Source organism: Urtica dioica, chromosome 5, assembly GCF_054948205.1.
Source record: "Urtica dioica subsp. dioica isolate 48M chromosome 5, U.dioica_male_clone48M_v1_H2, whole genome shotgun sequence".
NCBI classification, from domain to species: domain Eukaryota; kingdom Viridiplantae; phylum Streptophyta; class Magnoliopsida; order Rosales; family Urticaceae; genus Urtica; species Urtica dioica.
The window spans coordinates 27,584,755-27,656,843 of record NC_142760.1 but is presented as its reverse complement, the minus strand read 5'-3'; the positions used below and the strand labels follow the sequence as shown (position 1 = coordinate 27,656,843).

The following is a 72,089-nucleotide window of genomic DNA, read 5'->3' as shown; positions in this document are numbered from 1 at the left end:
TTAGCAGCTTGTAAAATGGCAGACATTTGTCAGTGGATCGAGAAATGAATCGATTAAGGGCGGCTATTTGGTCTGTTAATCTCTGCACTTCCCTCTTATTTCGAGGCGACGCTATTTTTTGCAATGCGTGGATTTGGTCGGAGTTAGCTTCTATTCCCCGCTGTGTAACTAAATACCCTAAGAATTTTCCTGAGGAAACGCCGAAAGAGCATTTAGCTGGATTAAGCTTCATTTGATACTTATTCATTATTTCAAAGCATTCTTCTAAGTGCGCTACGTGATCGGTTTCACGTAACGATTTCACCAACATATCATCGATGTAAACTTCCATATTCCAGCCTATCTTTTCTGCAAACATTTTGTTTACAAGTCGTTGTTAGGTAGCGCCGGTGTTTTTCAATCCGAAGGGCATCACTTTATAGCAATAAATCCCTCGGTCTGTTATAAACGCCATTTTCTCTTGATCGTCTGGGTGCATCAAGATTTGGTTATATCCTGAGAAAGCATCCATGAATGAGAGCATTTTATGCCCAACCATAGCCTCGACGAGTTGATCTATGTGCGGCAGGGGGAAGTTGTCTTTTGGACAAGTTTTATTGAGATCGGTAAAGTCGATGTAAACTCGCCATTTACCGCTTTTCTTCTTCACCACTACTGTATAAGCTAACCAATTCGGGTATTTTACTTCTTGGATCGATCATGCTTTCAGAAGTCGGTCTACTTCTCCGTTTATAATCTTGGCCCGATCTGGACCTAGTTTTCTTCTTTTTTGCTTGACAGGTTTAAAACTTGGGTCGACGTTGAGTTGGTGTGACGCGACGTCGATGTCTATTCCTGGCATATCTTCTGTTGTCTATGCAAACGTACTTTTGTTTTTTTTCAAGAAGGTTATGATTTCTCTTCTTAATTTTCCCTTCAGCTCGGATCCAATCCCTACGCAATGATCGGGGTTGGTTCCATCGAGCTATACCTGGGTTGTTAATTCCAAGCCTGGGGAGTCTCTTTCTTCGAGAGATTCCTCTTTTGCTGGGTGGTTTTGTTCTATCGCGTCATCGTGAATCGTCATTAATTGCTATTAGACATCTTCCGCCAAACCCATATTTATTTTGTTATTGCTCATATAGCAAATTCTTGACGCTTCTTGGCTGCCTCGAATTTCCTTAAATCCCTCCGATGTTGGAAATCGGATGCATTAGTGATAGGTAGAAGGGACGGCTCTCATGCCATGAATCCATGGGCGTCCCAATATCATGTTAAATGGGGAAGGGCAATCAAGAACTATGAGTTCGACCAGTCTGTTGATTCCAGCTGATTTCACCGGTAGTTTAATTGTGCCCATGGAGGGAGTTACTAACCCGTTGAAGCCGGTTAGTTTTTTCGACTCCCTTTCGATTTCGGATTCATCAATGTTCATTCTCTTTAGTGTGTTTCTGAAGATTGCGACCACCGAACTTCCTCCATCTACTAAGATTCGTGCCACGACACAGTTTGATATTCTAACTCTATTATCAGAGCGTCATCGTGTGGTGTGGCTAGTCTCCTTGCCAAGGTCTCGCTAAAGGCGATTAAGATTTCCTCTTGATCAACTGCCTCGGGCCTTGACGGGGTGTTTTTCAATTTGCGTTGATGCGCTTTTATGGAGTTGATCGATTCCCTACAAAACTTAGAACTGCCTATTATACAGTCGATTCTTTGCTTTGCTTGAGAGTCTGGTTACATATCTTCTTCCTCATTCCTTCCTCTTTTTTCGGGGGAAGGATTTCCTCTAGGTTGTGAGTTGAAAGTTTTCTTCTTGGGGGTTGGTCTAAAGTCGACTCCTTTCAATTTTCCCTTGGTGAATTTTTCGTCTAGGACCCTCCTCATTGTTTCGCAATTAAGGGTGGCATGTCCGTTGCTTTTGTGAAATTCACAGTAAGCCTCGGGATCCCAAGTCCACTTTTTATTAGTGTTTCCAGTGCGATTCCCATCGTTTACATTAAATGCAAAACATGTTAGGGCATCCGCTTTCTTGGGAATTCCGTTATTCTTTCATTTTTCTGGCGTTCCCCATTCTGGGATTGTGACCCTCCAGAGTTAGAGTTCCCTGGTGGGTTTTTCTCGTTATTATGCTTTTTGGCTAAAAGGTTTCTCTCTTCCTCGGCCCTAGAAAAGTTTGATGCGCGATGGATCGCATCTTCAATGGTTGATGGTTTATTGACTGTCATTTCTTCACGGAAACGAGAATCATGCAATAATCCATTTTTCAGTGCGGTCAGAGCCGAATCGTTGTCGAGATTCGGAATTTTTACCATAATGCTCTTAAAACGAATCATATAGATTTTAGGGACTCCGAAAAGGTCTGCTGCGTGTTCCATAGATCGGCCATGGTGTGGCTTTTATCCTCTACCAACATTGAGTAGTGTTTGAGGAATTCGGTGGATAATTTTTGAAAATTTCCAATCGAACCTTCCTCAAGTCTTGAGAACCACTCCAATGCAGCATCACCCAAATTTTCAGCAAAAAATTGACAATATCCTGCCTCTAATTCGTGTTCAAGGAGGTGGGCTCGACCCATCGCGATGCGGAAGGCGGTCAAACGGGATTTTGGGTTAGTTGTCCCGAAATACTTCGGGAGTCTAACCTTCCCAGCGTCTTCAATCTTGACTCGGCTTATGCATGGAGCAAAAGGAGTTCGACTAGTTTCTGCAACCAAACGATCAATTTCAGGAAGCGGTATAGATTAATTTCTATACCCACAGGTCTTCATCAATGAATGAACTCAAGTTTAAATTTTGGGTCTGTTTAGAGCTATTAAAATCGGTATTTCAGGAATAACTTTATTATTTTGGTTGTTATAGTAATTATTCTATAGATATCGGTTTTTGAGAAAGAAAACGATATTTAAGCTATTATAGTAATTTTTATACCGAACTTTCAATTTTCCTTGATATCGTTGATATATCGGGATATATCGTTGGTATTTTGAAGCTTTGAGTACCCAAAGGTTTGGTTTAGGCCATTAAAAATATTAAAACTTCTACATAAGAGTATTTTAATAATAAAAATGTAAAAGACTTTTTAATTAATAATAAATAAATAAAAGGACTTGGCTACGTGATTTGGTGTGATTTCAATATGTAAAAAGCTAGCTTTTAAAGCTTTACTCCATAGATAAAATCAAATCAAACTTGCCGTATAACATTTTAAAAATTAGTTTTAGTGGTCTTTTATATTGTAAAAAGTAACAAAAAAATTAATTTCAAGGGGGCTAGCCCCCTTTGGTGCGTACGCTTCGTGCTTGAATACCATATGTTGAATAATTATTATATTTGTAATTTTAACTATTATAAAAAAAAATGTATTAATTTATATGATAATTAATAAATATTTTTCATTTTTATTTTTTAAGATCTCCAATTTTTTAGTCCACTTTAATAGAAAATAATTGTTTAGACTTCCGATCGAATTCTAAGTATTTTGGAGTAAATTTGTGTTTTGAACTTTCGTCAGAATTTTAAAACTCACTTTAAAACACAATTTAAGGGTTTGATGCGCCACATTGTTAAATATATTTATTTGGACTCTTTAGCTAACTAACCATTTTAAAACATAAAATTGTGAAATAACCAACATTTTGATAATATTTGATAATTAGCCAACGCAAAAACTATTACCCGATATAATAAGACAATATTGGCCTCATTTTTTTGTTGTCCCCTTATTCTTTACTAAAAATTAAGGGCATTGTAGCAAAATAGTCAAAATGAAACTATAAAATTTGTTTTTAGTCTACGTTTCACAACTTTTAGGGAAATAGTAACAGGTTTATGTGGCAATAATAATTAAGGTCTGATATGCCCTTATTTATTAACAAATTCGTCATTTTCTCTCTCTTACTTTTTTTCCTACACTTTTATTTACTTAAAATCTTCAAAAAAACCATATTTATCTCATATGAACTCGAAATTGAGTGATTCCAAATCCTACAGATTAGTGACGCCGAGATCTTCAAAAATAGATTCATTGTGTTTGATTAAAAATAATGTTTAATACCAAATGATTTATGTGGCAATAATTAAGGTCTGATTTGCCCTTATTTATTAACAAATTCGTCGCTCTCTCTCCTATTTTTTTTCAAATAATTTTTTTTTTCATCAAAACTTCAAAAATTCGTATATTTCTCATACGAACTCGAAATTGAATGATTTCAGATCTTACAAATTCGTGGCGTCGAAACCTTCAAAAATAGATCAATTGTGTGTATGAAAAATTATGTTTAATGCATCATATTTACGTTTCCATTTTTTTTTTATAATTTCAAAAAATTTCAGTTATTTCCATATTTAAGGTAGTAACGTGATTTTCTACATCTATGGTATAAAACATGATTTTTCATCAAATAAAATGGATCTATTTTTGAAGATCTCAGCCTCACGAATCTGTAAGATTTGGAATCACTCAATTTCGATTTCATATGAGATAGATATGGTTTTTTGAAGTTTTATGTAAAAAAAAGTGTATGAAAAAAGTAGGAGAGAGAAAATGACGAATTTGTTAATAAACAAGGGCAAATTTGACCTTAATTATTGCCACATAAACCTGTTGGATATTTTGGCTATTTTGCTACACTGCCCATAAATAAATATGAAAAATTTATATCTATAAGGGATATGATTGAAAAATAAAATAAGGAAAATAAATATGATTGATAAGCATAAACAAGAAACAAATATAAAATACGTATATAAATTACATTATCTTTTAAGTTAAAAATAGCCACATGGAGGTGAGAGGGGGCTATAGCCCCCCCTCAATTTTTTTTTTTTTTTTTTGCATTTTTTGCCCATTTTTATTTTATTTTTACATTTTTTTACCCTCAAAATTTACAAATCAGCCCTCCCTGAATTTTTTCTTGCAAATTAGCCCCCCCTAACTTAGATTTCTGGCTTCGTCCCTGGTTGGAGATGTGTTACTATTTTATTTGACATTTACTCTATAATGATATTTAAAGAAATAATAATATTTTTTTTTCGATTGGAGATGCTCTTAAGCTCTTAACTGTAACTTTCATGCTACTGGTTTTCTTATATGAACATATATTAACTGATCAATTAATTAAAATTCAAAATTAATTTTATTTAAATAAAATTTACATGATCATTTTAATGACTGATTAGAGATTGAAATTTATATTAAGTATATGATTAAATTCAACAAGAATGCAATTAGAGTATTTATTTCACATCAATTAGGTCATTTAAGCCGACAATAACACAAATTTATGATCCCTGCACAACCAAAAACGGAGGTTGTAAATTACAAAAATATCAATCAAGAACATATGTGTGTTTGATGTCTTATGATGAAGAGCTAGTCAAAAATTTTTGTCTCGTAGCTTTCCAACGTCGATGTTTTGATTCGCATATCAAATTAAATTTTAGGCTTGCGTATAATTTTGGAATTAGCCACGATCAAAAGGTCATTCAAAATACAAATGTTCACAAATTGATAGTTTACACATTTAAGACATGAACATAAAAATACGTTTTTATTAGTTCTCACAGGCGTAAAAAAAAACTTCTACTCCACTTACGTATTGTTTTGTATTTCTCTAATCCAATCTCTATGACCTAACCATAATATAAGTCTAATGAAATCAAATATGATTTAATGAAAGGGACGTAGAAACAATAAACACACTCAAAACCAAACAATAGCTCTAATTGCAAATGAATCAAAATGTTAAATTGAGATAAAAAAAAAGTGTTTTAAAATTAGAAGACACAATTAGTTGTTGATATTAACAAAAGTCATCGTAACTATTCGGAATTCATTGAAATTAAGAACAACATCGACTCTTTTTGTAGTCGATGCGCCCAAAAGAGTCATGTTGATATTAACAAAAGTCATCGTAACTAATCGGAATTCATTGAAATTAAGAACAACATCGACTCTTTTTGTGGTCGATGCGCCCAAAAGAGTCATTGCCCTTAATTCTAATTATATCAGATTAATCATGATTAATTTGGATGACTTCCAATAATTTTCGATTAATTCCAATGTAATTTAATATCTTCTTCAATGATAGAGTTAAAAATGAAAAAATTAATTATGTTCGTGTTTGTCAGATTTTGTCAAATATTATCGTATATCGTCGGAAGTTGGAATCCATAAAGGCTGAGAGAGTGAGAGCGTGTGAAAGACAGTTGAAATGGTAGAAAAAAAAATGTAAATTTATGTTTAAGTGCCTTGAAGGATATTTTAGTCCAAAAATAATGTAAAAGACCAATTTAAGATATTTCAAAAGAGTTATTTGCGACAAAAATAGTCAAAGTTTTTTTTTTATTTGATGCACTTTAATACCCAATCTTTGAAAGTTGCGAGAAAGATACTCAATGTTAAAAATTGTGTCACCGTTATTATTCATGTCGTTAAAGTTGAATGCAATGATACGTGTAAATATTTTGTAATTTTGATAAAAATAAATCAATAAAATTTATCTTTATTGTGTTTAAACATTAAAAAAAATCAAAATTCTCTCTCTCTCTCTCTCTCTCTCTCTCTCTCTCTCTCTCTCTCTCTCTCTCTCTCTCTCTCTCAATTGCTTTGTCTATTTTCAGACGTTTTTGTGTTTTGGTTTTAGAGCTTTTCAGTTTAGGGTTTATACTCTTGTTATGCTTTCTATGTGGCATCTTAACACTGCAAAATGCTTTGTTCTGAATCACACATTTCTCTAACTGAAAGAAGAAGAAAAAAATTATATCTGTCAATTCTTGTTAGTATTCACAAGTTGGTCTTTGTTTTTGCTTAAGTTGTTTGGAAGGTTTAAAGAGAGTGTAATATGCAAAACAGAGAGCAAGTTTGTGTATTAATTATTTCGTCACTATCTTATATATATATATATATATATATATATATATATATATATATATATCAAAAAAGAGAAATAAGTAATGAATGATAGTGTATCTGATGAGTCAGCACCAATGGATGAGTCTGCACCAACACCTGCCTCACACCTCACCTGTACACGCCAACACACGTGGCAATAGTCAGATAGTAATTGGTTAGAGTTGTAACATACTATAGGCGAGTATATATGACTAATGTATTGAAGCGTAACACAATTAATGAGCATTTCAGATCAAGAGGACTTCTCTCAGAGCTACACACAAATATCAATTCTCTCAAACTCAATCTTGCTATCAGAGCTTATCAATGGTGTCGGAAGCTTCAAATGCGTCGTCATATCAGATCCACCATGATCAAACACTTGGTATCATCTCACAGTTCACCTCGACTCTGAACACGGTGGTTTCAATCAAGCTCGATCGCGACAACTACTCCGTTTGGCGATCACAAGTGTTGTCGGCGATAATGTCCACAACTTGCAAGGTTTCATCTATGGAAAAAAGGCTTGTCTGCTAGAATTCATCAAAGTCGAAGGATCTGAAGGAACGAGTGAGAAGATTGCGAATCTAGAGTTTCATCTCTGAAACAGAGAAGATCTGCTCCTCTTGAGTTGGCTCTTATCGTCGCTCGTCACTCCAATTCTGAGATCAGTCACAAGAATCTTCACCTCTAGAGGAATGGGTATCGCACTTGAGAGGTCTTTTGCAGTTCGATCGAGAGCTAGGGTTATGCCTCTGAAATTGCAGGTTCAAACCACGAAGAAAGGCCCAATGTCGATCTCATACTATTTTCCGAAGATGGAAGGCATCGCCGACGCTCTCTACCTCACCGATCACGAAGTCTCCAGTGAAGATCTCATCCTGCCCGTTCTTGTCAGAGTATGATGTCCTTGTGTCCATGGTCAACAACAAACTTGAGAGCAACGATGTTCAAGAAGGCGTTGAAACCTCGATTCAAGAGGTTCTTGCAATCACTAGGAGAAAATAGGTCATTGACGTTGGATGACTTTTGGATGCGATTAGTCGCATCCATTGATCAATATTCCTACTTATTAATTAAGCAAAAATTTGGTGATTCTGGATGACCCCTTTTGATGTGAGCACTGACCCACAACCACCACAGACCCACTCCGCCGTTCCTTCTCGCGAGACCACCTGTAATGACAAGCTTTTGAGTCACTCGTATTTGGAAATCTGGAACTAACAAACGAGCTTCCGTTGTTACAACTAAATTCTCGAGTGAATTATGCTCCAATGGATTTATCGAATTTTTTAAAATATATTAAGGTAAGGAGAAATCTCGGAATAAATAAAGAAATTATCGAGTTTATCTCGATTAATAAATTAATTCCGAGGAAATATTCCGGAAATTAATTTAAGAAATAAATTCTCAAGAACGAGAATTATTTCCGAGAAACCTTAAATATATTTTAATTAATCGAGAACGAACGAGAAAATTCTCGGTTCGAATCATATGGATTTAATTAAATAATTATATGTATTGATGTTTATTTTCAGATTCATTAGTATGATTGTTAAACTTTGTTTTGTGTGCGAGTTTGTTGTCAAGAGTTAGGCTCGGTTTAGGTGGGCTGGACAGGGCTCAGGGCAGCGGTTTGGGAAGGCGAAGGCGTTGTCCAAGGAATGGCGGAGCTGCCGCGTGAGCTTCGACAAGGCGGGGCCGGGAATAGGTCGGGGGAAAAGGCCATACGGCTTTGGCTCGGAGGCTCGGGGAGTACATGTTTAGTGTTAGCGAGTTGAGAAATTCCCAAGTCTCCACTCGAGCTAATCGCGAACCGTTAATTAGATTTATGAGTTGTTTTTATATATGTTTGTTTGTAGTATTATTATGTTTTCGAGGATTGCTAAGTATTTTATTTTCCGAGTTAGTTTCGTTATGACTCGTTAAAAATATTATGTTATTATTATTATTCTCGTTGATTATTCAATTAATTATTAAAATCCTTATTTAATTATGTATTAAAAACCAAGTTCAACTATGAGCTCGACTCTTTAAAAAAAAATATCCAGGAGAAACGTTTTATTTACTCACGGAAATAGACATAAAAGAAAGATTCGAATACGAACCGAAGATTCGATTATTTCGTGAATATTTTTCTAGATCGAATCTAATAGTTATTTATATATGGTTGAACGTTTAAAATAAACGATTTGGTTTATTTTAAATGACAAGGTTCTTACGTTATTTATTTCCTTTCTCAAATATATATAACTTCTCAATAAAAAGAGATAAGTCAAAAATATTTTCTAGAACATATTTGAGAAGTGTTGTTTCGAGATAGTTACGTATAACTTATGTATGCTATAGATTTTTAGTGAGAGTTTCTTATACGTTCTTTTCTTTTAGGTTCGACCTTCGGGAACCTATTTTAAGTAATGGGCTTTGCCCGGTCAAAAGAATAGGTGGTCGAATAGTGTGAGACGTTTCTTAGTTTAGATCAGAGGGAAAGCGAAGTTAGGACTTTATTTTTTAGGCTTCGATTCTTTTATGTGTCTATGTTCTGTCTTGTTTGTTCTCTATTGCTCGTGTTTGAGACGCTCTGAGTAGCATGACTAGGAGGACGTTTTGAATATGTTCTGTATGAGCTTTCTTTTTAGTAAGAGTATGTACGTTAGTGTATCGATGGATGAGATACTAAGTACGCTCGATGTTCGATCTTTCTCTTCCATAGATAAGTCCAGATTGCTATAAGGATTAGCAGTAGGAGTTTACGAGGACATGCATTATACGTGAAGTAAGAAGAACCTTTTTTTTTCTGGAAGAGAAGATTTCAGGATTTATCATATCCGGGTAAGTGGATTTTAGGCACCTACAATATCAAGAAATATTATATATATATATATATATATACATATATTGTTCATGTATCTTTATGTGCTTTCTAGTAAGCAAGAGTAGGATAAGCCTATAGATAAGTCACTACCAAGAGTAAGGGCTTCAAGCCACTAACGAATTGGGAAACGGAATTACTCCGGCTAACAAAAATGGCTAGAGGTGATTAGGAACCCAAGCCTTTGTTATGTGTTTAGTTAGCCTCCCCCAAGAGTTCTAGTCCTAGCAACTGGGTTATGAGAGACTGTGATTAAGACGCGTATTCAAAAGTGAGGATATTATGTTAGGATCTTTGGGAGTCATATCCTGAGATCTTATAAGTCACAAGTTAATAACAGAAAATAATATATGTTAAGATCGGGATTGAATCTGAACTAAGCAGTCTCTCATGTTAAGCTAATTAAAGAGAAGACATGAAATGGTACCGCTGTTGTCAATGGTGCCCACAAGAAGAGTAGTAGTGTCTATTCATGTACATTTGATGTAATATAGTCTCACGAAGACTCTTGCTTGTAATTGCTTATTTATTAATAAAAGTTGAAACGTTCATTTATTTTACCTTGTCTGTTTGAGGCTTTATGATAAAACCTTAGTCTTTAGTCCATAAACAAACCTAACAACACATGAAGAGACAAATGTAGATTTGCATGAACAAACTCTTCAAGGTTTTCTTAAAACGATATATTCGCAATCTAAGGGTCAAAGGACTATTGACCTCAGTACGATTGTTAGGAGAATCTATGATGTCTGGTTTGGGACATTGAGAGTTGACCCTTAGATTGTTCAAGGTCATAGATTCTCCTAACAATCGTACTGAGGTCAATAGTCCTTTGACCCTTAGATTGCGAATATATCGTTTTAAGCAAACTACGAAGAGTTTGTTCATGCAAATCTACATTTGTCTCTTCGTAAGTTGTTAAGTTTGTTTATGGACTAAAGACTAATGTTTTATCATAAAGCTTCAAACAGACAAGGAAGAATGAATGAACGTTTCAACTTTTTATTAATGAATAAGCAATTACAAGCAAGAGTCTTCGTGAGACTTTATTACATCAAATGTACAAAATAAAGACTACAACTCTTCTTGTGGGCACCATTGACAACAAACTCCCACTTGACTCAAAGAAGATGTGTGTAGTCCTTCATGCCTAATCCCTCTCGATGTTGGTTGAAGACCTTGTTCGCTAGGGCCTTGGTGAATGGAACTGCTAGGTTGTCCACCGTTGAGGTCTTCTTCACTTCCACGTCTCCGCGCTGCACGATCTCTCGAATCAAATGGTATTTCCTCTCAATATGTTTAGAGCGCTTATGGCTTCGAGGTTCCTTTGAGTTAGCGACAGCCCCACTATTATCACTATAAAGGGTGATGGTGTTGGAATCGATCTAGGGTTTGAGAAAATAATTAACGCTTCGGAAAGCGGCGGAATTTTAAAAATTTTCTTTTACAAGTAAAACAGTTTTTACTAACCTAGACAAGTGCAAGTACATGTAATTAAAAACCAATATGAGCTAGAAGTTTACTAACCTTTCTTGAAGCTTGAACTTTGAAGAAGCTTGTGGAAAGTTTGCAACGCTCGTCTCCCCTCGCAGCACGTCTCTCTTTCTTTCCTCGGCACCTCGAGCAACCACGAAAGTTTCTATCACTAAATCACTCGAAAAGAAGGAATCAGTGAGTGGGCACTTTTAAACACTACGACTTAAGAACAAGTCTCGAAGTCGCAGAGCTAAACACTAGGTCGAGTGAGGACCTAGGTGCCAAGACAAGAAAAAATCGAAAATAAACTAGAGAGAGAGAGAGGATTTTCGGCCACAATGTCTAGAGAGAGAGTCTCTCAATCTCTAACTTGTGTGGGATGAATAAAATGAGAAGAATGAGGCTCCTATTTATAGGAGAGGTCTTACCTTCAATAAGGTAGTTTCCTCTTCTATAGAATATCACATATTCATGAGCAAAATAACCCTTATTTCCCATTCCATTTGGGCGCCCAAGGCAGCCTTCTAGAAGGCTAGGATTTGTTTCATTTTTTGTTCCTTGGCTTGCCTATTACTCTCTTGGCCGAAATACCTTGTGCATCCTTATGCAAATTTGTTTCCTCTTTTTCTTTTGGCAAGTATCTAAATACATTTATGCACAAAATAATTTCCCTTTCTCTTTGGGTAGTGGGCGCCTATTATGTCTAGAAAAAGGCTTCTAGAATTTTCTTCACTTGTTCATGACAACATAAGAAAATGCCCATTTAGAATTTTCAATAAAATTCTTATGAAATGAAATTAATTCACAAGGCCCAATGATCAAGTCATGGCCGAGTGACATTAAGTCATCAAATGAACTTGTCAAAAAATTTATTGACATTCATTTCATCCTTTGTCTCAAAAGACAAAAATACCCTTTTAACTATTTTCGTTCTTGTTTTGACTTAGCTTCCAGTTTAACTATTCCTATCGATGTGATTCGTGACAGTGACCTCATGGACCCAAATGAACAAAGCTTGAGCTAGACACTTGGACTCAAAAGTTCACAAACCTTTTCCAAGTTTAGCTTAATGTCAACTGACTCCACTAAAGAGCTGACACTGAAAATCTCTCGGTTCAAATGAATTTATTTTCTACTCAAGAATTCGACCTAATTATGATGAGCGGATCCACTGAATATTATCTATGCTACCCTTCATGAATGTCATCAGCTAGTCGGGATTCACTAAATTACCATTTTACCCTTCTAGCTGTTATTTCCTCAACTCCTTTGTCGCTTGTGAATAAGTTAGAAACAATGTATTGCCGAGGAGCTAACAAGTCACATTGTTTCATCCAAAAGAGTCAGGACTCAATTTGGACACTGGCCAGTTCATTTATTCACACTCCAAGGAACAAAGCATGAGGTGACATACATTGCATTTCAGCAATCTTGTACATGAATTCCATATCTATGAGAACTTCACAAAGTTACTCATGACATACTCACAACGTAGTACTTCACCAATAGGCCCTGTTCGGAATGACATAGTGAGTCCGAACTCTGACTTTCTCAAATGAGAATACTAAGGTGTGAAATGACATGTCTCATTTCAGGATTAAGGTAAGCATGGTGTAATTCATACATAGTGACTTCGAGACATAAGAGGTTAAATGGTTTGTTCTTATATTGTCTCTAGAAGTGCACTGGTCAATTCAGTACCTTCGGAAGATACCTAGAAGAACTATAGAGTCCCCAACTCTCAATGCCTCATAACCAGACATCATAGATTCTTCTAACAATCATACTGAGGTCAATAGTCCTTTGACCCTAAGATTGTGAATATATCGTTTTAAGCAAACTACGAAGAGTTTGTTCATGCAAATCTACATTTGTCTCTTCGTAAGTTGTTTAGTTTGTTTATGGACTAAAAGACTAAGGTTTTATCATAAAGCTTCAAACAAAGAAAGAATGAATGAACGTTTCAACTTTATTAATGAATGAATAGGCAATTACAAGCAAGAGTCTTCGTAAGACTATATGACATCAAATGTACATAAATAGACACTACTACTCTTCTTGTGGGCACCATTGACAACAGATGGGCTCGTCGACGGTTGGAACAACTTCCAAATACTTAAGGAATTTTCTAAGCTATACAGCCTCTTTGGATGCTTCACAAGCAGCCACATATTTTGCTTCCATTGTGGAGTCAGCAATGCAAGATTGCTTAATACTCCTCCACACAACAGCTCCACCATTAAGGATGAACACAGATCCCGAAGTGGATTTCCTAGAATCCTTGTCCGCTTGAAAATCGGAGTCGGTATATACCGTCATAGTCAGGTCAGTACCTGAGTATGTAAGCATCAAGTTCCCAGTTCTTCGAAGATACTTAAGAACATGCTTAATAGCAATCCAGTGCGCGGGTCTAGGGTTGGATTGGAAACGGCTAACTACGCCAACGGCGAAACAAATGTCAGGTCTAGTGCAAAGCATAGCATACATGAGGCTTCCTACGGCAGAGGCGTAAGGAATTTTCCTCATATCTTCAATCTCTTGTGCAGTCTTGGGAGACTGGTCCTTAGAGAGTGAAACTCCATGCCTAAAGGGTGTTTGGCCCTTCTTGGAGTCTTGCATCGAGAAGCGATCCATCACCTTATCAATATAAGATGCTTGAGAGACCGACAGAGTCCGGTTGTCCTATCTCGAAAGATTTGGATCCCCAGAATGTACGCAGCTTCTCCTAGATCCTTCATATCGAATTGCTTTGCCAGCCAGACCTTAACCTCAGATAGCTTACCCACGTCATTACCTATGAGTAGTATATCATCGACATATAGTACCAGAAACACAACTTTACCTTCGTGCATTAACTTGTAAACGCACGGCTCATCTATTGACTGCTCAAAGCCAAAGCTCTTCACAGTTTCTTCGAATCTAATATTCCACGACCTAGATGCTTGCTTTAACCCATAAATGGACTTAAGCAACTCACAAACCTTGGTCTCTTGACCTTCTTCCATGAAACTGTCTGGTTGAGCCATGTAAATGCGCTCGTCAAGATTTCCGTTCAGGAAGGCTTTCTTGACATCCATTTGCCAGATCTCAGAGTCGAGTGCTGCAGCTATGGATAGGAGTATGCGGATGGATTTAAGCATCGCGACTGGCGAGAAGGTTTCTTCGTAGTCAATCCCTTCTTGTTGGGTATAACCCTTAGCCACAAGTCTAGCTTTGAACGTTTCGACGTTCCCATCCGGACCCCTTTTCTTCTTGTATATCCACTTACACCCTACAGGTTTAACCCCTTCGGGAAGGTCTACAAGTTTCCAGACTTTGTTGACATACATCGAGTTCATTTCAACTTTCATGGCGTCAAGCCAAAGGTTTGATTCAGAACAAGCCATCGCTTGGCTATAGGAAACAGGATCATCCATGTCAGAGACGGATACGAGAGAGTCTCCATTGGACATGTACCTGTCAGGCTTTTAAGTAGCCACCTCAGTACGTCGAAGTACTACTTGACGAGATTCTGATGAGTTAGGTTGTGTTTCAGTTGGGATAAGAACAGTTCTTACAGATGAGGTAGAAGCTTCCTCACCCAACTTTTCTTCAAGCACAATTTTGCTTCTAGGTTTCACATCTTTCATAAAGTCCTCCTCAAGGAAACGAGCATTCATGCTAACGAAAGTCTTATCGTCCTCAAGACTATAGAATGTGAAACCTTTGGTTTCCTTTGGATATCCAACGAATAGGCACAATTCTGACCTACTAGCCAACTTGCTAGTCTTTTGCCTTAGCACATGTGCAGGGCAACCCCAAATTCGGATGTGGCCCAAATTTACTTTACGGCCAGTCCATCTTTCATAAGGAGTACTAGCAACAGTTTTGGATGGAACTTGGTTCAGAATGTAAGCAGCTGTTTCGAGGGCATATCCCCAAAAGGAAAGAGGGAGTGATGAGTAACTCATCATTGATCTAACCATCTCCATTAGAGTTCGGTTCCTTCTCTCTGACACTCCGTTTTGTTGAGGTGTGCCAGGTGCTGTAAGCTGAGAAGCGATACCTTCTTCTTTAAGAAAGTCATCAAACTCTCCAAACATATACTCACCACCTCGATCAGATCGAAGGGTTTTGATCTGTTTTCCAGTGTGCTTTTCCACTAAAGCCCTAAAGACCTTAAATACGTTAAAGGTCTCAGATTTGTGTTTGAGCAAATAGACAAATCGCGAGTAAGCATCGGTGAAGGTAACGAAGTATTCGTATCCTCCACGTGCCAGTTGACTGAGCGGACTACATACATCAGAATGTACTAGTTCCAGTAAATCAGTGGCTCTTCGACCCTTATCGGAGAAAGGTCGCTTAGTCATTTTTCCTTCTATGCAGGATTCATAAGTAGGTAGTGAACCTATTGCAGAGGCTTGGAGTGGACCGTCCCTCACAAGTCTCTTAATCCTATCTAGACTGATATAACCAAGTCTTAAGTGCCATATGTATGTTGATTTTGTTAGATCGGAGGATTCAGAAAGTTTGATCCTCTTTGGCTCCCTAATTAGATCATTATCTATCTCGGTGTCTAAAAGGGAAGGTTGAGTGGAATAAATGTAAAAAAGACCATTATTCATACATGCATCAGTGACAAAAGAATTCGAAAAAGAAATACGAATTCCATTCTTTATAAACTTTAAACAATAATCTTGCTCGAAAATTGAGCAACATATATTAGGTTTTTCCCAAAGGAAGGAACATAATAAACATTATTCAAATTTAAAGTGCGATCTTCAAAAGATAGCGTCACGTATCCCACAGCCTTCGCAGACACCAGGCTCCCATCACCCCATTTGAAACAGAAGTCGCCTTCCTCTAAGCTTTTGGTTTTCTTGAAACCAGTCAAGGAACAACAAATATGGTTAGTAGTAGCGGAGTCAAGAATCCATGCTGATACATTATCAGCTACTAAGCATGCTTCGGTAACTAGTACAATACTATGTTCCTTTGCTTTGAGATAGGCATGACAGTTCTTTTTATCGGCCTTGTGAGGTCTCTTCTCAGTTCCAGAGGCGGAGGCTTTTTGCTCAGTAGCATGTGCCTCTCGTTGATTCCTCTCTCTTAGTGAGACCTACAGCAGTGTGAAGTTCCTTCATAAGCTTGGTAATAGTGTACTCTAGCTTGTTTATGGAGTAGTTCATCTTGGAGGTATCAAGAGATGCGGGGAGAGTTTCTAAGATCATATCTATGACATTCTTCCCATCAATCTCAGATCCTAGGATTTCCATTTTATTCAGATAACTAATAATCAATATCATAAAGTCTCCAACAGGAGTCCTAGCCTTCATGTGACAGTTCATAAACTGTCGGACTGCTTGTTGCCTTGCTTGACGCCTTTGCCCTCCAAACATCTCATGGAGATTGTTGAGCATGTCGGTGGTAGTCTCGATGTCACGATGTTGTTGCAACACATTATTCATTGAAGCTAAGATATAGCACCTCAAAATCTCATCGAAGCAGAGCCAGGCCGCCAAGGCGTCTTTGTCCTCTTGAGTCGAATCATCATTCGTTTGAGGGGGACACGCGGTGGTAAGCACCCATTTGTGCTTGTTAGCGATAAGGATGATATCGAGGTTATGTTTTGAATCTACATAGTCTTTGTTTTCGAGTTTGTTCGAGGAAAGGATGATCGAGAGAAGGTTGAGAGACATATTGCCTAATTAAGTTGAAACAAGTTTATGATTAGTCTTTTGGTTTAGGATTTAAGTTTCTTTAAGACTTTGATAAAATCCAAAGGTGTTATAAACCAAACGATAATTTACTCCCTTAAGAGAAGGCCGCAAAAAATATCCATTTATAAGTAAATGACACATCATTAATGCTTAGCCAAGATGTCAATACACCAATTTTGACCACCCACCTTTTAAATTGGTTTGATCACTCACATCCTTTCGTAGAGCCTCGAGGGAGGATTACTAGGGATTGAGTCCAAGTGTGTAACCAACCACTTAGTCCAAAAGATCGATTTTGAAAAACAATCCACCGAGGGGAGGTCTTGTCTCATTGTCTAAATTTCGGACTTAGCTCATTGAGCAATGATCAGTGCAAAGCGCCCTTGAATCCTCTCATTTAAGAGAGGGCCACGAGGGTGACTCTTAGTCTGGCGACAATTGCACTTTTCATTAGTGTTGGGGATCGTGGGTTACAAACAACAAGTATAACCCTCCCACTTAGTTTTTGGAGTTGGTACATCGACTCTCATAAGTTCGGAAACGGTTTTCCTAGTTATAGAGCGATAGAGCGGACAACTAGAAAAGAATCCTAGAAATTCATGTTCAGAGCAATGTTAGTGCATAAAGGCACAAGGGACATACTCGGATCTTTTACTATTTTCTATTTCGGGAAAGAGCATGAGGGAAGTGTGAACTTCAACTCACTCGAACACTTGAAAGTTTGAGATTACACATCTTTTTATTTTTCGGCTTGTCTACAAGGAGACCTCCCACTCAAATTTTCAAGAGCATATAGATTTTGAACATATGTGATATAGATATAGTTTTGAAAACATTTTGAAAACTTATTTGATTTGGATGACAAAATATTTTCAAGTTTGAAAACGAAAACGGTTTTTCAAGATTCAAACTAGTTTTGTAAAATTCAATTTCAATTAAACTTTTCAAAAATCAAAACATTATAATCTTTCACATCATGTTTATAATCTTATAAAAAAACATTTTTGCTCAAGAAAAGTTTCTCATTAGAGTTCTATAACTCATGGTAGTGGGGCTGAAAATCCGGATTTCTAAAAAACTGGACTTTCAGAACAGCCGCGCACCTCGGAGTAAAATCGCCATAACTGGCGGCTACGATATCCTTTTGACCTGAAACCAGTGGCATTGGAAAGAGGACAGACAGATCTTTAATTTGATTCAAGAATCATTAAATTTCGATTTCTGAGCCAAGGGTTATGCCACTTTTACTGCGGGTTTTACTTCAGCTCGAAGAAAAATAAATAATTAAAGTTCGGTCTTTTTAGGTGCGAAAAAGAATCGAGTGTAGCGGAACGTTTTAGGAAGTTGTTAAAGGTTTTATTTGTGTTTTATTATCAAGGTAATAACATGGTATAAAATAAATAACAACAAGCATAAAATGATTCAAGTAAATAAAAGAAATTAGTAAGACAAGAAAACTAGTCACAAAATTTACTCGAAAAATTCTCAAACTTAAAAACACGTTTTTTAATATAAAAAATTAAAAACTTTTAGAAATGATTCTAATGTGTTTTAATATCATCCCAAACTCATAGAAAATCAACATGATTTGTAATTTAAAGGCAAGAGCAATAAATTAAAAAAAAAATCTAAAAAAACAATTTTAACTTGTCACAAAATTAGCAAACTTTCGAAAAAGATTTTCAAGCTCATAATTTTAAATACATGTACATGCACATATTTGACCATAGCTCTGATACCATTTGTTGGAATTGATCTAGGGTTTAAGAAAAAGTTTAACGCTTCGGTAAGCGGCGGAATTTTAAAAATTTTCTTTTGACAAGTAAAACGATTTTACTAATCTAGACATAGATCAAGTACACATAAATAAAAAATATTATGAGCATAGTAAATTTACTAACCTTTTTAGAAGCTTGAACGTTGATGAGCCTTCGGAAGGTTGAAAACGTTCGTCTCCCTCGCAGCACGTCTCTCTTTCTTTCCTCGCCAACTCGAGCAACCACAAAAGTTTCTATCACAAGAATCACTCGAGAGAAAAGGAATTAGTAAGTGGGCACTTTTAAACACGACGACTCGAGAACAAGTCTCAAAATCGAAGAGCTAAAACCACTAGGTCAAATGAGGACCTAGGTTCCAAAACAAAAACAAAAAATAACTAGAGAGAGAGAGAGGAGAAATCGGCCACAAGGTCTAGAGAGAGAGTCTCTCAATCTCTAACTTATGTGGAACGAATGAAATGAGAGGAATGAGGTGGGGTATTTATAGGAGGAGGATTACCTTCAAAAGGTAGTCTCCTCTTTTCTATAGAATATCACATATTCATGAAAAAATCTTATTTCCTCTTTTCCTATAGCCTTGCACGTCCAACATGCCTCATGAAGGCTTAGGATTTGTTTCCTCATTTGATTTCCTCTTAGTTGGCCGAAAATGCACTTTCCTTCTAGAGGAAATTTGTTTCCTCTTTTTCTTTTGTCAAGTATCTTCATACATTAATGCACAAAATAAACTCTCTTTCCCACTATGGCATGAACGAAATTCAGTCTTATTTTCCTTGGGTTGGACGAAATTTGAGCTTCTAGAAGGAGCTTCTAGATGTTTCTTCATTTGTTCATGACAACATAAGAATAGCCCATTAAGAATTTTCAAGTAAAATTCTATGAAATGAAATTAATCCTCAAGGCCCAAATTATTTAAGTAGTCCGTGTGATTTAAATTTCATTTTTCATCACATGACAATGTCAAAAAAATTTATCTACATTCATTTCGTCCTATGTCTAAAAAGACAAAAATACCCTTTAGACAATTTTCACAAAACTTGCCTCGTTCTTGTTTTGACTTAGCTTCTAGTTTACCTATTCCTACTCGATGTGATTTGTGACAGTGACCTCATGGATCCAAATAAACAAAGCTTGAGCTAAACACTTGGACTCAAAAGTTCACAAACCTTTTCCAAGTTTAGCTTAATGTCAACTGTCTCCACTAAAGAGTTGACACTGAAAATCTCTCCGTTCAAATGAATTTATTTTCTACTCAAGAATTCAACCAAATTATGATGAGCGGATCCACTGAATATTATCTATGTTTACCCTTCATGAATATCATCAGCTAGTCGGGATTTACAAAATTACCATTTTACCCTTCTAGCTGTTATTTCCTCGACTCCTTTGTCGCTTGTGAATAAGTTAGAAACAATGTATTGAAGAGGAGCTAACAAGTCACATTGTTTCATCCAAAAGAGTCAAGACTCAATTTGGACAATGGCCAGTTCATTTATTTACATTCCAAGGAACAAAGCATGAGGTGACATACATTGCATTTCAGCAATCTTGTACACAAATTCCATATCTATGAGAACTTCACAAAGTTATTCATGTCATCTTCAAAACTTAGTGCTTCACCAATAGGTCCTGTTAAGATTCACATAGTGAGTTCGAACTCTGACTTTCTCAAATGAGAATACGTAAGCTGTGAAATGGCATGTCTCATTTCAGGGTTAAAGTAAGCACGATGCAATTCATACGTAGTGACTTCGAGACATAAGAGGTTAAATGGTTTGTTCTTATTTTATCTCTAGAAGTGCACTGGTCAATTCAGTACCTTCGGAAGATACGTAGAAGAACTATAGAGTCTCTAACTCTCAATGCCCCATAACCAGACATCATAGATTCTCCTAACAATCGTACTGAGGTCAATAGTCCTTTGACCCTTAGATTGCGAATATATCGGTTAAAAAAAACTACGAAGAGTTTGTTCATGCAAATCTACATTTGTCTCTTCGTAAGTTGTTAAGTTTGTTTATGGACTAAAGACTAATGTTTTATCATAAAGCTTCAAACAGACAAGGAAGAATGAGTGAACGTTTCAACTTTTTATTAATGAATAAGCAATTACAAGCAAGAGTCTTCGTGAGACTTTATTACATCAAATATACAAAATAAAGACTACAACTCTTCTTGTGGGCACCATTGACAACACATTGAGAGTTGGAGATTCTATAGTTCTTCTAGGTATCTTCCTAAGGTACTGAATTGACCAGTGCACTTCTAGAGAAAAAATAAGAACAAACCATTTAACCTCTTATGTCTCGAAGTCACTACGTATGAATTGCATCGTGCTTACTTTAACCCTGTAACGAGACATGCCATTTCACAGCTTACGTATTCTCATTTGAGAAAGTCAGAGTTCGAACTCAGTATGTGAATCTGAACAGGACCTATTGGTGAAGCACTAAGTTGTGAAGATGACATGAATAACTTTGTGAAGTTCTCATAGATATGGAATTTTTGTAAAAGATTGTTGAAATACAACGTATCTCACCTCATGCTTTGTTCATTGGAATGTAAATAAATGAACTGGCCACTGTCCAAATTGAGTCTTGACTCTTTTGGATGAAACAATGTAACTTGTTAGCTCCTCGTCAATACATTGTTTCTAACTTATTCACAAGCGACAAAGGAGTTGACGAAATAACAGCTAGAAGGGTAAAATGGTAATTTTGTAAATCCCGACTAGCTGATGATATTCATGAAGGGTAAACATAGATAACATTCAGTGGATCCACTCATTACAATTAGGTTGAATTCTTGAGTATAAAATAAATTCATTTGAACCAAGAGATTTTCAGTGTCAACTCTTTAGTGGAGTCAGTTGGCATTAAGCTAAACTTGGAAAAGGTTTGTGAACTTTTGAGTCCAAGTATTTAGTTCAAGCTTTTTTCATTTGGATCCATGAGGTTACTGTCACAAATCACATCGAGTAGGAATAGTTAAACTAGAAGCTAAGTCAAAACAAGAATGAGACAAGTTTTACGAAAATTATCAAATTGTCTTTTTGGACATGGCATGAAATGAATATCAATAAATTTTTTGACATGGTCATATGATGATTTAAATCACTTGGCCATGACGTGTTCATTGGGCCTTGTGAATTAATTTCATTTCATAGAATTTTACTTGAAAATTCTTAATGGGCTTTTCTTATGTAGTCATGAACAAGTAAAGAAAAATCTAGAAAGGCTTTCTTGAAGCCTTTTGACCGTCCAACCCAAGGAAATGGGAGACTAAATTTCGTGCAACCCTAATGTGAAAGAGAGTTTATTTTGTGCATTAATGTATGAAGATACTTGCCAAAAGGAAAAGAGGAAACAAATTTCCTCTATGAGGAAGGAGGGTAATCGGCCAAGCAAGGCAAGGGAGCAAAAGAGGAAACAAATCCAAGCCTTCTAGAAGCCCCCTTGGCCGCCCAAATGAGAAAGGGAAATAAGAGAATTTTGCTCATGAATATATGATATTCTATAGAAGAGAAAACTACCTTATTGAAGGTGAAGCCTCTCCTATAAATAGGGGCCTTATTCTTCTCATTTCATTCATCCCAAGTTTTAGAGATTGAGAGCTTCTCTCTCTAGCTTGGCCGCCCATCCTCTCTCTCTCTCGATCTCTCTCTCTCTCTAAGTTCTTTTCGTTTTTGTTTTGGCACCTAGGTTCACATTTGACCTAGTGTTTTAGCTCTTCGACTTTGAGACTTGTTCTCGAGTCGTGGTGTTTAAAAGTGCCCACTCACTAATTCATTTTCTCTCGAGTGATTCTTGTGATAGAAACTGTCGTGGTTGCTCGTGTTGCCGAGGAAGGAAGAGAGACGTGCTGCAAGGGGAGACGAACGTTGCAACTTTCCAAAAGCTTCTCAACGTTCAAGCTTCTAAAAAGGTTAATAAATTTATAATGCTCTTAATGTTTTTATTTACGTGTACTTGTTCTTTGTCTAGGTTAGTAAAATCGTTTTACTTGTCAAAAGAAAAGTTTTAAAATTCCGCCGTTTACCCGAAGCGTTAAATTTTTTCTTAAACCCTAGATCAATTCCAACATGATTGACAACATCAATTATGAAATATGAGTATTTGCATAATTAAATAATTATTTATCGTAGTATTGTAATTATTTATTATTTGATAAAGTAAAGGTAAATAATTAATCAATTACTTATTTGTTTATTGTTGGATCAAGTAAATAAATAATTAATTGGGCTTTACGCAATTGGGCCCTGCACATAATGAGGTGGACGATTTTTTTAGGATCCCGGCACAAGATTTGTGCAAATTCCTCCTTGGCCGTGTGCCAAAATTCGTCCATTCTATTATTGGTACTTACCAATATTTTCTCTTTAGTTGTTTAAATAAAGGAGAGAGAAAAATATTTAAAAGGAAATAAGATATTGTCCTTTATTCTCTCTCAAGAATATTTATAGAGAATAATATTTAAAAGGAAATAAGATATTTTCCTTTATTATCTCTCATGAATATTACGAGAGAATAATATTTAAAAGAAAATAAGATATTTGTTTTTTCATCTCGTTAATAAATATTCTCTATTTAAACAGGAAATAAAATCTCATAGATATTGATCTGATGGCTAAAAGAGAAATAAGTAGGATTCATGAGATGAGATCCAAGGGTCAAGCTTTGATTCACTAGTTTGAACACAATAAAAGGAAATAATATATTTTGGTAACTATTAAGAATATTATCTTTTAACTACTATATATAGGGGTTCATGAGAAGGCAACATACACACTTCCGTGATTTAGAAAATTCGACCAAGAGTCTCTCCCTCTCTCTCTTGGCCGACTTCTCCCTCCTCTTGGAACTCCATGATTCCAATCCCATAAATTCGGTGTGATCTAAACACCTCGTTGTAGATCGTAGTGAGATAAAGATTGTGCATACTCATCTTTCTTATTCGTCTCAGAGATTACGTCTCAGAAGATTACAGTGTCATCACTGACGAGTTCAAAGTGTCGAGGAGCTAAAGATTGAAGATAGTCTTTTAAGACTGAAGACAGAGGAGTCAAAGCTTGAAGATTCAGTAGCTGATCCGAATCATGTAAGTATTACCGAATCTCTGAACCTAGCTCTTATTGGTTGCTTGACATTTCTTTCATGAATAATTAATAAGTAAATCTAGATTCTTTTAGATAACCATAATATTAATTAGCTCTTGTTAGTGTAATTAATCTTTCTGCACTTAATATGGTTATCAAGGTGCAATAATCACCAACACACTGAACTTGAGACCCGCGAGGTACACTCAGCAGACTCATTTCGAGCCCAGATCGATGAGGCTATCATTGGGGTGCAAAGCGACTTTTTCGTAATGCAAATTCGAAACTAGCAAGAAAGTTAAAAATAAAATATAAGAGGTAACGAGATATCGTAATACTAGAAACGTCCAAGGGCCTCACTCAGGTTGATTGGGAAAAAAGCGATAGCTAGGTTTTAATCAAAAGACTTTAAGGTAATATTTTTAAATAATTTATTAACTTCTATGAGTTCAAATGAACCTGATTTACATTTTTGCAGAAAATGTCTACTCGCAACAAGGAAAATAAGAAGAAGAATGAGACATTCAGCCGACAAAGGTCGATATCTTTCTTGGCTCAACATCGAGCAAATGTAAGTTATACTTTCAAAATATTTTAATTAAAATATTTACTAAGTATATATTAACACGTTGCGTAAATTTTGATTAATACTTGCAGATGAGGTCAGATGGGATGCTGGGTTCCGCATGTGAGGCATGGCAGCACTTCCACCAAATCGCAACTCGGGAGTGGACGACGTCAGCCGCGAAATCCCTCTATGTAAGTTGTAAGTAATGTTTGCGTTAATTTAATTATGTAAATTACTTATTATTGATTATATGATTATCATCATTGTTTTTTTTATCACATGTGTAAATGAACAAATCCAGAGACAAGTGGCTGACATTCAGCGACAAGCGGCAGATCAAGGCTAGGAGGTGTGCATCAATGACATAGAGGGGACATCCATGCACCTAGTTCCTGGGTAGTGTCGAGATTGAGAAATTGGGATAGGTCCCTCGATCCCTAGGGGACATTTGCTCCATGCTAAAGTTTGTGATGAGGCCGCATTTAGTTCGTCCTCCTGCAGTTCGTCCTCCTGCAACCAGCAATCATATTCAGCGGTCAAGGAGTTACAGGCTACAGTGCAGCCCCATCAAGTGATGGAGTCCCAGCAAGCCATGATAGAGCAAATACACCGACAAATCTAGGATAAGTAGTTTCTCGGACGCAAGAAGAAGTAGTATGTATAATTGTTTAGCGAATAAAACGTTATTTTCTATGTTATTTTAGATTAAAAAAAATTAAAGTTATAATTTTTATATTCAGTTTTTATAAATAATTTATTTTTCCCATTCTGAATTTTTATTCCGATTTATAATATTATCGAATTAATTTTAATTATTGATATGTAACAATTTAAATTAAAAAATATATACACAAATGGATGCGACTATTTGCATCCGATGGTCTCGCGCATTCTGGCAGGAAGAATTTTTTATGCGACTTTGTCGCATCCAATGATCTCACACGTTTTGGCGGGTAGAGTTTTGGATGCGACTTAGTAGCATTTAAAAGTTTAAAACTCCTCCAAATCGCATTAACAAGGATGCGACTAGTTGCATCCATAGTCGCATAAAAGTCACCGAATCGGATGAGACTATTTGTTAATGCTCGAAAATAGATCAACATTTAAGAACCAAAATGGTTCGATCGAGGACCGGACCCTGTCACCGCACTAAGCCCCAAATGGTACGAATCTCTTCAACCTCAAGCTCCGTGTTATGGGTTTTGGATTTAGTCTCCAAGTTCTTGCTCCAGCTATTGCAATGTGATCATGAGAGATGAAAGAATCGTGAACTACAAAGGGGAAAACAGAGGGGTTGTCTCTGTTTACTTCTCCAACGCTCAACATTAGTGTTATTGTGTTGGGTATTTATGAAATCTCAAGAATGGGCTCAGTAAGACTCAATTTTAGAAGAGTTTGGGTGTAGTTATAAAGATGTCATGAGTAACTTTGTGAAGATCTCATAGATATGGAATTCATGTACAAGATTGCTGAAATGCAATGTATATCACCTCATGCTTTGTTTCTTGGAATGTGAATAAATGAACTGGCCAGTGTCCAAATTGAGTCATGACTCTTTTGGATGAATCAATGTGACTTGTTAGCTCCTCGTCAATACATTGTTTCTAACTTATTCACAAGCAACAAAAGAGTTGAGGAAATCCCATCTAGTTGATGATATTCATGAAGGGTAAACATTGATAATATTCAATGGATCCACTCATTACAATTAAGTAGAATTCTTGAGTAGAAAATATATTCATTTGAACCGAGAGATTTCAGTGACAACTCTTTAGTGGAGTCAGTTGACATTAAGCTAGAACTTGGAAAAGGTTTGTGAACTTTTGAGTCCAAGTATGCTAGCTCAAGCTTTGTTCATTTGGATCCATGAGGTTACTACCACAAGTCATTAGAGTAGGATTAGTTAAGCTAGAAGCTAAGTCAAAACAAGAACTAGACAAGTTTTACGAAAATTGTCTAAAGGGTAATTTTGTCCTTTTGGACATGGGATTGTATGAATGTCAATAAATAAGTTTTTTGACATTGTCATAAGATGACAATGGGTTTAAGTCACTCGGTCATAATAAAATAATTGGGCCTTGAGGATTGAATTTCATTTCATGGAATTTTACTGTGAAAATTCTTAATGAGCTTTTCTTAAGTTGTAATGAACAACTAAATAAACATCTAGAAGCATGTTATAGAAGCCATAGAAACCGTCCACAATAGAGAAGGAAAGAGAGATTATTGTGTACATTGATGTATGAAGATACTTGCCAAAAGAAAAAGAGGAAACAAATTTCCTCTACAAGGAAGTCAAGGGAGCAGCAAGGAGAGAGGAAATCAAATGAGGAAACAAATCCATGTGACATGAGGAACATGTCTTGGACGTTCAAGTGGGAAAGAGGAAACCAAAGATTTGCTCATGAATATGTGATATTCAATAGAGAAGAGGAAACTACCTTTTCAAGGTAATCCTCCTCCTATAAATACCTCACCTCATTCACAATTCACAACACACAATTTTTGAGTTTGAGAGCTTCTCTCTCTAGAATTGTTGGCCGCCCACCCTCTCTTTCTCTATCTCGTCTTGTCCTTTTTGTTTTGGCACCTAGGTCCTCATCAGACTTAGCGTTTTGTTTTAGCTCCGTGGCTCAAAGACTTATTCTTGAGTCATTGTGTATAAAAGTGCCCACACACTAAATCCAACCATTCTCTTAAGACTCTAGTGGTCGAAACTTTCGTGGTTGCTCACAGGCTCAAGAAGACTAGTGGGAGAGGCGAGCTGCGTGGGGAGACGAACGTTTCAACCTTCCTAAGGCTTCTCAACTTTCAAGCTCCATTCAAGTTTGGTACCGAGTAAAAACTAAATGTAGCTTTAAAATTTTAAATTATATGTTCATGTACTTTGTCTAGGTTATAAAATCGTTTTATGTGTTTTAAAGAAATTTTGTATATTCTGCCGCTTGCTAGAAGTGATAAATACTTTCTTAACCTAGATCTATTTCAACATTCTCGTCCAAAACTTCAAAACAAGCGGAAAATAACCCTTAAAATTTCCGCGGTGGCGACGAGTATTCTTCACGTGATTCCGCTACTTTCCGAGGGAAATCGTCCCTTTTCCGGTGCTCACCCGGCCAAAACTCACTTCACGCTGACGGAATCTTCACATGGTTTAAGGTATTTGGAAAGATCCCGCCGCTTTGCATAAATTTGATGATTTTGAGCTTTTTTTTTTTTTTTGGATTTTGTTAATTTTTCGTTGATTTTGTTGATGATTATGTATGATTAACTTCAAAACTTTCGTTTATAACTTCATCATTGTGTGTAATCCGAATTTCTATCCAATTTTTTTTCACATTTCCTTTAGATCCGAAAATTTGAATATTTTTTTGAGTTTTTTTTTTTGTTAAATTAGTTTTAGAATATGAAAGTTTATGTATAATTAGCTGGTTTTGTATAAAAAAATTGGTTTAAATTTTGGTTGGATCCGAATTTTTAAAATACTGTCAGTCCAAATCTCCTGATAGCGAGTTTGAGTGTTATTTTTAAACTTTTATTATCATTTTCTAATTAAGAATGTCATTTTTACTCTTTATTAGTACGAAAAATGACACTAAAAATGTTAGGTCATGTTTGGTAGTCGTTTGAAAAAGTGTTTTTCACTTTTTGAGTGAAAAAAAATAGGAAAAAAAAAATGGGAAAGTAGTGTTTGGTTAAAATTTTTGGGTAAACTTTTAAAAAAAATTTGGAATTGTTTTTAAAACAGGGTAAAGGAAATTGAAAACAGGGTAAAGTGTTTTCCGAAATTTTTTTCACTTTTTTTCTCGCGTGTACTCACGGGCCTCTCCATCTACCCTAGTCTGTCCTCTGTCATTGTCGAGCAACAAAAAAAAGAAACGCAGAAGAGGGTTTTTTGAGAGCAGATCCGAGAGAGCGAGAGCGAGAGAGAGAGAGAGAGAGAGAGTCGCCGGAGAGTTGTCGGTGAGTTTCTTCTCGTTCTTCTTCTCCGTTTGTTCTTTTGAGGTCTCTGCTCTAATTTTTTTATGGTTCAAATTCTTCATTCAAACGCAGGTGGCGTCGAGTTGTTCTCTGTATAAGGTTGGAGAGCGATTTGTTGGAGTAGGAGAGGACGAGATTGTGTGGGTTCGCGTTCTCCAGCAAGGTAAAATCCCTAATTCCTTTTTGTTCTCGATTTCTAGGATTTCGAATTAGAGCTTTTGATGTGGTTCGGATGATTTCTTCGTGCTTTGGTTATGTTTGGGCTCGGCTTGTGGTCGTTGTTCATCTGAAATTAGGTGTAGGGTAACAGTTTTGTTGATTAAAGGGTTTCGAATTACGTGTTCTGATTTGGTTCGGATTATTGCTTTGCTTGTGTAATTTTTTTTTTCTGACTCTGGTTTGGTTCTGGTTTAAATCACAAATATTACGGATATTTTTTTTTCTTCTTTTTTTATACTATGTTTATATGGTTCAGTTCTGTGAAAAATGGGTGATGGCGCTCATTGGCCGGACGAGGCTTTGGCTAAGTTCATTGACCTTTGTCCTGAAGAAGTCCAAGGCCGCATGGGACCAGCTCAATTTGACAAACGATCTTGGATGAAAATTGAGCTGGAAATGGTGGGTAAGTTTGGTAACGCCTATAAGGTTGATAAATTGAAGCAAAAGTGGCATCGACTTAAAACTAGTACTAAGATCTTCCAAGGACTTACGGAAGCCACTGGTTTTGGATGGGATACGGACACGAATACAGTGACTGCCGATGACGAAGTTTGGGAGACGTATATACAGGTATGTTGCTTTTTTTTGTGTATTTAGTTTATATTTGTATTTATTTGTTTTATATTTGTGTATTTAAGAATCAGCCGGTATGTAATATTGTTTGAAATTGTGTGAATTAGATATAGGTATTTCTTCAATATTTGACCACAAATATTCCAACAAACTTCTCTCTCTCTCTCTCTCGCGGTGTGTAATATTGTTTGAAACAGTATGTTTGGTTTGTTTGTTTTATTTGTGAGACGAAACCAGATGAGTTAATATGTCAATTCTTTTCTTTTAAAAAATAATGTCAATCATGATTCATAGTAATTCTCTGAAGCCATAAATTTTGAATGGTTAGTGTAAGAAATGAAGCTTTAAATTGGAATCATAATTATTCATTCATATAAAAGTATATAGGATCAATCAAGTCTTGATATCCTCTTCATGATTTATCAAAGAGGTACAAAATTATCATGAACAATTCGTATGGAAACAGTACATAGTCCAATATCCACTTCAATCCAAACTAGGCTCTAGACATTAATAATATTATGCTTGTGATGCCATTGTTCACTGTAAATGAGGTCTCAGGTGATTGTGATTATGCTTGTGATGCCATTGTTGACTGCTTGCTTGTCTTCTATGCTTGTAGTTCTACAGTTTTTCTTTATTCCTGATTGCTTGCTTTTTTCATTCTCTTTTGCTGTCATTCTTTTCCTGATTGCTTGCTTTTAATTATTTGCAGAAATATCCGGATTAAAAAAGGTTCAAGAAACAGGGATTGCCGCACTACGACAAACTAAAGGAAATATTCGCTGGTAAGTCGGCAACCGGTGGATTAGCGATGGGACCAGCCGAGGTAGTCGCCATCGGCAAAGCTGCAATAAGCGCTCGGGAAAAGGTCCCGTGCGTATCGGCTGCGGGAAGTGCGCCTGATGCGGCTGAGGGAGGGGACTCATTTGATGAAGCCCCGGAGGTCGAGAAACAAACGGGGGAAAAATCTACTGCACACAAGAGAAAATCCCCGATGAGCAGTAAAAGCATGTGGCAAGAGGCAATTGAATCCCAAAATGAAACTGAGTGCTACACAAGTGATCGGTTGCTTTCTTTTCTGGAAGAGAAAGAAGCACGGAGAATGTCTAGTAAGGCGGACTCGATGACTAAAGACGAGGTGCTTCTGAGACAGTGTTCGGCTAAGGTTACAAGTCTTCGAGAATCGCTTTCGCTGACACAATTCAGCGGATTCATGATGGATCTTGTAAATAAGAAGGACTTGCGCATTCTTTTCATGTCACTCCCGGACGACGCGATGTTACCGTTTGTGCAAGGCTTACATTATGATTGAGATCTTATTTGGTTTATTTTGAATTTGCGTTTTATTTGCTTTTAGTTTTATTTCGGAATTGTTTTTATTGGATTAAGTTTTATTTCGGATTTGTTTTTTATTTGGATTGAGTTTATGTGGATTGAGTTTTATTTGGATTGAGTTTGAGTGTTATTTGCTTTGAGTTTTATTTGCTAGTGAGGTTTATTTGGATGTGATTTTTATTTGGATGCGAGTGTGGATTTGAGTTTTACAACTTGTTTGTTTATTGCTTTCTCTTTTTTGGGTCAAACATAAAGTCTTATTTGCCTGGTTTGCAATTGAAACGCATAAAGCTAACCATAGGAGAATTAGCTTCTAATGTGTCATTTATAGCTTCTTTTTTTGCTTTAAGGGAATCTGTAGAACAAGTTCCCATTGTGTAGTCTTGTTTGTACTAATCTTTGTCTTGTTTGGGTAGTCTAAGACCATGGATACAAGTGGTGACGACGAAGTGATCGTGGTAGAGGCCATGCTTCGTCGTCATAGACGGCGGCATGACGGAACAAGGCTACGACGAGATGCCGAAGAATCACAACGAATTGAACGCCAACCCCGGCGAACGACTACGGAAAGTGGAAGTCAGTACGTGTATGCTATGTTAAATAATCCCAACGGAGAGCCGTTGTTTGAGATGTGTCGCATGTACAAGGAGCCATTCATAGCAATCGTTGGACTGATTCGGCATTTGCTCCCGCCCGGTCACATATCACCAGAAGAGTCTTTCATGATGTTCATGAAAGTTCTCGCACATTCGGACCGGAATATAGCCGTTCAAGACCGATTTAATCATTCTGGTGAGACCGTCAGCAGACATTTTGGATATGTCCTTGATGCAATAACTCATTTGGCACCCGACGTCATAAAGCATCCCGGTTATACAACCACACCCCCGGAGATTGCCAACAACCCAAAATATTGGCCATAGTTTAAAGTAAGTTTAATAAATTTATTTTATCTCTAACGTAAGTTATATTAATTATCAAACTAAGTTTTGTTCTCTTTGAAAGGATTGCATCGGCGCTATTGACGGTACTCATATTGGTGTCATCGTCCCCGCTGCGCAACAACCCAATTATCGAGGACGGAAAGGAACATGTACGACGAATGTCATGGCCGCTTGTACATTTGACATGCGATTTACGTACGTCAATGCCGGATGGGAAGGTTCAGCGTCAGATTCACGAATATTACGTGAGGTATTACTGTCTGGCAATACAAATTTTTTAATACCACAAGGAGGACAGTACTACGTATTGGATAGTGGATATCCTAATGAGCCAGGTTTTTTGGCACCGTATCACACCGTACGGTATCACCTATCCGAGTTCACACAAAATAGGCAAATGCGTAGACGAGAAGAACTTTTTAATTACAGGCACTCGTCGTTACGCAACATGATAGAGAGATGTTTTGGCATCGTAAAAGCTCGGTTCCCGATTTTAAAACATAAGTCACGTTATCCGTTAGAAAAACAAGGTCGTATAATTATGGCATGCTTTGTATTGCATAATTTAATAAAAATGTACACAAACGAAGACCCTTTGTTTACAACATGGAATCAAGATGTTCCTCCGGAGGATATTGGCGGCCAAAGTTCTGAAGGAGTCGGAGGTCAAGGTGCGTCAGAAGGTGGTGGCCCGTCGTACACAAGCGCAACTACACAAGCTCGACGTGCACATTCCTGGTTTAGAGATGTTATTGCTCAAGCTATGTGGGATGATTATGTAGAATGATTTCATATTTATGATGACAAAAAAAAATTTGTATTCAATCTAAACAATAATGTCATTTTTATATTTTGTGTAGTTAAATTTATGTTTAAAAAAATAAATTGAGTTAAGAAATTGTTTCCATGTACCAAATAGTTTTCATTTTTCATTTAAAAAAAAAAGTGAAAAGTGTACCAAACAGTTTTTCCAGTTTTTTCAATTTCTCAAAAACAGAAATGAAAACTGTACCAAACAGCATTTTGAAAACAATTACAAAACAGTTTTTCAATACAGCTACAAAAATTAGAAAACAGAAAATAAAAAACAGCACGTTAACTACCAAAGACAACCTTAGATTTTGTGTGCGTGGGAATTTAACACGTATTGATTAGAACTGACGTTATTAAATTTGTGAACGAAATTGACAGGTGGCTTATGCATGAAAGACCAACGTCACTCATCGGCTTGGCTTTATTGACAACGAAACAATTTGAAAATTATATCTATATTTTCTCTGTTCTTATTATATACTTCTCCATATAAAGAAGTTTCCTGACATTTCTTTTAAGTTTTAAGTACTTTATTATTGTTTTTTGTCTTTTTATATACGTTTCATCACATTTGTTTGTGATATAGATAATATGCTTGTCCTGTAAGAAACCAACTGTTTTGGACAAGATGCTTCATATTATTTCATTATTCTATATCTTAATGAGTTTGGTTTCGTCGGGTCTCGGGTGTATGAACAATTTATTCAGCAAATTATCTAGAATGCCTTAACGTAATTTTTGTAACAATAAAATAAACAAAGAAAGAATCGTTAACTTTCAATAAGTGTTATTTATTTATTAGTTTCATTGATTTTGATTTTTTTTTTTAGGTAGTTTAAATTTCCAGTACTGAAAACTATCAAGATAAAGGTTACTATTCCCTCCACAAGTTACATAAAAGATCCAAGCGTTTGATATTTTTTTATAAAATATTTTGAGATGCTTTTTCATAAATATATATAAATAAAATAACATTAAGTGGACCAATAATTTGGAATATACTAACAAAACCGACTTTCTTTGTATGACCAACGCATATGAAATGGAAACTATATAATATGCCCAACCAACAAATTTTCAGCCACGCTTTTCACGAAAGAAAAAGAAAAAAAAAATCTACAAGTTTATTTTTCCCAACATCAGAATCTTCTCTCACACACCTTCTTTCTTTCTCCTCAACTCAAAACCAAAAAGTTTCTCCGGAACAAGAATTAAAAGCAAAACTAAAAAGTAACAAATTCAAAAGGGTCTTTTATCATCATCATCATCGACATGTGTGTCAAAGACTTAGAGCAAGTCGGTGAAGAAATGGGAAATCTCGGAAAGGACAATAACAATAACAGCGATGAAGAAAATGATCAAAGAGCTTTGCATTGTGAAGCTGAAAGGAAATTCGTTGCTAAATCTGATCGTGTAAGTATATACAAAGGTGTTTATTATGCATATTTTTGCATTTTTTTTATGACCCATTTGGCAAAAACGGCAATTCTATTTTGTTCCATAGTGATTTGTTTTATTTTAGACTTTAGCTTACAAAGATCTTGCTAAGATTTTCCAGTTTTCTGATGATTTCTTTTTAACTATAATTAACTGTTGGGGATTTTTTTTATTTTTTATTTTTATTTTGTGCTTAGCTGTTTTCTATTTGTAGATTTTTTGTGCTGCTTTGTCGGTTAAATTCAGTGCTCACTAATGTCCTAGTAATTGTTGTTGTCATAGCCAAAATTAGAAAGGGAAAAAAAGGGAATATGGAGTTGCTTTTTTATTTTATATATCTTTCAAGGCACATCCTTCACTGTAATAGGCTAAATCGGTCTCAATAAACACTGTTTATTGCATACATATTTTTAATTATTTGACTATAGCATATGTGTATATATATTTTTTTTTCTCCCCTACTTTCTCTTTTATTGGTTTGCTCTTATTGAATATTACTTTAAAGGATAACATCATATCTCCTTCATTGATTGGTTTGTTTGTTTGATTGATTGAACAAATCATTTTGTTTCAGTAAATATACTGTGATAAAGAGGCTCAATTGATGTGTGAGTTAGATTAAAAAAAAAAGGGACCAAGACACAATAAAAGTTACTGAATTAACTGATAGTACTGGTCCAAAAAAAAAAAAAAAGAGAACAGCAGAAATTGATGAAGTCTTTACTTACCATAGTCTTACATTACATGGAAAAATCATGAGTTAGTTATTATTTACAACTTCATTTGTTTTGGCTCATCTCGAATTTCTGTCGAATTGTGTTGTAGTTAGAGAGCATTTGCGAGGATAGAGTTGCGACGGAGAGACAAAGCCAGCCGAGCTTTGTTCCCGTTCTTCGCTCCGGAGAATGGTCTGACATCGGAGGCCGCCAGTATATGGAAGACACTCATATATGCATCGCTGATTTGGCCGAAAAGTTCGGGTTTCGTGTACTCAATAACGAGTCCGTCTCCTTTTATGGTGTAAGTTCTCGGATGAGAAAACAAATGTGATTTCTAAACTATATGATCGGATTGGATTGGATGGCATAAACGTGATTTCGCAGGTGTTTGACGGGCACGGGGGAAAAGCGGCGGCGAAATATGTCCGAGACCACTTGCCGAGAATAATCGTCGAGGACGCGGATTTTCCTTTGGAGCTCGAGAAGGTCGTCGCGAGGTCTTTTGTTCAGACCGACGCAGCGTTCGCGAAGCAGTGCTCTCTTGAAGCCTCTCTCTCCTCTGGCACGACTGCGCTGTCTGCAATGATATTCGGGAGGTAAAGAATACATTCATTTTCTTATTTCGAGAAAATGTCATTATATATTACTTCCCGAGTTTTATTCAGTTGTTGCATTCGATACCCTGCTATGAAGTTGATCATATTCTGCCCTCGATTTTTTAGTTTATAGTTAAATCTGCAATGATATTCGGGAGGTAGGGAGTACATTCGTTTTCATTTTCCGAGAAAATGTCATTATATATCACTTGCCTAGTTTTATTCAGTTGTTGCATTCGATACCCTGCTATGACGTCGATCATATTTTGCCCTCGATTTTTCTAGTTTATAGTTAAATTAACCTCATGTTCTTCAATTGTTACAAGTGTATTCCTTAAATCGACATTTTTCTAGGTTTTTGCTTGTTAAAGGATGGTATTATCACTTGGGTTTAGTTTACCTTATTCGAAACTGTCTTTTATTTCGAACATCTTCTCTGATTTTTTGTTTCTATTTGGCCTTCACCTTCATGCTAATTCTTTCTTTGTTCTTCGCGAGTAATAAAAAGGGAATAAAAGAGGGTGAAGAAAGTTCGTTTGGTTACAATGTTTTTTCCATGTTGTACTATTAATTCAATGTTAACGGCATTGTTAAAACAAAAAAAAAAAGTTAGGAAAATAGTCCATTTAACGTTTGACATTGGTAAATAGTCAACGTTTGGTAAATCTTAGGTAAATAGCCGTAAATAATAACGTGGCCTAATATATGGAGGTGACAATTTATCTAAGATTATGTCTGTAAATATATGTAAATGACTATTTACCTAAAATTTACCGAACGTTGGTTATTTAGCAATGTCAAACGTTTAAGTTGACTATTTTCCTAATGGACCCTTGATAAAAATATGTATGCCCTTTTGGTATTAGCACTCTAAACTCAATCAAAACGTCGGTGAGGAGCCAGGTGGAGACTGGGGGCATATTTTCTTACCCTTAATTGTTTTTTTTTTTTTTTTTTGGGAAGAGAAACAACACAACAGAAAGGGAAGGGATGATTGTGATGGATGATATTTTTCCAATAAATAATTGAAAATCTGAGGTATGTTTAAGAGTTACCCGACGAAAACGTCTTGTGTTATTATCGCTACAGGTCATTGCTGGTGGCGAACGCGGGGGACTGCAGGGCGGTGCTGTCACGGGGCGGGCGGGCAGTCGAAATGTCGAGGGACCACCGGCCGTGCTGCAAGCGAGAGCGGGCCCGCGTCGAGTCCGTCGGCGCCTTCGTGGACGACGGCTACCTCAACGGCGTCCTCGGCGTCACCCGCGCCCTCGGGGACTGGCACCTCGACGGCCTCAAATCCGGGCCGTTGATCGCCGAGCCCGAGCTCAGGCTCGCCACCCTCACCAAGGACGACGAGTTCCTGATCGTGGCCAGCGACGGGATATGGGACGTCTTCACGAGCCAGAACGCGGTGGATTTCGCTCGCCGGAGACTTCAGGAGCACAACGACGTCAAGCTCTGCTGCCGGCAGGTCGTCGAGGAGGCTTTGAAGCGCGGGGCCGCCGATAATGTCACTGTTGTCGTCGTCGGATTTCACGCCGGACCGCCGCCGCAAGTGGCGGTCCCCGACAGGCCTTTCAGGGTCCGGAGAAGCATATCCGCCGAGGGGCTTCATAGTCTCAAATCCCTCTTGGAGGCATAACAATTGAGGAAATAGTAGTTTTGATGCTTAATACATTGGGGTGGAAATAAGCTTCATAGTCTCAAATCCCTCTTGGAGGCATAACATTTAAGGAAATAGTAGTTTTGATGCTTAATACATTGGGTGGAAATAAGAGATACAACAAGCATGTGTACCTTGTCTTCCTCAAAAAGAGGTTCTAAGTTGTATATACATTGATCTGGTGTTGTAATGTAACTTATATCTAATATATATATATTGAACTCTACTGTACATTATCCTGGTTCTTTTTTCGTAGGCTACTCTAAGATGTAAACACAAGTAAGAAGATATGTAAAAAAAATTACAATAAATTGGCTACTTAAGCCACCTAAACTAAAGTAATTGTAAATTAGCAAACCTTTAGTAAATAATTTGTAAATAGCCAACTTGTATACGTGGCAGTCTATTAACTACATTTTTTATATGTTTGGCTGGATTAAATAAGTCTTTTTTATTAATATGTTAATAAGTTAACTTGGTTATTTACAAGAAATTAACGAAAGGTGGACTATATCTCAATTCACTATAACCGTGTGTCTATATAACTTAATAATCCAAAAAATTATAGGGTTCGTTAAGATAAATAGGCTTACAAACGTTTGTAGTTATATTGGCCAACCTTTTCTTATAATCGTAATAAATATGTTACGTAATATATATCATTCAAATAACTATTTATCTATAATTAACAAAAAAAATTGGCTTAGTTACTTAGAATTTGAAAATAATATAAGGTATTTTAGCCATATAGCCACCTGAAATCTTAGATTTTGGCAATAACCAACCCGTCGCCTAATTCTACACTTATTTGTTGAATTAAAAATAAATCGTAGCGCATTCAATTAATCCGATAGTAAATATTATTTACCATTCGAAAAAACAAAATATTTGTCTAAGATTTGACGAACTATTCCATGATTCAAATCTGAATGATGAATAACTGGAAAAAATTTGGAATTAACAACCAAATAAGAACGAAGTTGTAAGAAACTAAAGAACCTAAACACCTACACTAGACAAACATAAACTAAGAAGGATTAAATGACTAACCTAAACGAACAGATAATATAAGAACAATAGAAGAACATCTACGAAATCGATGATCCTACTATTCCAAATGAGTTGTCGAATATCCTGGTTGCAAATCGCATGATAATTTTAATGGTAAATAATATTTACAGTCGGGCCATCCGATAGTAAATATTATTTACCATTCGAAAAAACAAAATACATATCTCCGATTCGGCGAACGATTCTATTATTCAAATCCGATGATGAATAACTAGAAAAAATCTAGAATTAACAAACAAATAAGAACGAAGTTTTATGAAACCAAGGACAATTTTGGAAGTATGAGAAATATGAACTATTTCCCTAAATAAATAGATAGTTGGGCTATAATTTAAAAATCCCCTCTATAAGTAGGCTAGTTGTTTATAAATCTCCTATTTTATTAATTATTTATGTGTATACTTTATTAATTTCATGGAAATTAAGTCAAACTAATTTCATAAAAATAAAAAAAACTTGTCTATTTTATTAATTATTTATGTGTGTACTTTATGATTTTCATGGAAATCAAATCAACTAATTTCATAAAAATAAAAAAATGTGTCTATTTTATTAATTATTTATGTGTGTACTTTATTATTTTCATGAAATAAATCAAGCTAATTTCATAATAATAAAAAAAATGTGTCTAATTTATTAATTATTTATGTGCTTACTTTATTATGTAATAAAAAAAATATATGTCATATATTTATGTATATGTAAATATATTATTTATTATACCTACAATATAAACTACCAGCCTTATATTATATAACTAATATAAGCTACAATGAACGTAAGAAAGAAATGACAAAGAATAGAGAGAGAGAGAGAGAGAGAGAGAGAGAGAGAGAGAGAGAGAGAAGTGTACTTAAGTGGGGCCATGCGTCACATGAGAGAGGTGTACAAGACATTGGCATTTAAAAGAAATAAATAAATAACGATATAATTGTAATTACATAAATAGAAAAAGTGTCAGAGATCCTATTTGTGACATTTTTTAAAAAAAGTCCAAAAAAGTCAAAGCCCTTTTTTTTACTCCTAGTTTGAGCAATTTCCCTTTAAATTTGTGATTCTTTCTTTTTAAAGGATTCTTTTTTGTTTTATTTTTACGATTTGAGAAATAGGGTTTCTGGGTTGTGTTTGCATGCGTTCATCGGAAAAGTTCTTAATAAATTGACAATGTAGGGGACTGCGTATGGCTATGTTGACAGTGTTTCTGTTAATATTTGTTAATATGGAAAAGTAGTTGTTCCAAACTGAAAATCCAAAGTTCTGTAAAGTAGTATTGATATAAAGTGTTAATATAGAGTTTAATTGATGTGATTGCCCGAGAAATTGTGATTTACTAATTTAATCGGATGTTTTGAGTTTAGTTTTTGTTCTTAGTCGTTCAAGCTGAGATAATAATTTAGTTTATAATCTGAGACAAAAGAGAGGTAACCGATTATCTCTAGAACGAGTTTTATCGGAACTCTATGTTTCTGTATTCAAGATCAAGACTTATTCTTATTCTCTCTCTTGTTTTTCTCTGATTATTGTTGTATAATTACAGCTATAAGAATAGTAAAGCACTCCACTTCAAATCTAAAAATATTTCTCTCATTTGGATTGATTTCCACCAAAATCAGTCCATTTATTTCATAATCGTGTATATAATTTTCTTGTATCAACAATTGTCCCCCTTTATGTTGTAAAGTTGATATTTTATAAATTTAGACTTGAAAACACAAAGTATTATTTATTTTATTTGTTCGGACAGTTTTTTGTTATTATTTTTTTTGTAAGCATTTAATTGGTCGATTTTGTTACCGATATGTCAAGCCCAAAAATTTAGGTCAAGAGTATATGTATGGTAAATTTTGTACCTATATGTCGAGCCGAAAATTTTAGGTCAAGACTGTATGTTTGGTAATGTGTTTTTTGGCCAAAGAGAATTAATGAAAATTTGTGGTCAATAGGAGCCCATGACAAATTTTGTGCATGACTCTGAATATTTATGATGTATATAATTTGTAAACATCATATAATATTGTACATGTGAGGTATTATTGGCCTGGTAAGGAAATGTTTTCCAACGATGAGCCTATGAAAGAATTGTGTGCACTGAATGTTTTTGGTGTATATCATTGTAAACACCATAATTTTGCATGTGTGAGACATTATTGGCATGCTAAGATAATTTGTTCTCAATGATTAATCAAATGAATGTTTGTGAATGTCCTTATTTTATCTTCTTGTATGAAGACAATTGGTTGTTGGCCAATAATTTGTTTAGTGTAAGATATAAACATTCCATTGTAATTGAATTGCATTAACATTCAAATGTTATATCTGATAAGCAAAACATCCCAAATGTACGATATGTTTATGGGCTCATATGGTCTTGTTGCATAGATGAGTCACATAAGGGATTTGTTGTAGGAGTGGTAGTTCCCACTGCCTTTGTAAAATGAATTGTATATCGCTTGATTCATAATAAAGAGCCACGTAATAAGATTTTTGCAGGGGCTCTCCCACCGACTTAAGATTTCAAAAAAATTCTTAAGCAATATGTGTCTATATATATATATATATATATATATATATATTATATATATATATACTTGGAGTCATATATTTTCAGTCTTTTCTCTTTGATCATCTAGAACGTAAGAAGATTCGTACATATTTTGCATATGCTGAAGCTGTTTCATTACAAAATTTAGTCTGTTTATATACATATGCATACATCCCTGGATTCTCGCTTTTTTTTTTTGTTTCTATTTAGAAATCGTACTGTAAGATTTTTCAACTTTTGGAACTCGGATAAAGACCGCCGTGGCCATGGCTCTGTTTTTTGTTCATTGCCTATTATGTGTTTGTGTATATGTATGAACTAGAATTGACATGCCATGATCTCAAATCTCCAAGGCCCTTTTTTTCTTTTTAACCATGCTTTTCTTTTTAGAAGAGGGTTGGATGTCTTATTTAGAAAAGGGCTGATGATGGAATTTGTGGCTTCATGATTTAGTTTTGGAGATAAATGATTACCTTAACTTTGTGTAGATCATATATACTAGCTTAACTATTTGCTCAAATAATTTTTGTGCAAATATTATTAATATCAAATCCTAAGTGGCTACTGTAATAGCTCTGAAATAAATTTTATATATATATATAGAGCCAATATAAAACATCAAAAGAGAACAACAAATGTGAGTCAAAGGCTCCTCTTTGTTCTTCTTTGTTCTTTGACCTTCATGTGTTTATGTATATGATTGAGTGAAAATTCTTAGGCTAATTCCAATTTTCTTGTCATCATTTGTTTTCAAGTTGACAAAATTATATTTTCTCCTTTTTAAGTGAAAGATAAATGGTAGAAAGACGATAAGGAATTAAAATTTTGCTTGTATTTTAGTTGTGATGGTTTGACTAGTGTTTTTTTTTTTTTTTTTTTTTTTTATGGTAATGATTTTTGGAGATATTTTTTCTTGGTGATGGATTGCCTGACTTTTTTTTAGGTTTGCACAAAAAAAATAAAAACATGATTTTTCAAGCCCTTTTTAAGGAAAAATTAAAATATTATTCGTTATTTGATATGATTCAGTTGTTTCACAGAAAAAAGAAGAGAATTTATTTAGTTCATTAATGTTTCTCGCAAGCCGAATAGAGGGCTAAAGTGATTGGGTTGCAGTGATCATTGATTTTAATTTTAATTTTTTTTTTTAAGTTGAGGTGATAGACTTTTCAAGAATCTTTTCTCATTTAGAAGTCGTGAAGTTTTTTTTTTTTTTTTTTGTATATTTTCCAAAATATTTTTAACCGAAGATTGCATATCTTTTTTTAGTTCCCATTCGTCGCATTTTCATAGTCGATTTCCCTAATCCCCAAGCTTCCGTTGTTAGGTTCCATTTGCATTGACTATTATAATGGATATTTATGGTTTTAGATGCATGGTGCACTCCCTTGATTTTTCAGAGCAAGATAGAGATGTAAGGAGCACTCTCTTGCTCAAAGACAAATTTGAGCTTTTTGTTTATGTTAAAAGAATGAGAATTTTAGATGCGGGATAATATTGTTTTTTGGTTGTAGGAGACTAACTATGTCTCATAGTCGTATAGCGTTATTTTTTTATTGTAAGATACTACTCTTTTTTTAGTTGTAGGACGACACTACTTTTTTGTTGTTGTAGGACACCCTAAATTTTTGTAGGACTCACTTTTTTGTATGATGTTTTTTTTTGTTGGTATGACACTACCTTATTTTTTATAGTTGCGAAACTCTTTTTGTTGTTGTATGACACAATCCTATGTTTTTCTTTGTGTGGAAGCTAGTGTTTTTTGCATCCTGTGTGTAGGTTTTCTTGCTCATGGAAGTGGAATCAATGACAGCTCTTTATTTTGATCGGGTGAGAATGACTAAAGCGTATCAGACAACTGAATAGCGCGAAATGAAAAAGTGTTTTGGTTCTTGTGTTATCTTCTGGACCAGAGAGCCGAACGACAATTCTTCTTCACAAGTATTATATACGAGTTTGAAAAATGAAGAAAGTTGTCGGTTCTTGTGTTCTTATGAGAACAGAGATCCGAGCCATAATTCTTCTTATAATGTGTTTTATGTGTGTTCATAAAATGACACGAGGCTTGATAATAGGTAGAAACTAGCGTGATCTGTAACTTGATTTTGTTTGTAGGTTTTGCTTGTATGTGGGAGCGATCTCGATGACTGTTTTTCTATTTTGGATTGGGTGAGAATAACTAAAGCAAATTGGACAAGTAAATATACGTCAAATGAAGAAGTGTGTCGGTTCTTGTGTTCTCTTTGAGATCAGAGATCCGAGCCACAATTCCTCTTCCAACGTATTTTATGTGGGTTCAGAAAGTAATCTAAGGCTTAAGTACAGGGTGAGAGGATATCTCTTAGAGAGGCGAGATGGTTCTTGTGTTCTCGTACGAGCCCAGAGAGCCAAGCCACGTCTCTTCTAAGTGAGGTATTTTATAGAGCTTTGAAAGTTTCAAAACCTTCGATCATGACGAATAGATGAGATCTCTATGTTCTCAAATCAAAAACACGTCTTCGGTCGAGCAGTTTTACGAAGGAATCCCCAGCGGAGTCGCCATTGTTCTTAGTGGGTCAAGCTAAGACAATAATTTAGTTTATAATCTGAGACAAGAGGGAGAAAACCAATTCTTTCTAGAAAGGGTTTTATTGAAACTCTATGTTTCTGTATTCAAGATCGAGACTTGTTCTTGATCTCTCTCTCTCTCTTGTTGTTGTTGTTGTTGCAAATGGTGGAGTTTCCATTCTATTTATAGAGGGAACTATTTGCGAGTTCCAATTTTGCCCTTCCTAGATATGTATAATTACAGTATAAGAATAGTAAAGCACTCCCCTTTTAATCTAAAAATATTTCCCTCATTTAGATTGATTTCCACCAAAATCAATCTTATTTATTTCATAATCGTGTATATAATTTTCATGAATCAACAGTTTCTGAATTTTTGAAATCAGGGTTTCCAAGTGTTATATTGTATGTGTAAGTTGACTGAATAATTGGCAAAACTACATTGCTGGGGATTGCGTATGGCCATGTCCATTAAATTTACATATAATTTATTGTGTTATTTTGTAATTATTTTTTAGTTTATTTACAATGATTAACATATCAATTTAAGAGTGAACGAGAATCTTCTTCAATGGCTGCAAGAAAATCTTCGGCAAAGAAGGATGAGAACAAATCAACAACACGAATTATACAAATAAAATAGGTTTTTTTTTTTTTTTTTTTTTTTTTTTTTTTTTTTTTTGTGTTAATACGTCAGTAAATATGCCATTCTAATTTTTATTCTTTATAATCTATTTTCATGTGTGATTTTAGGCTGCTGAATTTGCTGTCAATCGAGAAGATTGGGATTTCACCGAAAAGAAAGTAAAGAAAGACATCGACACCGAGCAATGCAGGCAGCCTTTGTTTTCCTTGGACATCGACGATTAAAGACTCTTGTTTATAGTTTTTCGTTATTCAATCTTGATTGGGTTTAGTTATTTTTTGTTTATCGAAACTTATTTACAATTTTGTTAAAAATTGTGAACCATATGGGGGTGATATTTTGGAACTATGAATGTACGAAAGTTAACAACAAATTTACAATATTAATTTATGTAAACCATGACCTATTTTACAATGTTAATTAACAACAAATTTACAATGTTAATTTATGTAAATCATTACGTATTTCACAGTTTGAAAGTAAAGTGAAAAAATTCAAAAAATAAGCGCCGTGAGGTTTGAATTTCGATATCAAACTAAAGCACGCATCAAAATCCTTAGTTTAGTCACAATTAAAGAATAAAATCTATGTAATCTAATTCCAACTTTCTGCCCTTTGAAGCCGACAAGATTCTTTCGTTGGCACGGTCTCCAAGGGTCAGGAAGGATACGGTCATTTGGCATTTTGACAAGCGTGGAAACTATTCAGTTCGGAGCGGTTATTACATTGCGTGCGAGTTTAACAACCGGGCTGTGGAGGCTGGTTCCTCGAGTGGTCCGACGGAGGTCTTTTGGCAGAAAATTTGGGCGTTGAAGGTCCCTCCGGATCAAGACTTTCGCGTGGAGAGCGAGCCATGAGATCATTCCAACCCGTGGAAATCTTGCGAGACGCCATGTCCCGGTCGCGCCGGGGTTGCCAGTTGTGTGGTTGCGAGTTTGAGTCCTCGGCGCACGCCATTATCTTCTGTCCTGCACTGGAGGAGGCTTGGTCCGCGTGGCCTTTCGAAGATCCCAGAGAGGCGGCCTTTAACTCTAGCCTTCGCGATATCTTGGCGCTGCTGCGGGAAAAGTGGACGGACAGTGTAACGGCTCTTTTCGTCGGTATGATTTGGGATGTTTGGAACCAGCGAAACAAGGTCCTCCATGGTCAGCAGGGTGAGTTTGGGCGGGCTTTCCAGCATGTTGCCACGATCTGTGACGACTTCGGGAGAGGTTGTTGCAGCCTGCCTCAGGCCGAGAGGCCCCCCAAGCCGGTCCGTTAACGTTGACGCGGGTTTCCCATCCGGAAGCCTCCCCATGGGATTAGGGGGTGTTATCAGAGATGAAGAGGGGCGCTTTGTGGCGGCGTTCAGAAGATCCAGGCCCAAGGCTACGACAATTATGTTGGCCGAGCTGGAGGCGCTGCGGGCTGGTGTCGATTTCGCGGTCAGGTGGGGTTTCACTCCTTGTGTGTTGGAGTCTGATTCCTCCCAAGCGATTGAGATGCTCCTTCGTAAGAAGCCGGTGGTCGACGAAGCTGAGCTGATTATTGACGACATCCTTGAAGACGCGAAATCGAGATCTATCTCCTTTTGTTGGATTAATAGAGTAGGCAACAAGGTTGCTCATACCATTGCTACTTGTTTTTCCCTTTCTAGGTCGGCTACTTGTTTTGCCGAACCTCCACATTGTATTCATGAACTTATGATGGCTGAAATGGCCCCTTTCGTTTCCAGTTAGAAATAAAACCAGTCCCTTATTCTTCCAAAAAAAAAAAAAAAAAAAAAAAAAAAATTAACTGCTAATAAATAGGAATCATCTCTTATTATTAAGACATTTCAGCATTAACAATAATTTTCAAATCTATAATTTACAGTTTTCCAAATAAATTTTAAATCTTAAACACAAACATTGAAATTTAAAATTCAAAATTAAAAAACAGCCTCCATAATCAAAGCAAAACCTGCATAATTAATAAACGAAATAAAACAGAACAAAAGGGCAAAAATGGGACAAATAATAAAGACAAAAGATGACATGTCATGCCACGTCAAGAAATTGGCTATTTACAAAAAAATTATGAAATGTTGCTATTTAGCAGTTCTTCACGTTTCTGTGGCTTAGTAAGCCATTTATTTGAATTATATATATATATATATATATATATATATATATATATATATATATATTGTGGTAAAAAGTTCTGTACATGTATATGAACGAATACTCATTTCAAAAATCAAGACCTATGTGATATAAAAGAATAGAGTTAGAGGTAAACTATACTACTGCGTATTGGGGGTATTCCACAGCCATTTTCCCTCGCTCCTCTTTGCTCTGATCTCCGTTCTCGTGACTCGAACTAACAACAAGCTCGCGAAGAAAACCGAGAGAATCAGCATCAAGAAAACGCTGTTCCATCCCCTGGTGGAGATGTACCCGGCCAAGAGCGGCCCGAGGGCGGCTCCGACGGAGCCGGTCCCGTCGATGATGGCAGTGACTGTGGCCAGAGCTCGGGAGTTTCCATTGATGGAGCTCTGAGTGCCGAGATCGGCGGCCACGGCGGTGGTGATGAGCGAGTACGGGCCGTTCACGAGCAGCCCTGAGAGGAACATCAGGGACACATTGGCGAGCATCGAGAGGCTTCCGTAGAGCCGGTAAAAAACGAGGGCCGGGATCGATAGGAGTAAAAATGTGACCGAAGTTATGGCTCGGGCTTCGATCAAATCGGAGATCAGCCCCGCCAAGATTCCCCCGAAAACTCCTCCTATGTCGAATATCGTCGAGAGGATTCCGGCGGTCTTGTGGGACAAATGCTTGCCGGCGACATCTGTCATGACAGAAATACAATGCCTTCAGTGGATATATATATACATCCTAATTCAAACTATATGTTTATCTTTGGCGGCTTTTAAGGTTTTAACTGGTGGAGATATACAGACAAACTATACATCTCGGGGAAATGGCCTTTTTTTTCGTGTTCTCGGTGGATAGTCCCTTTTTTGTTGGCCTTCTAGGTTTTTGATATGTAATCCGAGTCTTAGGCGTCAATTATATCCAATTTTCGATCACTGGCTTTTGCTTTGTTAATATAAAGGAGTTCTGAAAACATTGGTTACGTACTGGTATTTTTAGGTATTAGTTGCAACACAACGGAAAGGAAATACAATAACGATAGACTTTCGAGATGTCCTTGCTCTCCAATTTCTTCCTCGCTCTAATTCCTCATACAATTTCCATACCCATTTATATGCTAATCCGTTTTACTTGTAAGCTAAACAGCCTTCAAGTATTCTACGTTTAACACCCTAATTATCTCTTACGATTCTTATACCCTCACAATATTTAGTTCCTAACAATATTATGCGTTATTCAAAAAACTCAGATTTAGTTCCTCTATACTCATATCCAATTTCCTAGACTCTTCTAATTCAATTTAAACATGGTGTTTCAATCTAGTAAGTAGGCTTATAAATTTTGGCTAAAGAAGCTTTGAACAGACCTGTGTGCCTTATGTAAAAGGGCAACCAGTAGAGAAAAGTGTAAGCCACCAACTTCGAAAAGAACAGACAGAAAGCAAACGGAGCGACTCCCGGGAGCTTCCACGCCTCGAAGAACCCGATCGCCGCCGAAGATTCCGAAATATCCTTCGCCGCGGAATCCGAACTCTCCTGGGTCCCGAGAAGCCCGGCTTGCTCCGATTCCACAGGCTTTGCAGTAGTAACGTTCTCCGCGTTTCCGTTTTCGACCACCATTTCAATCTCGATCTCCTCGTTCCCGGGAGCCTCGAAACCCATATCTTCTGGACTAACGACAAGAAAAAAATACACCAAAATTCCGACGAGGATCACCAAAACACCGGGCACGAGAAAAGACCAGCCCCAACCGAATTCCAAAACCCCAGACGCCACGACCGAGCCGATAATGTTACCCACGGAGGTGTGGGAACTCCACGCACCCATTATGAGCCCTCTCTTCGACGATTTCCCGAACCAATTCCCGACGATCGCCACGACGCAAGGCCACCCGATCGACTGGAAAACCCCGCAGATCACTTGAACTGCCACGAAGAACCACAATGCGTGAACTTCGAGCCAATAGCCTAACCCGAACGCTATGGTCATGATTCCGCTTCCGGTCATTCCAAATACGAGAAACGACCTCAGGTCGATCCGATCCCCGACATGACCGGCGAAGTACATTCCGACCGAGTAGGCCGATAGGAACGCGAGATCGAGCTCGCCGAGCCGGCGAGTCCCTTCCGGGCCGTCGAATGGGGCCCACCCGGTGCCGGTTGAGCTCGAATTCGGGTCGATTACGGTGGAATTCGAGTCGGGGTTTGGGCCGAGAACGCTCTTGACGATGCTGGGGGGTTTTCTAGAGGCGTGGAACGAGGCATAGGCAAGGAAAGTGATGACCAGGGCGGATATTTTGTGGAAGCCTAGGGTTTTGTTTGGGGGTTTTAGGCTCGGAAAGAAATCCAGCCCTGGAGCTGAATTCTGAACTTTGATTTGCATTTTTTTGAGATCTGAATCTCAGGAATGATGGCAAAATTTACCCAAACTTATATATATTTAAAACGAATTTGATACTCGGAAATGTAATATCGTCGATCGGAGAAAATAACAGATTCGCGAAGAAAAATAAACAAAGTTCCCCCAAAAAATGAACCGACTTTAATTGAAATTTACAAAGCCCAAAGCCGAGAAATGTTACAGAGGTTGCTTGAACTCGAAGCAATTGGTTGGGTATTTGATATTATGATTAAAAACAGTATCAATACAGAGAACAATAGACAACGACGAATATAAACTAAAGTTTAGGCGAAGAAGAAGATTGAAAGAATAAGGGCAAACCAGGTATTGAATGAGTTCGGTTTGGAAGTCAGAACTCCCGTCCAGTATAACGACTAGACTCAAGTTTTTATTTGACTTGAAACGTCAGTCGCTAATCGCTAATCGCTTATCGCTAATCAGGATTTATTATGCTCTAATTGTCGTAAATTTTTTATTTTTATTTATTTATTTATGAAAGGTCACTGTGGACTTCTCTTTGGATTGAGTATAATTCCTGGCCCTTTTTTAGATCTCAAGGGAAATTGTATAATCTAAATTGAGATTTTAGTTTCTTTTGTAAAAAAAAGAGCAATGAAATGCGCGTTCAAATTCTGACTCGGGTTGGCAAATTTAATTTTATGTGTTGATTGGAATTGATTAAAATTCCCTAAATATGTATTAAATAATAGTAATTTGAAAATTATGATTATTTTTATAAAAATAAACTCGCTGCAAGTCACCGCGTCACACAATTTTTTTTTAATAATGGACAACAAGTTCAAATTGACATGTACTCCTTAAGTTGGAGTTGCTTTTTTACAAAAATCACATTTTATTAAATTACCACGCTCCGCATTATGATTTTTAAAATTGTGCAATAACGACTCTTTTTGGAATTGAAACATCCATTTTCATCCCTTCCAAATAGGCTACTCCGAATAATTCTCGCCTCACCTCATATTCATTTTCATCCCTACCAACTGCGACAAAAGATCAAGTTTATCAAATTTCTTTGATGAGCTTAGCATTGCTAGAAGTTTTATACGTTCACAAGGGATCCTCAACATGGACAAGATAAGTATAGATCTGCAATAAAATAAAATAAAAATCGGATAAGCCTAAGGTAGTGTTTGTTTTTCATTCCAAAAAATGTTTTTCACTTTTTTTAGTTGAAAAATTTGAAAATAAAAAGTGAAAATGTGTTTGTTTTAATTTTTTGGAAAAAATTTTCAAAAAATTTTGAAGTTGTTTTGTAAAAAAGTAAAGAAAACTGAAAACAAATAAAAAGTGTTTTTGGAAAAAAAATTTCTTCTCTTCTCTCCTCCTTCTCCTCATCTTCTCTTTTCATTTCTTCAAAAACAAAAATGAAAACTGTACCAAACACTTTTTTCAGTTTTTTCACTTTCTCAAAAAAAAAAAAAAATGAAAACTGTACCAAACAGCTTTTTGAAAACAACTCCAAAATAAATTTTCAGTACAACTACAAAAATTAGGAAATAGAAAACAAAAACTTTTTGAGTTACCTACCAAACACTAATTGTTTTCAAGTGGTTGGTAAAATAACTTTTAGTAAAAGTTGAAAAGTGTTTTTACAAAATATAGAAGAAAATGAAAAAAATAAGATTTTCGTAGTTTTTCGGAAAGATAGTTTTTTTCAAAAACAACATCTAAAAACACTTTAAAAAAAATTATGTCAAACGGTGTTAATAGTTATCATATGGTCTAAATTTTGAGGGAAATATAATATTCAAATATCAAACTTAGAATTAGGCAATTCTTGAAAATCATCCTAGATTGGTATTAATATATTCTACACTTTTTCAAACAAGTAAAATACATGGAGAACACTTGAAAAGGCGGTGACAATAAAGAAAATGACTTTCAAATGTCCGTCAGAGAAGTCAAAACTCGCGCCAGAGACCTACAGAATGATCGTCACAGAGTGTCGCTCGATGTCCGATTTTGAAATTTTATGTGAGCCGGCCTTTCTAGGTTTTGGGAGAGAGAGGCAGAGCAAGAGAGATTTTTAAAAAGTGTTAACTTGTGTATTTTATTTATTAAGAGTGCTTCAGAAGGTTTAGTTTAATATTGTTGAGATATACAGTAATGTTTTATGCGTTACCTTCTTTTCTTTTCCTTTTTTTTGGAAAAAAGTTTCATGCGTTACTTGTTTTTTTTATATTCTGTAATGATAAGAGTTTTTGATGTGTCAATTTTGAACCTGGGAAATACATAAGATTCTTTTATACTTCACAATTAACACCAGTTCTATAGCCATGCCCATGGGACATGCATATGGCATATTGTCTACATTTTTTTCTTTACTTATATTTAAGAATAATAAAGTACTGTAAAAATAGTAAAGGTTATAGCGTTAAAGCATAATATATAGGTAAAGTATTTCAGCTGTGACAAATTTGATTAATGTTAAAAAAAAAAATCAAATTTTTAAGTAACTAAACCACTAAAATGATGAGAATTGCTAAATAGTCAACCTTTCATTTTTTTATTTTTTTTATTTTTTAAATAGCCATTGATTTGGAATCATGTGGACGTTTTGGGCATTCTAGGATAATGATTTGAACATCAAGTAATTAATAGCAATAAAGAAATTATTAATGCCTATATGATAATTATAACAAATTATAGTCGGTTAAATTATGGCTATTAAATTATGTAACTAAAGAGATATTGTCTAGTATTCTCTTTAGTGATTATGCTATCGACATTTGGAATGATCTAAAAGAAAGATTCTAACAGAGCTAGGATTTTCAGCTCCATCACGAAATTTCACTAGATCAAAAGTTTGTACGTCAATATATTTCACTCATCTGATCAAATCGATGTGTGAAGAACTGAACATGTTTTTACCGAGTTGCACTTATGGAAAATTTACCCCCGGTGGTGTGAAGGAATTGGCAAATTTACTTCATAGTGGGTACGTGATGGCAGTGAATGAGAGTTTCAAGAATGCCCGAAGTCAAGTCTTGTCGATGGATCATATTCTAGTAATCAACATGGTTTTGCGTTGGTGACTCAAGAGGAAAAGCAATGTTCAATTGGAGTGGAATTTAGTAGATCAGATTCCTCAAGTGCTATGGCAATATGGCTGTCAAAGAGGACTCACAGAAGAAGATCAACAAGAAAGAGAGCTCACGAGTCAAGGGTGCTACATGAAACGGTGGAGTTGAGGGTTGGGATGATCAGATATCACCGCCATCAGATTTTCAACATGTTGAATAAATAGCTCACCACTTTCACATCCTCAACATCAAACTCTGATGCGAATTAGAGACATATTATAGTGTAGGTGCTTATATTTTACTAATTTAATTAACAGTTATTCATGTCTCAACCCAATGTGGATTTCGGACTCAGGTGCTTCAAGGCACATATGTCCCAAGTCTATTTTCATGTCATTGATTTGAGACCAGTGACTAAGTCAACAACCACTTTCCTCAATTACCTGTTCATCATTATGACGATATCAAAGTGAATTCTGATCACATTCTATCTTATGAGCTTTGTCTACCTCGTTTTAAAAAGTACAATCTAATATCTGTAAGTGCATTAACTATGAATTGCAAAGCCATATATGTGTCACAAACAATGACTTTGAGATTCAGAATACAAACAAAATGAGAGTCAAGCAGAGAGATCCACTTAGAAGCCCAAAACAGTTTTTGCACAGATTTAGCATAACAGTCTTGGTCACCTGTCATTCAAGAAATTAAAATCATTAACGAGGGCGTTTAGATTTCTTTTCTAGTGATAAACCTAAACCTTATAAATCATCTAGGTTATCGATATATCTTGACATTAATTGATGATTGTACTTGTTACGGGATAAATTAGTCAGGCACCGAGTAGGTTAGTCAGACTCCCGAGCAGAAAGAAGAATCCAGCACCGAGCTCAGGTAGAATAGACCCAAGGGCTGTCCATTGAAAAGAAACGAACCGTTCATAAGACAAGAACGAAACCTACCGATCAGAACTTCGGAGAGAAGAGAAGACCGTGGGTCAAAGACTAGTCAAACCAAAAGAAAACATGTTTCAAATCTCTAAAACGCACACCTCAACGGTTCCAAAACCATACGAAGAATAGTAACCGTCCACCTCAATGAAGAGAAAGCGGTAGTTACCAAAAAACCGTCTAGAACGTGGGAGTGATCACCCCACGTTCCCCAGAATAACCGTCAGAGCCCACAACCACGAAGCTACACCAGACAAGTATAAATAGGAGCTCGCGGAGATTCTCAAGGAGGGGGGAATTCTTAGAATACTTCACTTATTTTCTTTCACTTAGAACCTTTCGTAAACACTGCTCTCTTGTATTAGATTCGTCAGTATAAAGAGAAAGTCTTACCTAAATCGTTTCAGTACTCGGAGTCCTCTACTCGGAGTCTGTGTATTTTCGCAGGATATTGTTGTACTAATTGTTAGGAATTCTTGCCCACGAGAAGATACTTATGTAAATTCTCGTTGAAATTATTAATAAAATAAATTTTGACATTTATTATCTATTTGAATTGAAAGCGTTATTTCTTATTTAATGAGATTTATTAAACATTCATTATTCCATAGCGCCTCCATATCTAACTGAGTCACGTGCTGGGCACCTGAGTTTAGGCAGTGTGCTAAAACATGGTCGATGACTGATATACGCCTGGAAAACTATATCTAAAGTCATATATGTGGAACACATGGGTGAAGGCTGATCACTATGTGGGAGCATTCTAAACTTGCGGTAAGTGTACGACCCGGACAGGTCTTGGTGTAGATGTGTCGTTTAAGGACCGTTACGACACACTAACCGAGGCCACTATGATGGTCACAGTGAGATTTGATCTAAATCCTGAAGTGATCATGGACACTGGGTTATGTTACTGAGCTCTTTGACTCATTCGCTAAAAGGCTATTCATGCTAATCATAGCATATGTCTTGGGAGTTTTCTCAGAGCATAATTCGAGTGGGAAATGATTTACAGATACGGAATCCAGCTTTCCTGAAAGAAGGTTAATGTTCTCTCACCTAAGGGTTGATTCCAGAACCGATAGATTGCGCGCACTTTCGAAGTAAGTAACGTTCGAAAGAATCTTTCGCTGGGGAAGCAACAATGCTTAGGGCTGATATGTATCAAGAGAAGTATAACGGAAAAATTGACTTCTCTTGATACGGGTTGAACCTGGAGGATCTTGATCACGAACTGACTATATCAGTGGACACTCGTCACGATGAGTAAATATAATTCTAGTATAAAGGAGAGTTCAGTCTTGGCTTACAAGGTGGAGTATTTGACCAAGATTAGACGAATCGATGGACAAAAGAGAAAGGACTATTTCGTCTTTTTCATCGGATTTGTTAAGCTCCTATTACTAGGTCCATAGTCCCCGATTCGGCTCTGATAAAGGCGGATAAGAACTTTCGTATAATAATGTTTATCATTATTAATCTCACTTGCTGTAATTGTGATTGACGGCATTAATTCTGGAAAACGGGTATTCGCATAATTAAATAAATATTTACGGTAGAATTGTTTATTTATTGTTTGATCAAGTAAATAAACAATTATTAATTATTTGTTTATTGTTGGACCAAGTAAATAAATAATTAATTGGGTTTTAAGCAATTGGGCCTTGCACAAAATATGAAAATCGGATTTGGGAATTTTTGGCACTAGGGTTTGCGCAAATCCCCCCTTGGCCGTGTGCCTAAAATTCGAAATTTATAATATTGGTATTTACCAATATGTTCTATTTAGTTGTTTAAATAAAGGAGAGAGAAAAATATAAGATATTGTCCTATATTTTCTCCTTATTTAAATGAAAGTATTTAGGAAAATATTTAGGAGAATAATATATTCTCCTTTATTATCTCACTAAATAAATTATTCTCTATTTAAATAAAAGAATAATATCTCATAGATATTGATCTGATGGATGAGAGAAAAAAGTAGGATTCACTTGTTGAGATCCAAGCGGCCTAAGATTAAATCCTCTAGTGTGAACACAATAAAAGGAAATAAAATATTCTGGAAGATTCCATGAATATCTCCTTTTTACTACTATTAATAGGGGTTCATGAGAAGGCAAAAATAAGCAATTATTTTAAGCAATTTTTGAGAGAAATTTCGTGCATCCTAGCCTCCTTTTGGCCGTGCACTTTTGCCTCCCCTCCCCTCGGAAATTCGTTTCCATTCTTAGTAAAATAAGAGAGAGATCTCGAAACACCTAGTTTCGTGATCTAGTGAGATAAAGACTGTGCCCACTCATCTTTCTTATTCGTCTGGGAGATTAAGTTTCGGAAGACTAAGGTGTCATCACATCGAGTCCTTGAAGTAGAGTCCCTTATTTGATCGTGTGGAGGCTTGTACGTTCAAGACGAAGACGGATTGTGAAAACTGAAAGTTCGTGAACCGAAAATCAATGTAAGTACTCGTTTACTCTTATTTCGGTTGCTTGACTTATATGCTCTCTCATAATATTAATTAACATAAATCTAGATCTTGTCATATAATCATTGAATTAATTATCTCATGATTAGCGTAATTAATTACTTTTCGGCATTTATATGGTTATATGGGGGAATCATCCCCGACACTAATTTTACAGGTCAACAGTTGGCGCTAGAAGGAGGGGGGAATTCTTAGAATACTTTACTTATTTTCTTTCACTTAGAACCTTTCGTAAACACTGCTCTCTTGTATTAGATTCGTCAGTATAAAGAGAAAGTCTTGCCTAAATCGTTTCAGTACTCGGAGTTCTCTACTCCGAGTCTGTGTATTTTCGCAGGATTTTGTTGTACTAATTTTACAGGTCAACAGTTGGCGCTAGAAGGAGGGGACCTAGAAGCTGAAGAATATGGCTAGTTCATCCACCCCAACCACTGTCCCCAACCAGGAGACGGAGATAGAGCATCACAATCGCACCTTGCCTCTCACCTTGGAAGAAATAGCTGAACTTCTCCCAGAACCTAGTCTCGAAGAACAATTCAGACAGATGCAAGAGCGTCTTTCGGTCTTAGAGGCGAATAATAGGGAGCTGAAGAGAAGGTTGCAGGCGAGGAAAGTCACACTGCGAAGCGCGGTAGTGATCCCAGATGAAGAGCCCTCGCACCGATCAGGGAAAGAACCCGTTGGACAGGATCCGCAGGTTAAGAAACCTCGGAAACATGTTAAAGATCGGTATGAGAGGATGGAAGATGACTTTGATTCCGAGAAGGAGCAGTCCAGTCAGGAAAAGATTCCTGATCGGTACCAGCCCACTATGGATAAAAGTCGTTCAAACACTTTCAGAAATAGTATAGGAAGCTCGGAAACTGAAGACAGCAACAAAACAAACTTCAAAAGATTGGAGCGCCGAATTGAGGAGGTGGCTCTTGGCCAGAAGGAGTCTACCTCAAAAGTTGGAGAGGTTGTCTCCCCTTTCACGGCACGAGTGTTAGAACACCCGTTGCCTGATCGCTTCAGGATGCCAAGCATCCCAGTATACGATGGCAAGACCGACCCGGGAGACCATCTAGACACTTTCTCTTCTTGGATGTTGCTGCAAGGAGCAGGACCAGAAGTTATGTGCAAGGCGTTCTCTATCACTCTAACAGGCTCAGCCAAAATGTGGTATAGAAAGCTAAAGCCAAACTCCATAGGATCCTAGAAACAGTTATCCAGAAAATTCATGGAACAATTTGTCAGCTCCAGCTCGGGGAAAACTCCCAAGGAAAGACTGCTAGCGGTGAGACAAGCCCATGATGAGTCATTGAAGGATTTTATTAATCGCTACTCGGAGCAAGCTCTTCAGGTTGACGATCTGAATGAAGATTTTAAGCTCTTCGGGATCTCCTCCGGCGTCCGAACTGAATCAGAGTTCTGGTGGTCACTTCAGAAGACTAGTCCAAAAGACTACAACGATTTCCTGAAGAGAGCTCAGAAATATATCAACGCGGAGGAAGCAAGGTTGGCGGCAAGAAAAGCAAAACCACCAAAAAGTTACCGAGAAGAGCACAGGGAGCGGCAGTCAGAAGATAACCGCCCACCAAAGAAAAGCCGGTCTGGAGCAGGACCCCTGAAGCCTTTTTCCAGTAAGTTTGATAAGTATCATAAACTCAATACCCCGATAGAGGAGATATTCAGTCTTACACGGGATAAAGAAGATTTCCCCAAGCCAAGACCAATCAAGAAGGATATCTCAAAAAGAGATAAAACAAAATACTGTGCTTTCCACGCGGATATTGGTCACCGCACTGCTGACTGTTTTAACCTCAAAGAAGCTATAGAAGCTTCAATCCGAAGAGGAGCATTGAAGAAATTCAAGGCCGAGCAAGGGGATCATAAAGGTGAAGCATACGCTGAAATCTCGCTCATAGTCGGAGGACCACATGTGGGAGGAAACTCAAGGAGCGCTCAAAAGAGCTATGTAAGAGAAGCCTACGCGGGACCCCGACAAATTTTGTTTACGGCCGAACGAAGGCCCAGCAAGATAGCCAAACCTAGCTCGGAGCCAGTCACCTTTACAGCAGAAGATGCTCGGTGGGTAATGTTCCCTCACAACGATCCACTAGTTATATCAGCTCTTATCATAAACAGGAACGTTCACCGAATATTAGTGGATACTGGGAGTGCTGTCGATGTGCTCTATGAAGACACATTCAACAAAATGGGTCTTAAGCAAGACGCATTGGCTCCTTCCTCTGAAAATCTCTATGGGTTCACAGGAGACTCAATTCAGCCCAAGGGAATAATCTTACTCCCGATAACTGTGGGAGAGAACCCAAGAAGTAAAACCACTAACACTCCATGGGTGGTAGTTCCAGGTAAATCTCCGTTCAACGCAATCATTGGCAGGCCAACTTTGCAATCCCTCGGGGCCATCGCTTCGGTGGAGTATTTGAAGATGAAGTTTCCTACCGAGCACAGAGTAGGTGAAGTAGTCGGTACACAGGCTATTGCAAGAAGCTGTTATGCAAATTATCTCAAAGAGAGTCAGGACAAAGATGTCCACAAAGTTATGATGATCGACTCAGACTTCGACCCACGCCTTCCGAGTCGAGAAGAAATTGGCCCAGGAGATGAAGTCGAGGAGATCACTCCGGATCCGAAACAACCTGGGAAGAAACTCAAGATTGGAAAATATCTTGAATCAGGTACCAAAAATAATTTAATTTATCTTTTGTCTAATAGCTTAGACATATTTGCTTGGTCACAGTCCGACATGACGGGGATAGATCCTCAAATAGCGTGTCATAGGTTAAATATAGATCCTAAGGAAAAACCTATTAGGCAAAAGAGAAGGGCCTTGAACTCTGAGAGGTATATAGCCTTAAAAGAAGAGGTAGATAAGCTAATTTCTAACGGGTCGATAAAAGAAACTAAATATCCAAAATGGGTAGCCAATCCCGTCTTGGTCAAGAAACCTAACGGGAAATGGAGAACTTGTGTAGATTTTACAAATCTGAACAAGGCTTGCCCAAAGGATAGTTTCCCTATGCCAAGAATAGATCAATTAGTAGACGCCACAGCATGTCATGAAATGTTAAGCTTCATGGATGCTTACTCTGGGTATAATCAAATCCCCATGTATGGTCCCGACCAAGATCACACGGCATTTATAACTGATTGAGGGCTATACTGCTACACAGTAATGCCCTTCGGATTAAAAAATGCGGGAGCAACATACCAGAGATTAGTAAATCGCATGTTCGCCGAACATACGGATGATCTTAGAAGATCATTCGAAATTTTAAGACAATATCGCATGAAACTTAATCCTCTAAAATGTACTTTTGGTGTCTCTGCAGGAAGATTCTTAGGTTTCATCGTTCACGAACGAGGCATCGAAGTGAATCCAGAGAAGATCACCGCCTTAATGAACATGACGCCGCCGCAAAACATAAAAGAAGTACAGAAGTTGACAGGGTGCATAGCTGCATTGAGCCGTTTTATTTCAAGATCAACTGATCGAAGCATTCACTTCTTTAATGCGCTCAGAGGCTCCAAAGAATTTGAATGGACCAAGCAATGCAATGAGAGTTTCGAATCTCTGAAGGAGCACTTGGCATGGCCTCCTACTTTAAGAAAAGTACAGGAAGGAGAGCCCCTGGAAATTTACTTAGCCGTATCGGAGCATGCAGTCAGCTCAGCATTAATCAAGAATGAGGGAAAACACCAGGTCCCGGTTTATTATACTTCGCGACGTCTCAACGAGGCGGAAGGAAAATACCCGGAGCTCGAGAAGTTAGCCTTCGCCCTCATCACCGCATCTCGGAAGCTAAAACACTATTTCCTCGCACATCTGATCACAGTTCTTACCAATTTCCCGCTCCGCCAGGTGCTGCAAAAACCCGATGTGTCCGGAAGATTAATGAAATGGTCGATCGAGCTGACACAATACGATATATGCTTCAGCCCTCGACCAGCAATCAAAGGACAAGCAGTAGCTGACTTCATTGCAGAATTCACGTACAGACCGATTGATTTCCCGGTTTGGGATATGTACGTAGATGGAGCAGCCAACGAAAAGGGCTCCGGAGTCGGGATTGCGCTATCTAATCCAGAAGGAGACAAGGTAAAATTTGCTCTAAAATTCCAATTTCAATACCTCAAACAATGAAGCTGAGTACGAAGCCGTGATACACGGACTTCAGATAGCAAAGGATTTAGAAATCAAAAAACTCAGAGTGTACTCAGATTCTCAGTTAATTGTTAACCAAATGAAAAATGAATTTCAGGCAAAAGGCGAAAAAATGTCGCTATATGCCAAGAAGGCCAGAAGCCTGACAAATGAATTCGAACTCTGCGAAATCACTCAAATCCCCAGAGCTATGAATGAGGAGGCTGACGCTTTAGCAAAATTGGCAACCCAGGGATCCGACTCGGAGTCAATCCCAGTAATCAGAATTGGGCAATCAAGCGTCGAACAGGTCCCTCTCGTGCTTCAAATCAGCAATTGGGAATCATGGCAAACTCCGATTAAGGAGTACTTGAAGCATGGGGCTTTGCCCAATGATAAGAACAAAGCCAGAAGTTTGAAATTCAGAGCTGCTCGGTATTTCCTAGAAGGTCAAAATCTCTACAAAAGAGGGTTTTCCCAAGCCCTCCTCAGATGCCTGGATGAAGATGAAGCCGAATACGCTCTCAGAGAAATCCACGAGGGAATATGCGGAAGCCACATCGGAAGTGAAGCGCTGGCACAAAAGATCATCCAACAAGGGCTCTACTGGCCCACACTAAAAGCTGATGCTCGACGGATGACACAAAGATGCATCAAGTGCCAGAAATTCTCTAACATCCCGAGGCTTCCTCCCAATCCTCTCATCACCCTCTCATGCCCGATTTCATTCGCAGAATGGGGAATAGATTTAATCGGAGCATTGCCAACAGGTCGGGGTGGATGCAGGTACGCAATAGTAGCTATCGATTATTTTTCAAAATGGGTTGAAGCTGAACCCTTGAACAAAATAACCGCTCATGCTATTGAAAAATTTGTATGGAAAAATATTATTACGCGATTTGGGATCCCGGTCAAAATTGTGTCCGAACACGGAACTCAATTTGATTGCGACTCATTCAAAAGTTTTTGTGAAAAATATGGCATTAACAAAGTTTTCTCTACTCCAGTCCGACCACAATCCAACGGATTAGTGGAAGCCGTCAACAAAACTATAAAGCATGGTCTGAAGACAAAACTGGACGAGCAAAAAACGGAATGGGTAGATGTCCTTCAGGAAGTTCTCTGGTCATACAGAACCACCGAGCACTCTGCAACTGGCGAAACGCCTTTCTCTCTCGCATACGGTTCCGACGCGGTCATTCCAACCGATGTTATGATACCAACGGTGAGAAGAGAACGCTACTCCACTGAGACAAATAATGAAATCTTAAAAATTAACTTAGACTTGCTTGAAGAAAAAAGAGAAAAAGCTAGATTAAGAAATCTTGCTAACCAACAGAAAGTTACTCGGTGTTTCAACAGGAAAGTCCGACCAAGATCATTCAAAGTCGGCGACAAAGTCCTCAGAAAGATTTTTCTTCACACAAAAATCCAACAAGATGGAGCCCTTGGTGCAAATTGGGAAGGACCCTATATCATCCGAGAAGACTTCGGAAACGGGGCATACCGACTACAGCAACTAAGTGGTGATATGGAAAAGAATCCTTGGAACGCCGAACACCTTCGCCATTTCTTTACTTAAACACTTCCTTTAATTCAAAAAGCGGCTTGGTCGCATATACTTTTCTAATTCAAAAAGCGGCTTGGTCGCATGTACTTTTCTAATTCAAAAAGCGGCTTGGTCGCATATGCAAAGTTTAAACATACGCGTATCATGGTCGTTTTATTTCAAAATAGATATCACTTTCTTAGTTATGTTTTCTGCTCGGTATCCAATGCATGTTTTCTTTAATTCTTCAAGATAAACTTCGGGGCAGGAAGGCTACGCACACAAAATTCCAACAATTTGAAAAGTCTAAATAATTTTCTTTTAGAAAATTCGAGTTTATTAACCATAGTTAATTTCAGCTTTTGTCACTTAGTCGTACTTTACCTTGCTGAATTCTTGAAAATAACAAAAGCACAAATAAAATAAAACTCCGACTACAAAGAAATATTATCAAAACCCAAGAGGGTAAAAAGTTACATAATAAAAGAAATCCGACTACGGATCGATTGTTCGAAACACGGGCGAGTTAATAAAGAAGAAAAACAAGGAACTCCTAATCCAGGTCGGCTCCATCCCCTTGGTCGTCATTGGCTCTCTGCTCGGGATCTTCCTCCATTGACTCCGAATCCCCGTCGAGGTCCATAGTATCCAGCGAAAGATTCTTCGGGCCAAGGATTCGAACAGCTTCGTTGATCCCAGCGGTATAAAGATCATCTCGCATGTTGCGATAATCTTCGGAAGCTTTGTACGCTTCAACCGCCGCTAAACGAGCAGCCTCGAGATCCTCCTGGAATTTCTGCTCGAGCTCCGACCGAACCCTCGCCACCTCTTCCTTGGGCGCGTCCCTCTCCTTCAGGAAGCGATCGTTGCGTCGCCTCAAAGATGAGAGCTCGGAACTCAGTGATCCGACCAGGCCAATTACTCCAACAAAGCTCTGCAAGGATTCGAAGGGATCAGTTCGAAATTAGAGAAAGAAATGAATGAGGATCCGACTAGCTGAATATAAAAACATACCGAAACCACAGGAGTCGGTAACTTGAGAAAGCCTTTCCAATGGCTCCGACTTCTGAATCATCTGAACCTTCTCGGCAGGAAGATGTTCATGAAGGAAAGAGATGATCGGTGTCAGGTGATCAGAAATAGCAGAAGGCTCGACCTGCTTCTTCCCAGGGGAATGACTAGGACACTCCGAATGACCTTAGAGCGTTTCGGGTTTGGAGGGACCTGCTCGGGAGCAGTTCTTTTTCTTGCCATCTTTGCGATTTCTGTTAAGAAAGGCAAGTAAATGAGAACAAGAAAAGATTAAGTACATAATCAATCTAATACGAATACTTACTTGAGTATGGATAATAGTAGTATTGGTCGAGCAAATCTGGATCTGACAGAACAAAAGTTGATCGATCAGCCTCCGAGATATCGAAAATCTCGGAATGAAGCGGTCGCTCGTCTTCGGGATATTGCGGAAGAGAACCTGAGACAAAGCATACAACGAATAAGGAAACCAGATAAGAAATCTGATCTCAATTAAAAGAAAACCGAACCAGAGTCACACCCAATTCCGAGAACGAAGCTTTGATGGGGCATCTCTCGTAGAAAACGTCCCCCTCAATCCAAAAGAAATAATCCTTCCAATTTTTCTGGCTGGAAGGAAGACGAGTGAAAACTCTAGACTGATCGTCATGGGCCCGAGCATAATAATAACCGTGCTGTCCCGGAGCCGACTTGAGCGAATAGTACTGAGAGAAATCCTCTAAGGTGACGGGACGATTATAAACTTTCGCCCATAGCACAGCCATCCCAACAAAAATCTTATATACATTAGGGACGAGCTGAGTAGGAGAACACCCCAGGTCGGAGACGAACTGAGATATGAGAGGATGCATCGGCAATCCTCCGATCACATTCAAGATAGCCTTGTTAAAGGCAATCTTCCCGACAGGGGGCTGATCAGCCCTCTCATCTTCTGAAGGGGCCGAGATGATGATCCCCTCCGCGATCTCAAACTCCTCTCTCAAGTCTTGTATATATCTCTCGATAACCCGAGAAGTCCAAATTTTGGCCGAAAATTGGCCTTCTTTACGTTCAAACACCAGGGACTCATCTTCCTCCTCTGGAAGATCTATCCCAAAAGTCCTCCCACTCGGACCTGGAGCGCCTTGGGAATACCCTTCGTCATGGTCTTGCGAAAGAGAAGTGCTCATCGTCTCTCGGGACTCCGACTCGCTTCCCCTCGAAGAAGCGGACGAGGACGATATCTCCAAAACCATGGTATCCCTACACGACAGGGAAGACGAGTCAAAAACCCTTGCCTCGTTATCAACCCCCTCGGACTCGGGACTGGGATACACGCATGATTCTTCATAAGCGATTACGGGACGGTCCCATCCGATCTCTGGGATATGATACCAAACTCGACTCCTGAGGAAAAGGAACGTGGTCCCATCCAACAAGATAACATTATCGGGGTCGGGCTCCGATCGCCGAACAACACGGGGGTCGAAACTCAGGTCAGGACGCGCAAGTCCTCCCATGTCCCTAAGGAAGTTGAGAAACTATGATCCCTAAAGTCCGGAGGGTCCGAATACGAGAAGTAAAGGAAAGTACAGATCACCGAGTAACGACCTTGAAACAAAAAGAAATATATCGGATTAATGATAAAGAAACCTTACCCACAAGTTTTAAGGTCGGAAGATCTGAACAAAAAACGAGAGAACTGGGAGCACAGTCCGAGTAGGTAGACCAAACCGAGAACGCACCAAGAGCGAAATTTGAGAAGAAATGTAAAATGAAGCCAAAATTTCGGGAAAGGCCTTATATAAAGACCACATGAACGGCTAGGATTAAGCTTGTCCAAGAAGCCAAACAGATCTGACCGTCGAAGCGAAACGACGCGATGATTCAACATTACCAAAGACAAACGACGTCGTACGATATCATGTGAAAAAGAAAGGAATGTAGAACTTTACTCGGGTCATTCCGAGACGAACGAGCAAAGATGAACGCGGCCATCAATTAAACCGAAATAGTTCCTTACCATTTTTGCTAAAAATACTAAGAAACTGGAGGGCTGCTGTTACGGGATAAATTAGTCAGACACCGAGTAGGTTAGTCAGACTCCCGAGCAGAAAGAAGAATCCAGCACCGAGCTCAGGTAGAATAGACCCAAGGGCTGTCCATTGAAAATGAACGAACCGTTCATAAGATAAGAACGAAACCTACCGATCAGAACTTCGGAGAGAAGAGAAGACCGTGGGTCAAAGACTAGTCAAACCAAAAGAAAACATGTTTCAAATCTCTAAAACGCACACCTCAACGGTTCCAAAACTATACGAAGAATAGTAACCGTCCACCTCAATGAAGAGAAAGCGGCAGTTACCCAAAAACCGTCTAGAACGTGGGAGTGATCACCCCACGTTCCCCAGAATAACCGTCAGAGCCCACAACCACGAAGCTACACCAGACAAGTATAAATAGGAGCTCGCGGAGATTCTCAAGGAGGGGGGAATTCTTAGAATACTTCACTTATTTTCTTTCACTTAGAACCTTTCGTAAACACTGCTCTCTTGTATTAGATTCGTTAGTATAAAGAGAAAGTCTTGCCTAAATCGTTTCAGTACTCGGAGTCCTCTACTCGGAGTCTGTGTATTTTCGCAGGACATTGTTGTACTAATTTTACAAGTCAACAGTTGGCGCTAGAAGGAGGGGGGAATTCTTAGAATACTTTACTTGTTTTCTTTCACTTAGAACCTTTCGTAAACACTGCTCTCTTGTATTAGATTCGTCAGTATAAAGAGAAAGTCTTGCCTAAATCGTTTCAGTACTCGGAGTCCTCTACTCGGAGTCTGTGTATTTTCGCAGGATATTGTTGTACTAATTTTACAGGTCAACAGTACTCGTTTTTCTGTTAGATTTTCTTGAGGAAACATAAATTTGATGTTCCCATGCTAACACCAAAGTTTTGTTCAATGATAACAACTCAGTATACAAGACCTATAAAATAGTTCAGATCAGATATTGCACATGAGCTAGTTTTCAATGAATTCTTCTCCAAATCAGGGAATTTGCATTAGTTTTTGTAATCGTATGTGATAACAACATGCGAGAGTCCTATCTTCGGTGAATGAGAAAAATCTACATGATAATGTGCCAGAATATTTCAAATGTTAATAATGGCCAGAATTTATGAATGTTAATAGGCCATGAGCTATAAGTCAACCTACAGTTAGCATAACGTTTCAACTCTCCCTTCCCTTCATTCTTTTTCCATGGAAACCAAATCTTTGGGTTTTACAATCTTGATTTTTGAACAATGCGTGGCTATAAGATTCGATCTGTAACAGAAGGGAAGTTAAAAATAAATGATGAGAGTGATGATAATGATATTAAAGCTCTATAGGAAAAAAAGAACTAAGAAGTTTTAGAACACATCAACGATATTTCTCCGATAAAGGCTGAGAAATGGAATCCGTTCAATCATGCTGGTTTATGTATATGATCACACTGTTAGATTTAAGAATATATGATTAGCATTCTGTTTTCATCATAATACGTCTATTTCAAGTTCATTTTCGACGTTACAAAAAACATGGATACTAGGCGATAACTCACGCAAGCCTCTCCCTAATTTCGAGCAGTATTCTGATGAAGTTCATTCACATTGTTCAATTTAAATAATAATAACAATAATTATTAGTGAAATTATCAGCAACCCCTAGCGCTCTTCCTTGGTGAAGGAATGTGAGGAAAATAAGACCGGGCTCCAAACAAAAGATGGACAAAAGTAGCTAGTATCAAGTCAACGAATCTAAAACATCTTCAAATTGAATCTGAAATCAATATAACTAGTCATCTTCATAAATATATTGACAAGAAAAATGACAGAGATTCAACTAAACGAATGAGCTTAGTTTTTTACAGTTAAATTTTCCATTCTGGTATTGACTCTCATCTGCTGAAATCATATTACAACTGCAAATATATATGTTTTTTTTTTTGCTCTGTAATTTTGTATGCTATGCTGTTGTCCATTTTTCCTGAAGAAAAAAAAAAAAGAAATGATTTTTTATTTAATCAAGTTCAATCTGAGGAGGTTGAAACTGCAACACATCTTAATGGTTGAAAAATTACTTACATTACTGTTGCTCTTCTAGATGTTGCAGCAGCTTTGTGCTACCAAGTTTGTAACTACGATAGAGTCCTCTTCCTTGGCGGTACAAAAAGTTGACCGTAGGTATATGCTGAATTTTGAAGTATTCAGAGCCTCCATCGGGTTGTAGAGCATTCACAAATTCTCTCGGCTTATCATAAACATGAAGGGATTTCAGATTTATTAGGTGTTTCACATCATGAGGAATTTCCTTCATCAGCAGGGAAGGACCAAATGAAAAGTCCTCGAGAGAAGGTAGTGCTCCGCTTGCGATCTTCATAACTTTTAGTCCTTCAAAACGCCTTATGTAGAGTTGCTTTAGCTTTGGAAAACTTCCTTCCTCGAACTGTAATTCCTCTCCGTCGTATGCCTCGTACATGTCAAGGAATGTCAAGTTTGGTAAATCTTTGAGATGTCTCAGCGGCTCGTCGACTAACTTCGAGAAAGTCAGCTCGAGACCCTGCAGATTCTGAAGCTTAGAAACCCAAGTCGGGAATCGCTGCAGTCGAGAACACAGTTGGATGTACCGCAGCAAAACAGGAGGAGAAGAAATGCAGTTCAAACTTAAAACCTCTTCATTGTTGATTGAGGATATAAATAACTGTTCGAGGTCGTTCATTTTCTCGATAGATTTCCCAAGGGCTTCACACATCGATGTAGTCACTTTTGAAACATTAAAATTCTTCAATTTACTCAGCTTCCGAATATCTTTCATGACACCAAGATCGCCTGAATGTACTTCCACCATTCCGAGCGTTTGCAATTCCTTCAACATTCCGATTCCTTCATGCATCCTCGTACCGATATATGTTTCCACACCGTATTGTATTTCTCTATCCAAATTGTAACACATGAGGTGGCGCAATTTATGTAGTTTGTTTATCTCACGTGGCAACTCTCGCACTAAAGTATATCTGACATCCAATGTTTGCAGATTACGCAATTTTCCAATGGACTTTGGGAGAGTCCTTACTTTTGAGCCTCTCAAATTTAAGTACTTCAAGTGTAACAAATTCCCTACTTCCGAGACATTATCAACATAAGTACCTTCGAAGTCAACCACCTTCAAGAGCTTACATTTTTTGAACAGTCCAACTACAATAGAGTTCGACACTTCGAGCGTGTTGACAAGAACAACTGAGCGGATCTTCGAATCATAAACACTTTCGAGAACATTCTCTGTAGTATTGTGAATTATCAGGCGCCGACCCTTCTCTTTAGAGCTATGCTTATTGTGGTCAAATAAGTCATAAAAATGCAAATCGCTAGCTCTTTTTAGGATCACATCTCGTACCAAATCATGCACTTTGTACCATCTAAAAAATCCATAACGTATCTCGAAAGAAATCATGTTTCTATTGACAAGTTCAGTCAAGTACTCATCAGCAACTTGCTCCAACGACTTATTTTTTCTCAACTCGATGAAGCCTTCAGCGATGAGAATTTTGCATAATCTTTCGCCGTCAATGGAAAAATCTTCTGGAAAAATTCCAAAGTACAAGAAGCACATTTTGAGATTGTAAGGCAAATCATGATAACTGAGCAAGAGAACTTTTGAGACGTTTGAGAGCTCATGATCTTCTTCGAATACATAATCAAAATTTTCAAGAACTCTTTGCCATTCTACGACGCAAGCCTTCTTTTTCGACAACAATCCAGCTACAGCGACAACAGCAAGTGGTAATCCTTGGCATTTACTTAATATTTCACGAGACAAATATTCCAACTCGGACGGACAACTCGAGAGTGGAAATGCTTTCTTACAGAAAAGCTCCCACGCTTGTTCCGTAGACCAAGTCTTTAGCTCTTTGACGACCACTCTACATGATATTGGTGAGCGAAAAGACTCTACAATCGTAGCTTTACGAGTCGTGACAAGAATCCGACTACCATTGCTAATACTAGGAAAAGCATGCTTCAAGACACTCCAGAAATCGGTTCGCCAAACATCGTCAAATACGATCACGTACCTCTTCTCCTGCAGAGAGCTTCTCAAGAGAGTAAAGGCATCTTCATCGGCCAAGATTTTTTCCCGGGATGGGCAAATCTTAGTCATGAGAATCTTGAGAATCTTGCGGATGTCATAGGATTGGGACACGGTGACCCAAACGTGAGTGTCGAAGCATCCTTTCTCAACGACATCGTTGTACACTTTCCTCGCGAGAGTCGTTTTTCCGATCCCGCCTTCGCCGACAAGCGAAACCACCGTACGCTCCGACGAGCCTTCAGCCAAAATGCTCACCAGCTCCGTCGACGCCGATTCAATGCCGACAAGCTCATCCTCGCCGACAAAGAGCGCACCGATACGAGGGTCGACCTGTGAATTCCCTTCCCTGCCTTGCTCGAAGGGTCTCAAGCCGTAGCTGAGACCGCTCTCCTTGATTTTCTGCAGCGAGCCTTCGATTTCTTGAATCTCTGAGGCTAAGTCACGTCGTGTTTTCAAGTTGCGTAGAGATTCGAGGAAACCGAGTCGATCTTGACCGGCGTGATAAGTGTATACGTCGACGACGTCTTCGATGCGTTCGGCTTCCGATCTGAGCTGTCTCAGCCACACCTTGGAGGCGTCGCTGAGCTCTCCTCTGCCGGACTTGGCTTCGGCGTCACGGAGAAGAGGCTCGATGATCTCCAACTCCATTTGAAGCCCTTTGACTTGGTTGCGAACTCCTTTCAACGACTTGGCTTCATCGATCAGAAGGTCAATCAGTTTCCCAATCACAGGACTCAGAAACGTCTCTGCCATTGTTTCACTCGGATCTGATCTGATCTTAAAAAAAAAAGGAAAATAAAACCCGTCTTAGGGGGGAAAGTAGCGTTTTGATCAACAGTACACTTGTAGTTGTCGGTGGTTTTTTTTTTTTTTTTTTTTTTTTTTTTTTTTTTAATGGGCAACGATCAATGAGTGGTGTTTAAGAAACCCCTTCCTAGTGTTGTCTAATTTTATCCATTGCAAGAAGGACACGGCTGAAAAAGCATGAATTATATAGCATGAAATTAAAAGTGAATCGTGCGATTATTTGTTTATTTATTATTGCTATTCGATCGATTGATTATAGGGGTGGTGACAATTTCGTGTTCGTATATAATCATTTCGTGTTAAGAGTGTTTTAGAAAAGGAAAAAAAAAAGTGTTAGAACCAAAACTGACTATTTATTAATCGTGTTTTAGATTTAGATCCAAATTCGATGATTTAATTTTTTAACAGATCTATATCCGTTTAAATTAAACCACTTAATAATCATTTGAATAATTTATTTAATCATGTTTTAGTTGTTTTCAAAATTTACTCAACTAGTTGTAAATTTAAACCAAAGCACACTAGTTTTGGTCAGAATATCTCCATTTATAGGTCCGAGATCCATGTTATCAATTTGATTCACATACTAAATCTCTTTTTTAATTGAGAAATTGCTTCATTTGCTATCAATTTCATAACATTTTCTCAATTTACATCAAAAGACTAATTTGGCCCAAAATGCCACCATCTATGTCAACAATGTTCACATCTAATAGTGAAGGGCAAAAATATGTGTCAACATTATTGACATAGATGGTGACATTTTGGGCCAAATTAGTCTTTTGGTGTAAAGTGAGAGAATGTTATGAAATTTGTGGCAAATGAGAAAATTTCTCATTTTAATTTGGTTTTTTTTACTAAACTATTATAATTAAAAAAAAACGTTGGCTTATAATCATAAATGAAATTTGTAAATCCCGACTAATCAGTAATATTCATGAACAATAACATTGTTAAGTATAATAAAGATCAATGTAGTAATTTAAGTATCACGATAGACAGAAAATTTACACTCGTATAGATTGAGAGATTGTTAGTATCATTCTTTTAATGGAGTCGAGTAAATATCAATGATGAAAGCTCTGAAAAAGTTTGTGACATTTCGAGTTAAGAACTTATTTTTAAGCTTTATTTGTATGGGTCAATGAGATCTCGACATGAGATCAAAGTGTTGGAATATGTTGAACTAGCATAATGTGAAGTCCAAAATATATTTTGGAATTAAGTTCAAAATCAGTTTTAAACTTTAATTACTTCTCAACCCAAAATAGTTATTGAAAAAAGCTTTCTTAATACGACAAATATTATATTTGGGCCTATAGACTCACTTAAGTAGGGCGGCGCAAAAAAAAATTAGTGAAATCGTAAATCGGACTGGACCACTAGATTTTAGACCAAAAATCCAGTTTTAAACGGTTTAAAATTTCACAAGTCCGGTTTGTACTTTAAACGGCCCAGTCTAAAATTTTTAAACCGCAGTCTAGACCGAACTGGATCTGTTAGTTTTTAAAGAAACAAAATATTAGGAAAATAGCCAACTTAAACGTTTGACATTGCTAAATAGTCAACGTTTGGTAAATCTTAGGTAAATAGCTGTAAATAATTACGTGGCCTAATATATGGATGTTGCTATTTATCTAAGATTTACGTATGTAAATACATGAAAATAGTTATTTACCTAAGATTTACCAAACATTGGTTATTTAGCATTGTCAAATGTTTAAGTTGGTTATTTTCCTAGTGGACCAAAATATGTCTAAAACGGTCCAAAAGTTGACCGCACCAATTACTATTTAAGGAAAAATATAAATAACATAGGTCAAAACAAAATAGTTCAGTTTAAAACGGTCCAAACGGTTTATAACAGTCTGACACAGTCTAAACCGGACCGTACCATTTTAACCGGTTTGTTCCGGTCCGATTTTTTTCCTTATTTGGTCCAGTGCAGTTTAATTTTTTAAAATCGTTTGGACCGATACGGTTTGATTTTTTGACCGGTATTAGATCGTACCGGACCGTAAACACCCCTATCACTAAGCATGAATTAAGAAGACAAGCCCAATAAATTTGATCCATACAGGCCGAGTGTAACTAAATTATATCAGGTAAATAATTATCTCATAATGACACGTGTAATTTCTTCATTGGTTTTGAACGATGAATATGTCATGACTATATTTGCACTTAATTATATGGTTGTGCATAATTAATTTTAAAAGGCCAAAATGCTTTATAAAAAATACTAACAAATTTTTACAAAAAGACGCATGTGATTTCTTCATTAATTTGGAATTTTGAAGAAAATTAATTAGGTGTCAACTCAAATCATGAATTAATTTGAGGAGTTGTGACCGTGTATCAACCTGGGCATCGGACGAAATCGGAACTACCGTACCGAGATCGTGACCTTCCGACGATCTCCCGGAAGGAAGCTTTCCGTCGCGTTTCACACGGAAATTCCGTGGGTCCGGAAATGGTTTTTCCGTGCCGAGTGAATATTCGACGGAACTTGACGGAACGCCTTCCTTCCGAGCTGCTCCAACCTGCGTTAATGGCAGAAATGATCTGGGTCGTTGGATTTTATATCCAACGGCCCAGATGAACCCAAATAAAAAATAAAAAAAAACAAACTCAAATGTCAGGTCAACTGTATGACCCCCCGAGCGCTCCTCTGACATTTCCGCCACGTCCGCGGAAGGAAATTTCCGTCCTTCATCCAGCGGTAGACGGTTCTTCCACGAGGCGCAGTCAATGCTCGGAATTCCGTTCCAACGATTTTCTGCCGTCCGAATGCGCATGATGAATTAGGCTTAAAGAAGCGTTTGAACTCTGCCTAGGAGGTCTTGACTATTGATTGAATCCTAAATAGTTAATGACATTTTGAAAAAGATTGATGATATGTCAAGCCATGTATGTGTCATGATTTTATTTGTGATGTTATGGTAGCGCGTAATTGTTATATTTTAGCTAACATGCTTAAATTAAATGTTAATGATTTGTTCCAAAATGACAATATAAATATTTCATTATTTTTTTTTTGAAGAAGAAGATTAATGCCATTTCATACATGTTCACAACTCCTCAAAAGGGAAATGGCCATAAGTACTACCACTTTTCATAATTTGGACCAAAATATGGAAATCCATGTTTTGGAAAAGAATAATAGTTGGTCAGCTTAGGAAGTACAATTTTGCCCTTTTGTAAACATACCCACACCACACACACACGTGAAAACTAATAAATTGATAATAAAAAAAAAACAAATTCTCCCCAGTCTCTCTCTACATTCCCGCTCTCTCTCTCTCTCCTAACTTTCTGGCGAAATCGACGCTATAACCACCGCCCGAGTTTCTGCAAGTCCAGCCAAAATCCGCTCTGTCGCGAGCCGTCCTCTGCCTCTGACGCTCGACTCCGAGCTCAGCCGACTCCGAGCCAATCTTCGCGTGAACTCCGACCGGAAAGAGGAGAATCGCGAGCTTCGAGCCTCTCTTTTCTTCGCCGCGTGACTCGGTTGAGACAAAAGAGACGTGAGCTCAACCGACTCCAGACCAAAGAAAAGCCATCAGAGAAGCTTTTGACGAAGTTCCGACGAGCCTGAGAACATCCGCCGAGCCAGAGGAGACCTCCGAATCGAGAGATCGACCGAGAAAGGATTGGAGGAACTCTGAAATTGTTTTTTTTATTGTCGGAGCTGACATACAAGTCTACAATTTCATTTATTGTAGACATACAAGTCTACAATTTCATTTATTGTAGACTTCTATGTCTACAATAAATGAAGTTGTAGACTTGTATGTCTACAATTTCAGACGTTGTAAACTTGTATATCAGCTCTGACAATACAAAAAAAAAAAACCATTTTTTATCAAAACACACGAACGAACCCATGAATATAAAACCCAGAAACACGAATGAAACCCATAAACATGAAACCCAGAAATAAACTCGAACGAAACACGAAACCCGTACTTCAACAACGAAACTCATACAAAAAAAAAACAAACACGAACGAAA

The 72,089-nt window shown here is 37.4% G+C and overlaps 3 protein-coding genes across 4 annotated transcripts; 1 reads left to right on the top strand and 2 right to left on the bottom strand.

The window, feature by feature from the left end:
* The first annotated feature begins 33,290 nt into the window (after positions 1-33,290).
* Positions 33,291-36,899, top strand: LOC149397711 (putative protein phosphatase 2C 27). The gene is made up of 4 exons (XM_089615859.1): positions 33,291-33,639; positions 34,489-34,683; positions 34,767-34,978; positions 36,068-36,899. Exons 1-4 carry the CDS (start codon positions 33,499-33,501, stop codon positions 36,618-36,620), a joined length of 1,101 nt encoding a protein of 366 aa, XP_089471985.1. The 5' UTR covers positions 33,291-33,498; the 3' UTR covers positions 36,621-36,899.
* An 8,706-nt stretch (positions 36,900-45,605) lies between these two features.
* G3PP5 (Major facilitator superfamily protein) lies at positions 45,606-48,351 on the bottom strand. The gene is made up of 2 exons (XM_089615917.1): positions 46,928-48,351; positions 45,606-46,255 (listed from the first exon to the last, which is right to left on the bottom strand). The coding sequence occupies exons 1-2, from the start codon at positions 47,940-47,942 to the stop codon at positions 45,711-45,713; spliced, it is 1,560 nt and encodes a 519-aa protein (XP_089472043.1). The 5' UTR covers positions 47,943-48,351; the 3' UTR covers positions 45,606-45,710.
* A 3,102-nt stretch (positions 48,352-51,453) lies between these two features.
* LOC149397709 (disease resistance protein RPM1-like) lies at positions 51,454-68,245 on the bottom strand. 2 transcript variants are annotated; one of them, XM_089616126.1, is made up of 2 exons: positions 65,267-68,245; positions 51,454-51,696 (listed from the first exon to the last, which is right to left on the bottom strand). In XM_089616126.1, exon 1 carries the CDS (start codon positions 68,019-68,021, stop codon positions 65,268-65,270), a length of 2,754 nt encoding a protein of 917 aa, XP_089472252.1. In that variant the 5' UTR covers positions 68,022-68,245; the 3' UTR covers positions 51,454-51,696; position 65,267. The 2 variants fall into 2 exon arrangements, with proteins under 2 accessions (XP_089472252.1, XP_089472251.1); XM_089616125.1 differs by lacking the exon at positions 51,454-51,696 and adding an exon at positions 64,876-65,168.
* Positions 68,246-72,089: the final 3,844 nt, after the last annotated feature.

Coding starts and splice junctions, on each gene's coding strand:
- LOC149397711 (XM_089615859.1), top strand. CDS start 33,499: ATGTGTGTCAAAGACTTAGAGCAAGTCGGTGAAGAAATGGGAAATCTC. Junction 33,640..34,488: donor TCGTTGCTAAATCTGATCGT/GTAAGTATATAC, acceptor ATTGTGTTGTAG/TTAGAGAGCATTTGCGAGGA. Junction 34,684..34,766: donor AGTCCGTCTCCTTTTATGGT/GTAAGTTCTCGG, acceptor GTGATTTCGCAG/GTGTTTGACGGGCACGGGGG.
- G3PP5 (XM_089615917.1), bottom strand. CDS start 47,942: ATGCAAATCAAAGTTCAGAATTCAGCTCCAGGGCTGGATTTCTTTCCG. Junction 46,256..46,927: donor CTTTTACATAAGGCACACAG/GTCTGTTCAAAG, acceptor CTGTCATGACAG/ATGTCGCCGGCAAGCATTTG.
- LOC149397709 (XM_089616126.1), bottom strand. CDS start 68,021: ATGGCAGAGACGTTTCTGAGTCCTGTGATTGGGAAACTGATTGACCTT.